Here is a 71,614-nt window from a genome sequence, read left to right as displayed (position 1 = left end):
TCAGTCAACCAACCTTTAAGAAAAATCTAATAGATATCAATATTCAGGTGGTTTAACCCTACTAGTTGACGATCATTGCCACAATCTTACTCTACCTATGTCAATGTAAATATGCCTTGTATACTGTTGTTTAGGGTAGCTCTTATTTTGTTTTACTGCAGAGCCCCAAGTTCCGCTCTACATGCCTCGGTTAGCTCCCTTGCCCCACCCCCCAGACATGCGGAGACTGCACCTAGTTTAACCTGTTATGGCTGCATCCCTTTGTTCTCAATTTCCGCCTGAAGACATATCCAAATCTAACTGCCTGTAGCTCAGCCCCAGAGGCAAGGATATGCATATTATTGGTATCATTTGAATGGAAACATTCTGAAGTTTGTGGAAATGTTAATTGAATGTAGGAGAATATAACACAGTAGATCTGGTGGAAGAAAAGAGAAAGAAAGAGCATACGTTTTCTGTTTTTATTGTTGTAGTATCATCTTTTGATGGATAACACAAGAGGGCAACTGTAGGTGTGCAAAGTTTCAGACTGATAACTTCAGGAATGGGTGAGCTACATGACATTTAGCATGAAGTCACCCAGGTGTCCCACACAAGTTGCCCAAATGTACCCAAGTGGCCGAATTGGTGAAATGACCTATAACTATATACAGCAGTGCAAATAACTATATACAACATATAAAACATTCTAAATTCTAACACACACACAGAAAAAAAAAAATCAAAAAAAGATTAGAAAATAAATATTTAAAAAAAAAAACAGTACACCCCTTGGAAGTCCTCGTCATAATATTTTGCTGCCTGTGCCATGTCCCATAGCAGTCTCTTTCTGATGTAAAGCAGAGGCAAACTGAACAAGTGGTGCATTTCATGTGACACAGAACACAACGACACCGCCATGCTGTGCCCTTTTGGCGCTGAGGCACAGTCATGCCTGCAGTAATGAACTGTGGCATATGAACACCACTGGGGGCAGAGGTAGAGCGGGCAGCTTGGCACCGGGGGCTCCCAGTCGGAGTCGCTATCACTGTGAAAGAAAACATAAAAAAAATATTTGTATTGTATGAGCCTTTTATCATCACATAAAATAAACAGATATGTATTGTATAGAGCAGAGGGAACAGTCACTAAGGAGTTCCATTCAACTCTGGCCATTGTTGTATGTATATATATATATATATATACACACACACACCCAAACAAACCAACACACACACAAACAAACTACACATTTCATTGCAAAAAAAAATAATATTTTTTATATATAATATATATATATTTTTATATTTCATAAAACGGCATTAGCACTTACCCGTCCAGAAGTACGTCCTGTCCTTGCATAAACAGCTCCTCAGTTCGTTTGAATCATAACACTCCAAGATTCCTCAAACAAAAAAAACAATGACGTTTGGCTGTGTTGCAAACATCCAGAGGAATGCACTGAAACCCACCATGACTAGATAAACGATTGTTTACAGGGGCGAATCACGCCCAATGCTCCGTAAAAAATTGTTAGAGATGGAATTCACGCCACAATCGTTTTACAAAATGTTTCGATTTAGGCTATAAAAATGGATTTTATCAAAGAAACGGCACTTCATTTGATCAATGGGACACTCAGGAAGAGAAATAAGAGCAAGATATCAGAATGTAAAGTCATAATTTTACCTTCAGATGTGAATGTGTAAAAACTGTCATGGCGGAAAATGTTTCTGTTCTTGATTGCTTTTCTCAAACAAAAGCATGGGATTTGTTCTCTGTAATAGCTATTTTAAATTGGAAAACGTAGTTTGATTACCAAGATTCTAATCTTTTGAAGGGTGTAAGACACTTGCATTTTCAAGAATGTTTAATGTTACGAAGTTGTATTTTTAGTTGTCACTCTGAAATTCCCCCTGATGTTGGTCCAGCAGGTATATTTCACTGGGGATCGCAGCCATAACAGCCTGTCTCATCGTCACTCAATGCCTAGGTTTACCTCCACTGTACTCGCACCCTGCCATGCCCTTGTCTGTGCATTATGCCCTGAATCTATCCTACCACGCCCAGAGGTCTGCTCCTTTTACTCTCTGTTCCGAATGCACTAGACGACCAGTTCTTATAGCCTTTAGCCTTATCCTACTCCTCCTCTGTTCCTCTGGTGATGTAGAGGTTAACCCAGGCCCTGTGTGTCCCCAGGCGCTCTCATTTGTTGACTTCTGTAACCGGAAACGCCTTGGGTTCATGCATGTTAACATCCGAAGCCTCCTCAGTTTGCTTTGTTCACTGCTTTAGATCACACCGCCAACCCTGATGTCCTAGCCTTGTCTGAATCGTGGTTTAGGAAGGCCACCAATAATTCTGAAATTTCCAACCCCAATTACAACATTTTCCGTCAAGATAGAACTGCTAAAGGGGGGGGGGGGGGGGGGGGGGTTAGCCTGCAGAGTTCTGTCCTACTATCCAGATCTATGCCCAAACAGTTTGAGCTACTACTTTTAAAAATCCATCTCTCCAGAAATAAGTCTCTCACTGTTGCCGCTTGTTATAGACGCCCCTCAGCTCCCAGCTGTGCCCTGGACTCCATATGTGAATTGATTGACCCCCATTTATCTTCATAGTTCATACTGTTAGGTGACCTAACTGTTGTCCGGACCTCTGGCAGTCTCTATGCCACAGGGTTTAATTCTCGGCGACTCTTTTCTCTGTATATATCAATGATGTCACTCTTGCTGTGGGTGATTCTCTGATCCACCTCTATGCAGACGACACCATTTTGTATACATCTGGCCCTTCTTTGGACACTGTGTTAACAAACCTGCAAAAGAGCTTCAATGCCATACAACACTCATTCCGTGGCCTCCAACTGCTCTTAAACGCTAGTAAAACTAAATGCATGCACTTCAACCGATCGCTGCCCGCCCGCCTAGTATCACTACTCTGGACGGTTCTGACTTACAATATGTGGACAACTATAAATACCTAGGTGTCTGGCTAGACTGTTACCTCTCCTTGAAGACTCGCATTAAGCATCTCCAATCCAAAGTTAGAAGCGGCTTCCTATTTCGCAACAAAGCCTCCTTCTCTCCTGCTGCCAAACATACCCTCGTAAAACTGTATCCTGCCGATCCTTGACTTCGGCGATGTCATTTACAAAATAGCCTCCAACACTCTACTCAGACTGCATCCAATTTGCTATCACAGTGCCATCCGTTTTGTCACCAAAGTCCCATATACTACCCACCATTGCGACCTGTATGCTCTCGTTGGTTGGTCCTCGCTACATATTCGTCGCCAAACCCACAGGCTCCAGGTCATCTATAAGTCTTTGCTAGGTAAAGCGCCGCTTTATCTTAGCTCACTGGTCACCATAGCAACACCCACACGTAGCACACGCCCCAGCAGGTATATTTCACTGGTCATCCCCAAAGCCAATACCTATATGGCCGCCTTTCCTTCCAGTTCTCTGCTGCCAATGACTGAAACAAATTTCAAAAATCACTGATGTTGTAGACTTATCTCCCTCACTAACTACAAGCATCGGCTTGTCAGAGCAGCTTTCCGGTCGCTGCAGCTGTACACAGCCCATCTGTAAATAGCCCATCCAACCAACTACCTACCTCATCCCCATATTTTTTTCTTTTTTTTCCCTGCTCTTTTGCACACCAGTATTTATATCAGTATTTATACTTGCACATCCTCATCTGCACATCTATCACTCCAGTGTTCATTGCTAAATTGTAATTACTTTGCCACCATGGCCTATTTATTGCCTTACCTCATTAATTCATTTCCACACACTATATACAGATTTTATTTTGTGTTATTGACTGCACAATAGTAAAATGTGAAAAATTATATTTGAGGCCTGGAGTATTTAACATCCAATGCTTATTTGTGACTTATTCAAAACTGTCCATTAATGGCTGCAAAAATACATAGCCTCATCATTAATTTTCAGACATAGGCATATCAGATTTCAAATGTGTGATTACACTGTCAAAATTGGAAGAAGTGGAATAATAAAAATAAGCATGGGGAATAAGTGTCATTGTTGACAAGCACACTAATTACCTTATATTTTACCCCATTGTTAAGAATTACAATTATTCCACTGATCAGGCTAAATTAAATAGATAAAATCTCCTGAATACAAGATTACATAAATCTGCCCCTACACCCTCCCTAATCAAATAATTGGTATATTTATTGCCCCCCCCCCCCCCCCCCTTTTCTTGAATCAAACTTTTGAGTTCACAATCTGACCAAAAAGGTCACCCTACCAAACTTCCCTGCTAAAACAAGGGGACTTTTGCAAGTGCGGATTACATCTACTTTAGTATGTGCTGTCAAACGGCTGCATTCTGCAATAGAGCTCGCCAGTTTATAGTCCTAAAACCCGGAAATTAGTTACCTCTAGTTCGTTCAGCTATGGGGGAAAAAAATGTAGTTTTGAATAAACGCCCCAAATAAGGTCTGAGGTTAACACAGGCTTATGAGATGAGATCTTATACGTTTTGTCTTATGAGATAATAGCAGTCAGTTGACATGACCTTTTTATGAATTAATTTGTTAAAAATTCTCAAAAAGTGACGTTAGCTGAGGAACATTATCTCATAGAACAAAACGTGTAAGGTCTCCTCAGTCTTTGTTTACCACAGACCTTATTTTTGGCATTTCTACAAAAACCCTATAAAAACTTCATTCATCTTTCCCATAGGCTTTGTCCAACTAACCATGGCGGAGTGCCCACAAAAATACAGCATTACTATTTCTCTCTATAGGGACGGGAATAACAGCAACATTTTATATTTTTTAAATTTAACTAGGCATGTCAGTTAAGAACAAATTCTTATTTACAATGACGACCTACCCAAGCCTAACCCGGACGACGCTGGATCAATTGTGGGCCGCCCTATGGGACTCCCAATCACGTCCGGTTGTGATACAGCCTGGAATCGCACCAGAGTCTGTAGTGACGCCTCTAGCACTGGGATGCAGTGCGTTAGACCGCTGCACAAATCGGGAGCCCAAACAAAGCCTCATTTTATTGGCAACATTGTACATAAAACAGCGCTACCGTGCTGCTCTTTTTACAGTTTTATAAACTCAGCTGAGAACTTTCTCTCTCTCCTTTCAACTCCGCTCTCATCTTGAGGAGCGTTTCTTTAAAATGCTCATCCAGTCCCCTTGATCCTTTACATAACAAGACCCATCAAAGGCTTCAATGTGCCGCAGCTCACAGTGCTATGGCAAGACAATGGACGGATTCGATTATGCTGAGCCGTCACGCCATCGGGCGAAAGCGGGGAAGGAGGAGCGCCATTCTCAAATCAAAGAATAATCTGTGGCGCTCTGTCGTTTTGTCGACAAGACAGCATGGTGCCTCATCTAGAAATCTCTTTTCCATAAAATAAATGTCAGAAAATGTTCAAATATTTTTCATTGGGAAGGCAGATAAAGCCTTTTGTTTATCAAAAGCAATCACTTTTGCATGGGAAAACACAGGACCCTACTAATTACTACACGTGCTTAATTCATTTTGAGCCGACTTAACCCTGGGCTTTGAACGGGGCACCTGTCCCAAGCCCGGAAGGCATCCTGATTCCAAATGCAATCAACTTTCAGCCTATGCAAAACACGGCTACCTGCGCACCCAGGCGAGATGAATCCCCTCAATGATAGAGGTTCCTCTTGTGATGTTAAATTTAGACGCATGGTTTCTACTGCTCCTACAGTTTTGCTTCGGTACTGTAGTTTAGCTGATACCCAGCCCAGAAAGACAATTTTCCATACACTGCCACATTTTTTTGTTTTTTGTATTTTATTTAACCAGGCAAGTCAGTTAAGAACAAATTCTTATTTACAATGACGGCCTACCCCGGCTAAACCCTCCCCTAATCCGGATAGCGCTGGGCCAATTGTGTGCCGCCCTATGGGACTCTATCACGGCCGGGATGTGATACCGCCCAGTATCGAACCAGGGTCTGTAGTGATGCCTCAAACACTGCGATGCAGTGCCTTAGACAGCTGTGCCATCACCATTGTACACAAAACATCCATTAAATTATAATTTTTTTTTTGCTGAGGCCAATTATTATTATTTATTTTTTACTCAGCCGAAGTTATGAACATTTTTATATTCATCCAATGTCTGCCATGGGTTTGTATGACGTCGACACTGCTCCCTGTGCGCATGTGATGTTTGTCCGTATAAACGGGATGCCACCTCGATATTAACGGTCCATGAATCGACGTATGTGAACTTGAGTAGGTTTATCTTGAAAACAACGGTCGGACATCTTGGACACATTCTTCAGTTCTTATTATACCTCAGTGGCACAGATTCTCCATTTTCAAAACAATTTGTAGCACAGTTGAAATGTTAGCGCACTAACTAATTTAAAAAATAAAATCTGTACTTTTCAATGCGAGATGTGTGGTGTGAGAAGAGGGTCAAATGCGTGAGAGTTGTCAGCTTTGGCTGTATTGAGATTGTTCTAGAGTTCTTGGATTTTCTTAGACCAATCTGTTTTAGTAGTCGCCGTTGTCTACGGCCATAAAGACTGTGCCTCCCTTGACAGCTGTAGATGTAGGTGATAGATCAGGTTGAGAAATGAGGGTGACATCTTCCCTGATCTTTTGCAGTGTAAACCCCCTTGGGCCAGACCTCAGCAGCAGAGAAAGGCAGACTGAGACGCTGACAGAATAGTTTCCGTTGTCTAGTTGCTGTGGTTACTTGCATTTTTGTGGAAAATGCACTCCTGCTCAGCAAGTTTAATCTCCAACAGACAGTTTATCACTCCCAAACTCTCCATGGCATTGACTGGACTGGCTGAGCGAGCAACCGTGGTGGGGATGGTGGTGGTAGTTGAAGGGCCAAAGGAGAATGGATTAGGTTTTTATTTTTAAACTGTGAGCTTATAACATTGTACTTTGACCTGAAAGTAATTTCATGCCAGTTGTCAAATACAATTTGCAATGATTTATTGCAGCAGAGGTGTATACGTTATACAGTATATTACTTTTTTTTTTTTAAATGCGGCATAATAAATGTTCTGTCACTACTTCTGTAACAAACAATGATAGTATTTAATCTAAAATGGCCTCCAGGCTGAAATTAGTCTTAATTCCTGCTTGTATTATGTTATTCCAATGCTAGATACTGCATGTGATTTCTTCAAATGTACACTTACAATCCACCACCCCTTCAGTCATAGTCTGCTCTAGTGCATCATAGTGTTTGAAGTTACTAATTGGCTTCCTGCTTGCTGTGCATACTTCAAACCGTATTTCAGATCTTCATTGGTTGGTTGTTTTTTCCTAATTTGGCACTTTGTTGATGTGATATACAACACACTTGAATTGAGTGTATAATGCAGACAGTAAACGGTAAATACTTAAAACATTTCTATACCATAAAACCATTAAAACACTGCCTTGAAGTACACATTTCAAACTCCATAGAGTATCTACCCCTACGTGTCTTCCCTCACTTGTGAATTCTCTTTGCATTGTTCCCTCATTGCTCACTTTGATTGTCCAGCTGTAATCCCAGCAGGCTTTGCTTGTGTACTGCAATTTACACTGCTCCCTCTCTCTCTTTCTTTATCAGTTCTCACTGTGAGGCCAGCAGGGATTCACTCTAGTTGAGAGTGTGAGCAAGGAAGCAGGCCACCGTCCAACAATACCTGAACAGCTCTACGTAAGTTCAGATACTAATATTCTATAGGGAGGTAGGTAATCAACTATATGGGCCTAATTGTTAAGACTTTGGTATTGCTGTTGAACATTTCCTCCATTTTAACTAAGGGCTTGAACTGGGGGATGATTGGTTGTCTATATTTTAAATGGATCTTCAATAATGCTTTAGTTAAGTGTCAGTAGAAAGGTTTCTGTCTTTGTCAAGAGTCATTCTATAGACCAGCGTTTCACAAACTCAGTGCTGCCCCAGGACTGACTTTGGTAAACTCTGCTATTATTAAGTGTCAGTTTAGTCGAGTCATTCTGTAGACTTTATCATGTCTAATGTAAATAAAAGAGTTCAAACATCCTTTTGACCATGTCCTTATGCTCTTTTATTTTCAGATGTTATACTGTTATTTGTTGTGCACTGAATAATAACAATACCAGCAAAGATGGCCGGCCAGCTACAGAAGATCGTAGCAGAGAAGAAGAACGTGGTAGAGACTGTAATGGAAGTGTTTGAACAGGGAGCTGAGGTGGTGGCCAGTATCGCAGGTGACCTCTTCCCTGTTTTCGCCATCGCTGCTCCCATCGTGAAATTGGCCCTGGACAATGTGGAGAGCAAGGAAGCTGCGTTCATGAAGGAGCAGTTCCAGAAAGTTCGTGAACGCCTGGAGGTGGTTTCAGAGGAGATGCAGCGTATTAACGAGGAGATCAAGAAGAGCGGAGCAGACGCTGCCTACTTTTCTGTAGAGGAGAACATCTCCAACCAGTTCCGCAAGTACATGGACATCCTCAATGCCAAACCCAAGTTTCGTGAGGTCAAGAAGAAGCTTTTCATGGAGCATTTTGTCAAAACAGGTGGCGACAAAAACCTACACACCCTCTATAGTGCCGTGACGGGAGACAACTTCTCTGGAGAGTCAGTGTTGGAAATTACTCTTAACTATGAAGAGAAAAGTCGACGCGCAATGGAAGACTTCTGTGCCAGGTTGAAGAAACTCTTTTGCATAGGCCTCATCGCTCTGATGGGCTACACCGCTCTAAAGGACTGCGATGACGAAGAGAAGCTTCTTCAAGACTGGGGTGAAAAGATGAAGGATGTACAGGTGAAAATGAATGCTGTCATTGAGGACTGCATCACCAGCTTCCCCAAGCAGTCTGAACTGGATTCCCGGAGGTTGGTTAGGGACCATTCTGACCTGAGCAACCAGCAGCTGGCAGACGCCATTTTGGAGAAGCTGAAAAGAAAGTATGACTGGGTGTGCTGGTCTGTCCGTATATTCAGCTCCCCTTCGGGCCTGTTCTCCAACAAAAAAGACATCCAGTGCCCCACAGGAAAAAATCGCTTTCAGGTGCCAGCGACAGACGAGAAGCTGAACGTCATGGTCTCCTACAGTGCCTCGCCCGAGCCTCTGAACAAGGCCCACATCCAGCAGCTGATCCAGGGTCAGAAGAAACTCACCGTAGTGGGTACAGCTGAGCTCCTGTTTGAGCAGTTGCCAGGTCCATGTGCAGTCCACACGGTCAAGACTTGCAAAGACCTGGCCTGTGTCTGGAGCTTTGCCGAAGAGCTACACTACTGGGAGGAGCACAAGAACTTCTATGTTTGTGTTCACTACAATTGACTTTTTCTTACTTAAAAATGAATTAATAATTAGCCTTAGCTCCCAATGTTATATTCAGTCCAATTTGATCTTTACACTAAGACTGACATTGCCAAGTACTTTCTCTCTTTCTCAGTTGAGTTCTGATCCCCAGCTATACTAATGAGGAGGAACATAGGCTAACATTTATTATAAGGCATGATACTTACCAAAGACTGTTTTACCTGTTAATCTATTCTTTGTAATGTTTTTCTTTTATGTATGCCCCCTACTAAAATAGTGTAAATAAAATCTGCTTGACATGTTCAAATAAACCACACATAATAACTGTGATAGTCATGATCTATGCCTCTGAGAATCTAAATTAATCTTTGTGTCTTGATACATGTTCTATATTGACCAAATCACATAATGTTTATGAAGTGTGTAAATATAAAAGCCTAATGTTTGTAAAAAGAAATCCCTCAAGTTTGCATAACTAGAATTGCATTTTCCCTCTTTTTATATGTAAAAAAACAAAAAAACACCTTTGACTCATTTTCAGCTGCTGCAATTTACATTCATATGACACAGTAGAGGCTGCCGAGGGGATGACGTCTCATAGAAAGGGCTGGAACGGCGCGAACGGAATATTCCATTCCAGCCATTACCACAAGCCTGTTTTCCCCAATTAAGGTGCCACCAACCTCCTGTGATATGACAACAACTCAACTGACATTGTGTTTTGTTATTCCTGTCTCTGTTATTTTGGGACACACTGCTTCAGTGAACCTGCTCCCATTCCATGTGATTGGATCAATCAACCCACTACAAAGGCATGTTAAGACATATTATTGCTGTGAAGATGTGCTCATGAATGCCTAGCATAGATACGCTCGTCACATCTTTACCTGTTGTGATGTGCAACAGAAATGTTGGTATCACAGGTCATCTCGACTCAGTCCATAGTTCCACAACCCTATGAACTATTTACATTTAGTATCATAATGTTTAACCCATTCCACTTTCCATGCATTCACTGTAGTTTGCAACTTTTATTTTCTGAGGGATTTTAATACTTTTATGGGTGCTTCACATTGGTGGTGGATGAGGTGAGTTGTTGTCATCGTAAACACACACACCCTCCTTACAGCGCTTGGAGCATCTGGAAAGGGGCTATATACAGTACCAGTTTTGACTGGTACTGTAAATGCAATAAATTAATGATTATGAAGTGGTGGTTTGACGTCTATGGCCTGTGTATTACAAACTAGCCATTGGCAATAACTTAAACCCTTTTAAAGGGGATGAAAAGAACACAATTCATTGCACCCCCTTAAACTAAGTAATAAGGACTACATATTCAACATTATAAACTGGGTGGTTTGTGCCCTGAATGCTGATTGGCTGACAGCTATAGCATATCAGACAGTATACCACGGGTATGACAAAACATACATCTTTACTGCTCTAATTACATTGAGAACCAGTTTATAATAGCAATAAGGCACCTCAAGGGTTGGTGGTATATGGCCAATATACCATGGGGGCTGTGTCCAGGCACTGTGGGCTGTGTCCAGGCACTCCGCTTTGCCTCATGCATAAAAACAGCCCTTAGCTGTGGTATATTGGCCATATACTGCACCCCCTCGGGCCTTATTGCATAATTTTAAGCCATATCTATATTACTTTGTCAACATATGAGTATCTGAGCCCTAAACAACACAAATTATAATATAATTAATCTACAAGGCGCTTTCATCTCTTCATACAGAGTAGCATGTTTGTGTGGTTTTCTTTAGATAATGAGGGGAGTAACATGTTCAAGATGTTTTCTCTGATCTAAAAGGAATTATTTTGTTCTAGTATCTCTATCAATATGCCTTACTTTTATCACACAAATTACTGTCAAATAAAAACAAAGATGGATATTACTATGTTAAAATAAATGATCTTGATTTATTTGGTTTGCTGTCTTTGGTCACCACAGTATAGCATGTTTGAGGAAAGGGCTGATACTGCACTGGAGGATTGCTTCAATCTGCATGTAAGGTGAGGAGTTACAGATCGGAAAAATGAATTGTACTCAATGTTATATATATATATTCAATGACATCATAGCAAAACAATCAGAGTCACAGGGTAGAGCTATCTGAGGGACAGAAGCTGTGGCCATGCCATTATAGTTTGAAAACACCCAACGTGCTCTGTAAGCCATGTGGCTTTAATATCTTAGGCACAGAACTTGCACATCCCCTCTTTGGAAAGAGCAGGGTCAAAACTATTCTCACGATGAATAAACTGATAGAAATGTTTCTGTTTTGTTGATAAAAATGATGTGTTCTACATGAAAATTAGACTATATATTTAGGAAACTGTATTGGAGTTTTCTTCTGTTTGACCAAGCTCACACCACAATTTGTACTCTCAAATCTACAGTGACTGTATAAAACATTAGGAACACAACCTCTTTCCATAACATAAACTGACCATGTGTCTCCAGGTGAAAGCTATGATCCCTTATTGATGTCACCTGTTAATTCCACTTCTGTCAGTGTAGACGAAGGGGAGAAGACAGGTTAAAGAACGATTTGTAAGCGTCTAGACAATTGAGACATGGATTGTTTGTGTGCCATTCAGTGGGTGAATGGGCAAGACAAAATATTTAAGTGCCTTTGAATAGGGTATGGTAGTAGGTGCCAGGCGCACCGGTTTGAGTGTGTCAAAAACTGCAACGCTGCTGGGGTTTTCATGCATGACAGTTATCCATGTGTATCAAGGATGGTCCACCACCCAAATGACATCCAGACAACTTGACACAACTGTGGGAAGCATTGGAGTCAACATGGGCCAGCATCCTTGTGGAACGCTTTTGACGCCTTGTAGTCCATGCTGCGATGAATTAAGGCTGTTCTGAGGGGAAATGGGGGTGCAACTCAATATTAGGAAGGTGTTCCTAATGTTTTGTACACTCAACCCACGGTTGTGGTAGACTGGAAGCAACACCACTTCAGGTCTCAGGGGATGTGAAGTTATTGCACAGTGGCTACTACTAGCCCACCAGCTAGCTAGTTCACATCTTCCTAGCATAACTATGAAACGAATGTATCATAAACTGTTATGTTACATAAACTACTATATCTATAGTGCAATAACCAACTCACATCAAATATGTTTTACTTTCTATGTTTAATATTTGAAAAACCTGTGAAGCAAGGTTGTTAAAGTAAATTAAAACTGAAACTAAAATAAAAACAACAATTGGAAAAAACAATTTAGTAAACTGAAATAAAATAATTAAGAAAAACATTTGAAAAACTTAAACTTTAGTGAAACTTATCTTTAACTGCAAGACAAATAAAAAATAAAGTACAAACCATCATCAATTATGTTTAGCTGTAATTGTTTTCCTTCTCAAATGGGGTCATCCAATTTTTTTTCTGATGGGGTTTTCAAGCTTCTGAATCTGGCTGATAAATGCTGCCAGTAGATGGCGATGTTTCAAATAGGCCTAGCTTGTGCATCACTATCACTAGCTATCAGTAGCTAACAGGGAAGAAATCCTAGGGCGATCGCTGACTGTGAGCCTGAACAATGGTGGCAGCAAAAGGTAAAGCCCTGTATGAGATTGTTTTGAGTTCATTTCAGAAAAAGACAAAAGCAAATGTATTGTAGTGTCAGCAGCATGTGTGGAACAGAGATAAATTGGAAAACCCAACCAACCTCAAAGTTCACCTGAACAGCGGCCACAAAGAATCATACAAACAATTTCAGGATAAAGACAAGGTGAGACAGCCACCAGTTATTAGTAGATGCACGTCAACGGCATTGCTAGGACAACCAACTTTAGCGGTTTGCATGAAAAGAGCAGAAATATGGCAACCTAATTTAATTGAGTAAAAAAAAAAGAGAGGCAGCACTGGTTAATTTATTCATCCAGTCTGGCAAGTCCACGAGACTGTGCGATGAACCAGCCTTCAGAAAATTCAACCAATCACTTGATCCCAAATGTAAAACTCCTGTCGTTGCTAGAGTGAATGGGTTGATTGCTTTGCAAATGGACGCATAGGACATACAAGAAGAGAAGATCACGTGGCAAACATAGTCAAGGCTATCAAGCTGTTACAGAACAGGCAAGAGAATACCCATGACCAACATCAACCAGAGCTAGCAATAGCTTTGAACTGCGCAACAGAAATGTTTGAATCTGAGTGGAGAAACGACAATTATCATTTTAAATCCACGTCATATTAAGATTGATTCATAATTTACACATAATCAAACCTATGCCTTGACCTTATGTATTATTGATCCCCAGTGGCAAGAAGTGACATCCCCAGAAAACACAAACTATAGGCCTACGACACATGAATGGCTCCTAACCTCCCACACATAAGGTTATTTTCTGTCCCTAACACTAAAACTGAAAATAAATAATAAATAACAAAATAGAAATTATTTTATTAAACTCAAACTAAATAAAAACTAATAAATCCAAGTCTGAAAACCAACTGAAACTGAATTTCTAATATATTTTTTAAAACTCATAGTAAATCACAAAACTATAATAACCTTGCTGTGAAGTTTCTTTTCAGTAAAACATTTCAATGATTAAGCATGGGTATAAATAGTCTCTAAAATTCAACAATGCTTCACAGCATCATTGACATTTTTGGCAAGATATTGGCCAAATCAGAGACAGACTTGCAGACAGGCTAATAATGAACACATATTAAGACATTAGGTCATTAAATTATTTGTTAGGTATGTGTCAGAACCTGACAGTTTGGGTAAATGCCAAATGGGCTGGTCCATCTTAAGCCAGTGGGCCTGTCTAAATGGGGGGAATTGTGCAGAATGATCATTATTTGTTTAATGTAATAATATCATGATGGAGATTCTGGAGCACCTCAGGGTTCTGTTGAAGGCCCATCTCTTTCCCCTCTGAATCCTGGTTAATTTATCTTTTACCTGTTAAGTAATTTTGACTATTCTCTATTGATCAGACTTGACTTTTTGTCCTAGCAGTCTAGAGACCGTTTTGTGTCTACCTCTAGACTCATTGTTCATTTCTTCTTGTCATAAACCATCTGAAATCGAGAACAGTGTTGATTAGACTGACTTAATGCCTGCCTTTTGATTTCAGTGTCCATATTGTGACACCATGGTCATCGCTACTTCAACAACTTTTTGAACAATCTGAATTTAATTGTGACGCAATATTCTGCGGACATCTGCATTTCTTTTTGGTTTAAATTCTTTAAGTAACAATGGGATGGGCAACTCCAGTCCTCGGGGGCCAGAGTGATGCATTTTTCCCCCGTCCCTAGCAAACACAACTGATTAAACTAATTGCATTCTAAACTGAATATCATGATTAGCTGATTATTGGAGTCAGGTGTGTTAGCTGGGTCAAAAGTCTGACACCGATCAGGCCCCTGAGGTCTGGAGTTGCCCATCCCTGACCTAACACAAAGTGGCCTCTGCATTCATGGGATGGCTCCACTCTCAGGCTAGACTTTGTCTATATTCAAGAGGGGGCTGACCATGCTAGACTGGTGAATAGGCTGAGAGATGCTTTCAATCAGACCAAAATTACTCTTCCATGAATATGATTTGTCCACACAGTCCATAATTGAGCCGGCCCATCAGGTGACCTCAGGAACGCAGAAAAACATCACGAGGCAACGAAAACATGTGTACGCCATGCAGGGATACATTGTGCTGGCACTTATCACCTTAACGTCACCCTGTCTCTTGTTTAATCTTGTCTCCTTGGAAATAACTGAATGGTTATCAGATGGTGGGCTCTAGAAATTCACTGGCAGCATCACAAGGCCCTCACAGAGGTACTGCATAGAGAAACTAGGAAGTTAAGGCTTTCTGAGATATATCACAAGGTTATGAGACTAAGTACAGCCAAGTTTAAACACTTTGCAGAGAATATATTGAATTTTCATTATGAGGAACCTGACAGTCTCTTTATGTAAGGAGGAATACAGATAATCCCTCTGAGAAGCTTCAAAGGGAACTGATTTAAATGTAAGTTTACCTAAGTTACAGTCTATCCTTTGAACATTACAACATGCTTGCAGAATATAGAGTCATTTTCCTCCAATCCTTCATTGATTGGGGTCTTTTTTTCGCTCTCTTTTTCTGCCAATGCTTCTTTGAGGTAGTAAGATTGTTGGGGGCAAAATGAAGTGCAGCATGTTTTCTGCACAAGGTCCATACATTTTCAGGCTTGCAACTGTTGTTGTCATCAAACTTAAAATGTGATTTAACTCTGCACACCTGAGTTGAAAAGGATTGAAGATCTTCAGAGTTTGAGTGTTATGATTTGCACATGTAACATTTTATTTCACTTGTGAAATCATGTTGAACCATGTGATTTTGGAACACTTCACATGTGATGATATTTCACATGAAATACCCAGTAAAATATTGCTTGAGTAAAAGTATTTGGTTTTAAATATACGTAGGTATCAAAAGTAAATGGAATTGCTCAAATGTACTTAAGTATAAAAAGTAAAAGTATAAATAATTAAAAATTCCTTTTATTAAGCAAACGGCACATTATTTATTTTTATTGACATATACAGTTAAAGTCGGAAGTTTACATACACCTTAGCCAAATACATTTAAACTAAGTTTTTCACAATTCCTGACATTTAATCAGAGTAAAAAAAATCCCTGTTTTAGGTCAGTTAGGATCACCACTTTATTTTAAGAATGTGCAATGTCTGAAAAATAGTAGAGAGAATGATTTTTTTCAGCTTTTATTTCTTTCACCACGTTCCCAGTGGGTCAGAAGTTTACATACACTCAATTAGTATTTGGTAACATTGACTTTAAATTGTTTAACTTGGGTCAAACGTTTTGGGTAGTCTTCCACAAGCTTCCCACAATAAGTTGGGTGAATTTTCGCCCAATCCTCCTGACAGAGCTGGTGTAACCGAGTCAGGTTTGTAGCCCTCCTTGCTCGCGCACACTTTTTCAGTTCTGCCCACATATTTTCTATGGGATTGAGGTCAGGGCTTTGTGATGGCCACTCCAATACCTTGACTTTGTTGTCCTTAAGCCATTTTGGCACAACTTTGGAGGTGTTCTTAGGGTCATTGTTCATTTGGAAGACCCATTTGCGACCAAGCTTTAACTTCCTGACTAATGTCTTGAGATGTTGCTTCAATATATCCCCCCCAAAAAATCCTCCCTCATGATGCCATCAATTTTGTGAAGTAAACCAGTCCCTCCTGCAGAAAAGCACCCCCACAACATGATGCTGCCACCCCAGTGCTTCACGGTTGGGATGGTGTTCTTCGGCTTGCAAGCCTCCCCCTTTTTCCTCCAAACATAACGATGGTCATTATGGCCAACAGACCAGAGGACATTTCTTCAAAAAGTACAATCTTTGTCCCCATGTGCAGTTGCAAACCGTAGTCTGGCTTTTTTATGGCGGTTTTGGAGCAGTGGCTTCTTCTTTGCTGAACAGCCTTTCAGGTTATGTCGATATAGGACTCGTTTTACTGTGGATATAGATACTTTTGTGCCTGTTTCCTCCAGCATCTTCACAGGGTCCTTTGCTGTTGTTCTGGAATTGATTTGCACTTTTCACACCAAAATAGTTTCATCCCATGGTGTTTATACTTGTGTACTATTGTTTGTACAGATGAACGTGGTACCTTCAGGCGTTTGGAAATTGCTCCCAATGGTGAAACAGACGTGTGGAGGTCTTACATTTTTTTTCTGAGGTCTTGGCTGATTTCTTTTGATTTTCCCATGATGTCAAGCAAAGAGGCACTGAGTTTGAAGGTAGGCCTTGAAATACATCCACAGGTACACATCCAATTGATTCAAATAATGTCAAATAGCCTTTCAGAAGCTTCTAAAGCCATGACATCATTTTCTGGAATTTTCCAAGCTGTTTTCCAAGCTGTTTAAAGGCACAGTCAACTTAGTGTATGTAAACTTCTGACCCACTGGAATTGTGATACATGCATCATTCAAGACCAAGTTTCAATTGTGTGCAGCGCAATGGACATACAGTATAATGCACAACATCTCAGGAAGAATTTTGAAGACCAGAGGAGCCTCTCAAGTTAGATTTCATCTAATTGACTTTGATTGCAGCTCATTTGTGTATGCTATTAGCCAGACAAAGAGTTCAACAATAAATAATGACTACATTTATCCTCGAGCTGAATACTTTTTTCCTCATTGTTGGGCTATTTGATGTGTAATTTTTTATAAAAAGTTTATAATAGCAGCGAAATGGCAGCCAAATAATGCATATAGCTATAGATAGTAGCGTACACTGCAAAATGAAACAATCCATAGTAAACTAGTGCTTTGAGGGTGGACTGACTTATTTGGCATTAATAGACTGGTTTTACGCCCAACAACTTTCTATCCAAGCTGGGAGAGAGCACGATGACTGATCATGGGCATGAAGGCTCAGGTAGGCTACACAAGACAGTGGTGTTTTTTTTTATTTTTATAAATTGGTTGCAGATTAGTATTCTGTTGTATCGAAAAGACATTTTACAATCTGCAATGTTCAAATTTCCAACTTTAATTACTGAACCAGTGATTATATTATTGCCACCAGACATCATTTTAATGATGGCAGACTTGCGGAACTGTGTACAGCTTCGTGAAATGTTAAGCTTAACATGTGAAAATGACGACCAAATAGGCCTACCAATAAACATGTATCTGTTTGCTAAAGCAAAGCTATTGGCTACATGCCCTGTCGCCACAGAAAGCCTATCATCGATCCGATAGGCAGCCGCATAGATATGTCCTAATTTCAGCACCATGGACAGTGGTTGGTAGTCTAAACTTTGTGAGTGACTCTCTGGCTGACACATTGTGTTTATTTTAGGGAGTGGGGGCCCCACTCCAACCTTGCGGGGGTCCAGAGAAACTGCGTTACGCCAGTGTATAGGACAGACACTTCAAAACCTTATTCCTTACAATTTATTTTTGGACTGTCTGTTTTGCCATATACAAATGTGTTAATCAATTTGTTTCTATGGGTTATAGCAGTAAAGGCCAAATTCAATGTTTCATCAAATATATGCATATAAATATATAAAAAATGTATATACCTACAGGGGTACTCAAATGGCAAACTTAGCAATTTTATGACCATCTGAAAACAATTCCATATCTTAATTTAGTAGATATTGCGACCTTATGGGCTAAGACCTGAAGACACTTTATGTTGCCGTTTTTGTTACCCGTATTTGCCTCCAAGATAACCTATGAGCAACCAATGTTGTATGTTTGTATGGGAATGACTGCCACCTGATGGCAATGTTGAGGAAAACGGCTTCGGGGGGGGGGGGGGGGGGTGTAATACAGTAGGAAAATATCAAAATACAAAATATATAAATACAACAATCAATTCAGTAATTAACTTGATATATTCCCCTTTATCTGTCCTTTCAGTTTTGTAAAAATGACAAATACAAAAAACATGACTCAAACTGCATGAAGACATACTTAATTTACTGTGACTTGACACTGGTTGTATGTTAACTATATGTACTACATACTGTATGTATGAAACAGAAAATGTGTGGGGGTGTGCATGATGATGATGTTCCATTGATGTAGAATCAAATGTATTCTATGTATTTCATGTGGAAGCAGCACCACTAAATTGTCCATGACAAAATTTACCCTTGTGGATAATAAAGTATATCAGATTTGTGCTCTTTAAGCTGCAGGGTTAGTGGTGACCTCCTCCAGCAGAGGCTTATGCTGCTCCAGGTCCCGGAAGTTCTGCAACATATCAGAGCAAAGTTACACATTACTTGGGAGGACACAACAAACACTACTTGGTTGTGTGTGTGTGTGTGTGTGTGTCTACAAATCCGTATTCTACTTCCATTTGTATGGCCGTTGTATTCGCTCTTTTCCCTCCTTTTCATCCTTGTACAAAGCCTTGAGACCCAACACCGCAGAGCTGATGGTGACACAAAGCTGAAGGACTGCAGGCACGATGTCCAAGGCATTCATCAACATCTAATGGTAGAACAGACACATGGAGGATTTGAACATATTGACAGTTGACCGGAATGTTTACCTAAATAGCGGTGTTGGTGAACACTGGAAAATACAGAAACAGACTGGCATACCAGCTATTAGAATGTGCTTTAAAACATGGAACCCACCATCTCTGTTTAAGAACACACATATTCATTACTAAATTAAGCAGTTTGATCCATGTAAAAAATGTTAATATATTTTACTTAGAACAGAGAAGGGACATGACAACTATCGACTCACATGATGGATATCATTAAAAAACGTCATTCAAAAGCACTCACCAGTGAAACCTGCTTGGCATCGTTGCATTTCACCAAGAGTCTATCCCTCTGCGGATGACTTGGTAGTTGTCTCACCTGGCCGCCATAGTAGTCATCTCGCCAGATGTAGTCGTCATCATTGCAACTCCACCAGAAATGGCAGTTTGCCAGCACATTTCCAGCAATGGCCAGAGAAGCACCTGACAGGTTCGTCAACATATTGATGCCCACCTAAAACACAATCAGGGAATATAAAACCAGTTTGACTCAATTGAGTAAACCACTGAGTACTAGTTGTCTCAAATATTCAGTTGATGATTATAATTCAACTGGATCAGATTGAATGATTGTTCAATGGAGGACGGAAATGAGGCTAAGGATTGACAGGAAAGAGTTAAGGTCAATGAACAACTCACCAAGCAGGGACTGGGGAACTTCTCAGCCAATATACACATGATGCCAACTGCTATAAACTAAGAAGGCACCGAAATATCAAAATCAAATGCGCACAACCTACACAATCAACACATTATTTGTCCTGACAAAAATAACAAAGAACTCACAAGAAAATACACAGACATTTGACTTCAACCCTTCATTTTCTTTCAAAATAAATACTACTTAAGTAGGCAGGCCAAAATGTAAAAATAAATAAAGTTACTTATATAGTGCCTTGCGAAAGTATTCGGCCCCCTTGAACTTTGCGACCTTTTGCCACATTTCAGGCTTCAAACATAAAGATATAAAACTGTATTTTTTTGTGAAGAATCAACAACAAGTGGGACACAATCATGAAGTGGAACGACATTTATTGGATTTTTCAAACTTTTTTAACAAATCAAAAACTGAAAAATTGGGCGTGCAAAATTATTCAGCCCCCTTAAGTTAATACTTTGTAGCGCCACCTTTTGCTGCGATTACAGCTGTAAGTCGCTTGGGGTATGTCTCTATCAGTTTTGCACATCGAGAGTGAAATTTTTTCCCATTCCTCGTTGCAAAACAGCTCGAGCTCAGTGAGGTTGGATGGAGAGCATTTGTGAACAGCAGTTTTCAGTTCTTTCCACAGATTCTCGATTGGATTCAGGTCTGGACTTTGACTTGGCCATTCTAACACCTGGATATGTTTATTTTTGAACCATTCCATTGTAGATTTTGCTTTATGTTTTGGATCATTGTCTTGTTGGAAGACAAATCTCCGTCCCAGTCTCAGGTCTTTTGCAGACTCCATCAGGTTTTCTTCCAGAATGGTCCTGTATTTGGCTCCATCCAGCTTCCCATCAATTTTAACCATCTTCCCTCTCCCTGCTGAAGAAAAGCAGGCCCAAACCATGATGCTGCCACCACCATGTTTGACAGTGGGGATGGTGTGTTCAGCTGTGTTGCTTTTACGCCAAACATAACGTTTTGCATTGTTGCCAGAAAGTTCGATTTTGGTTTCATCTGACCAGAGCACCTTCTTCCACATGTTTGGTGTGTCTCCCAGGTGGCTTGTGGCAAACTTTAAACGACACTTTTTATGGATATCTTTAAGAAATGGCTTTCTTCTTACCACTCTTCCATAAAGGCCAGATTTGTGCAATATACAACTGATTGTTGTCCTATGGACAGAGTCTCCCACCTCAGCTGTAGATCTCTGCAGTTCATCCAGAGTGATCATGGGCCTCTTGGCTGCATCTCTGATCAGTCTTCTCCTTGTATGAGCTGAAAGTTTAGAGGGACGGCCAGGTCTTGGTAGATTTGCAGTGGTCTGATACTCCTTCCATTTCAATATTATCGCTTGCACAGTGCTCATTGGGATGTTTAAAGCTTGGGAAATCTTTTTGTATCCAAATCCGGCTTTAAACTTCTTCACAACAGTATCTCGGACCTGCCTGGTGTGTTCCTTGTTCTTCATGATGCTCTCTGCGCTTTTAACAGACCTCTGAGACTATCACAGTGCAGGTGCATTTATACGGAGACTTGATTACACACAGGTGGATTGTATTTATCATCATTAGTCATTTAGGTCAACATTGGATCATTCAGAGATCCTCACTGAACTTCTGGAGAGAGTTTGCTGCACTGAAAGTAAAGGGGCTGAATAATTTTGCACGCCCAATTTTTCAGTTTTTGATTTGTTAAAAAAGTTTGAAATATCCAATAAATGTCGTTCCACTTCATGATTGTGTCCCACTTGTTGTTGATTCTTCACAAAAAAATACAGTTTTATATCTTTATGTTTGAAGCCTGAAATGTGGCAAAAGGTCGCAAAGTTCAAGGGGGCCGAATACTTTCGCAAGGCACTGTATATTTCCTGGTTTGTTTACTGTGGTTATAACTCCAAGTGAAATCATGTGCTTTCATACTAAACATGATAACATGGTAAACGATAACAAAATAAAGTAAGCTTACCACACCACCAAGCCAATAAGGAACCCTACACCCTGCCTGTGTAATAATCAGTGCTAACAAGGATCGCTCCCAAGCCAATGTTGAGTACTCCCACCATGATCTGTATAGTCTGTGAAATAAAAAAATAATAATTTTAGATAACTCCCTCTCACTTCTGATGACAATTGTGACCCAGTGGTGATAGACATGCATGTTGTGGTGTGTGTGTGTGTGTGTGTGTGTGTGTGTGTGTGTGTGTGTGTGTGTGTGTGTGTGTGTGTGTGTGTGTGTGTGTGTGTGTGTGTGTGTGTGTGTGTGTGTGTGTGTGTGTGTATTTTAGTTCACCCACCCCCAGAGCTGACTGGGAATTTGCTTGGAGCCTCCAAGGTCCCTGGGACACAGAGCTTGCTGGGCTGTAGCACAGGGTCCCAAGTATTTGACACAGCAGGGGCCAACTGCTTCCTTCTTTAGCATTCACAGTAAATACAGCCACCCCTTTGCCATTGGTCACGGTCACTGACATGCTGGCCACTCTTGGTTACACAGCTCTAAATCAACAGAAAGGCAGAACAATAATTGTAATGTTAAAATAGGTGTGTATCCCGTATAAGTAATCATGTTAAAAGGTGCACATTCATTCCAATAACATCTGATAATGTCTGTGTTGCATCTGTAGGACACACCTTTTTTTAAAGGACTAACTATTCATTTTGTTAGAGAATTTCTGGCATTGTACAGCTCTGAATCTGCCCTAAATAAGGGCACTCTTGTTGTTACTGCTACAGTGTTAATTGGGTCATAGTGGCAAACAGGTTCCATCCCATGTAGACAACATTAAAGTTAATCTACCCATTATTTTTGTTGCTTTGCTTTCCTTCATTGCGGTAATCTCTTGCCTCATTGAAAGATGATAGGGCATGTCATAAAGTGTGGTGATGAGTGGGTGTAGAGCCTCTGCTATGCCTGAGCAGGAAGTGCACATCATAAAACCCCCTCTTCTGGGAAATTACTTGAAACAGCAATTGTATGACCATGTTGCTCAAATAACTTATGAATTCAATCAATTCAGTACAGCTCAAATTTCTGCAGCACTTTACGGTAAAGAATTTAGGCTACCGATTGTTTACTTAGATATGTGGGGGAAACTCACATACAATGTATAGCACCCAACTGGGCGATGCCATCAATGGCAGCCATTTTGCATTAGAAAGTGCTCCACCCATTTTGTACCAAGTAGGCTACACGTACGTACAAATAGTGTTTAATTATTTTTAGTTAGCAGCAGAAAGTACCCATACCATATAATGTCCCAGTAAAACAGCTAAAACAGTACTGTAAAATAAACTACTATCCAGGAGTTACATATGCGTCTGTCAGTGGTGGAGTTCATTTTGCATGTCCCGGTGCCCCGGGTGGTTGGAGATTTCACTTAAGGACCAATGGAATGGTCTAAAATGAGCATACTCTGCCTACCAGGCGCATCCGGCCATGCAACCATTGGGTGTTCTGAAACACTCAGATCCCTCCCGCTGACTCACGAGAGAATGTAAACCATGACAAATGTCTGCATAGATTTTATAACTGTTGAGCTTCAATTTGCAGTATGAACTGTTCAATATAATCTATTTATTTACTATTTTGTAATTACATTTGATTACATTTCTTTTTGAGAGCATGAAACTACACACCCATTTAAATTCACTCAAAATGTATTATTCAACAACAAATGCATATTTTAGAGAAAGTGAGCTCCTCCATTCATGGCAATTGAGATGGACACCTCTATAGGTCCTATGTGATCAGTGGTAGACCAGTCTGCTTGATGCACAGTTTGGTTTCCTTACAGGGAAGTAGCTGATAGGGAGGGCTCAACCAGTCTCAGCTAGTTCCCAACAGTACCTCCTCAGTTTAGAGGAACTGAGAGGTTAACCCTTCCCTCAATGAATAATAAACATACAATGAATTCCTGTCATTTCCTGACAAACTGAAGAACCCTGGCTGTCTGTTTCCAAGAGAGGAATGCCCAGCTTAAAGCTGGATTTCTGTACAAATATCATCTTTCCTCTTGCCTCAGCCATAGTTGGCAGGTCAGACTTCACCCATACATCTTTATCATTTTTCCAACCAGCTCCTCAACATTCCCCCCTAAGGCCCTTCTGCTATTCCCAGCCTGCTAGCTGTCTGGATTGCCGTGTCTCCAGCTCGCCGAACCTCCCACTGGTCCCTATGATCACTCAGCTACGCATGCCTCTCCCTAATGTCAATATGCCTTGTCCACTTCTGTTTTGGTTAGTGATTATTATCTTATTTCAATGTAGAGACTATGCCTTAGCTAGCCCTTTTGTGTCACCTCCCACACATGCGGTGACCTCACTTGGTCTAAATGATGTCTCGAGAGACAAAACCTCTCATCGCCACGCAATGCCTAGGTTTACGTCCACTGTATTCACATCCTACCATACCCTTGTCTGCACATTATGCCTTGAATCTATTCTTCCACACCCAGAAACCTGTTCATTTTACTCTCTGTTCCAAACGCAATAGACGACCAGTCCTTATAGCCTTTAGCCGTACCCTTATCCTACTCCTCCTCTGTTGACGTAGAGGTTAATCCAGACCCTGCAGCGCCTAGCTCCACTCCCATTCCCCAGGCACTCTCATTTGTTGATTTCTGTAACTGTAAAAGCATTGGTTTCATGCATGTTAACATTAGAAGCCTCCTCTCTAAGTTTGTTTTACTCACTGCTTTAGCACTCTGCCAACCCGGATGTTCTAGCCGTGTCTGAATCCTGGCTTAGGAAGACCACCAAAAATCCTGACATTTCCATCCCTAACTATAACATTTTCCAACAAGATGGAACTGCCAAAGGTGGCGGAGTTGCAATCTGCTGCAGAGATAGCCTGCAGAGTTCTGTCATATTATCCAGGTCTGTGCCAAAACAATGAGCTTCTACTTCTAAAAATCCATCTTTCCAGAAACAAGTCTCTCACTGTTGCTGCTTGTTATAGACCACCTTCTGCCCCCAGCTGTGCCCTGGACATCATATGTGTATTGATTGCCCCAAATCTATCTTCATATCTCATACTGTTAGGTGACCTAAACTGGGACATGCTTAACACCCCGGCCATCCTACAACCTAAACTAGATTCCCTCAATCTCACACAAATGATCAATGAACTTACCAGGTACAACCCCGAATCTGTAAACACGGGCACCCTTATAGATATCATCCTGACAAACCTCCCCTCTAAATACACCTCTGCTGTCTTCAACCAGGATCTCAGCGATCACTGCCTCATTGCCTGCGTCTGTAATGGGTCTGCGGTCAAACGACCACCCCTCATCACTGTCAAACGGTCCCTAAAACACAGGCCTTTTTAATCAACCTGGCCCGGGTATCCTGGAAGGATATTGACCTCATTCAGTCAGTAGAGGATGCCTGGTTATTCTTTAAAAGTGCTTTCCTCATCATCTTAAATAAGCATGGCCCATTAAAAAAAAATACAGAACCAGGAACAGATTTAGCCCTTGGTTCACTCCAGACCTGACTGCCTTTGACCAGCACAAAAACATATTCTGGCGTACTGCATTTGCATCGAATAACAAACAGATCACCGCTATAATATCTGTTCTGGAATTAATGGGGACTTATTTTAAATACCTGTAGCCATAGTTACACAAAAAGCAGTAACATGTACTGTAGAGGTGGCACAACAGACCTTTCTCAGTGGTCCTCATGGTCATGTTAAAGGAGGAAAACATGCAACAACCTGCCCCAAAAAATATGAATAATATAATGCAAATCCAAAAATCATACTCCTGATTTTCTATATAGCCTAACTTTTCTAGATGGCTTTCCTCTACCAAGACTGAAATAAAATGTTTCACCTGGCTAAAGACCAGGATAATCACATACAGCTCCGGCCTAAGGAGTTTCACACAAGTGCTGGTGGTCTGACCTCTGCAGATTGGCAACTAAATTATAGCATACTGATAAAGGATAGGCTGGTCTAATAGTGTTAACCTAGTGTTTTTCCTTCGTCTTTGACAAAGGTTAATCACACATTTAAAAAAAAAAAAATCAAATGGTACATTCTCAGCCTTGATCTACAGTCACAAATGTGAGAGGAGCCTCGTTAAGAATGTCATTAGCTTGGTTTCCAGCCAATTGGCGACAGATTTTCATATGGACATTCTCAAATCCACATAAAGAAAAAGACGCACATTTTCCCACGTCGGTAGGTTTCCAGCCAGTTGGATACAGACTGTCATGCGAATATTCTAAAATCCACATAAAGAAAAAGTATTTTCCCACCAAACAAACTTGTTGCGGATGAAAGTCCACGCGTGAGGATGTAGTGTACACAAAATGTACTTTTTCGCTTAAAGCTGCAATAGGTAACTTGCTACTGTCATTCTCATTGAAAGTAAGTCTAAGATGTTTTACATATTTGATCGATTTATAGTAGTGAGTGCATTCTTTTCATATAAATAAGCGGTAGACTTGTTTTATGTGGGCTATGGCTCCCGGTTTTAAGGTAAGTTTTTGCGTCTTTTACTTTCGGTTTTGTAGGCTACACCAGCTTCAAACAGCTGAAAATTCTATATTTTTGGTTTTGGAAAATGTATTTCATAGCAGTTTAGATCACGTGTCAAACTCATTCCACCGAGGGCAGATTCTCGCCAGACTTTCGCTCCACCCATGTACTCCATTGACTAATTAAGGTTAGTAGTTAGTATGAAACTCCCCTCACCTGGTTGTCTAGGTCTTTATTGAAAGAAAAAAACGAATGCCTGCAGACACTGCCATTCGTGGAATGAGTTTGACACCCCTGGTTAAGATGGTAGGCCTACAATTATTATCTACAGGGGATCCCAAACTTTTTAACTCATGACCCACTGCGCGCACGCCACATCCAAATGTACTTTTAAATGACAATTATTATATCCAATCAATATTTGCGCATGAAGGCGTTTTCCATGCGCCGCCATTTCTCGCGTAATTAATTTTACCGACACAAAAAGATCCCACTATGTCCAATGAACAAATTATCTGTTGGCATATATAAAATTAAAGCCTACCGAAACGTCCTGTTTCCGTCACAGCTTTCAATTATATTTTTAATATGATATTACTTTAGGAAAAATGCATTAGGTCGTGCAGTGCTTTGATTGAGTTATTAGGCATGATAGGCTGTTATTCACCTTCAAACCCAAATTTTCATGTCATTAAAGAATTAAATGAATGCATGTGGGATTTTATGGTCATTACCGCACAAAACAACTACAATACTTTAAAGGGACAATCTGTAGTTTAAACAATAACAAGGTATACACCCCAACTATGTTATGGTGTGGTAAAAAGTTGAGGGTTGGGCCTGGAAAAATGTAAACCACTCTCACATTCATAAACATAATGGTGCAAGGACTGACCATCCATGATATTAACATTTTATTTTTAACCAAGTTTTTAGGATGCAGTGTTTGTTTACATTTACATTGTTTTACTCCAATGTTTGTAAACAATCTTATATTTTGGGTTTGATAGGGTGTGACAGTTGAACTAAGGCATAAATTATATTCTTCAATAATCAATTTAGGGGTCCAAAAATGTACGTAGCAACAGCAGATTGCCCCTTTAAATATAATATTTAATATATAAAGTATTTGCCCACTTTTTTTCTCAGCATTAGAATTTTAGATTTGACAGTGATTTAGAACTGGGTTTATATACATAATTGAGTAGTACACATACATTTTGGCCAAATGCAATGACACCCCCACACCACTAGACTTCAACGTTGCAAAAACCTAAGGTAATACTGCTTTCATCTCAGCTTGAGAATTTTGTTTGCTAGTTTTGTGACGTAGCAAAGATTATTATATTGACGAGATAGTAAAGTAACCGCTATAACAATGGAAATTACATGTCCTCAAAGATGGAAGGCGGGCGATGCGAGAGCACGTGGCACCATTCTAGCCAATGAGGGGGCCGATACGAGTGTCAACAACAGGCCATAGAGATAGATAGAGGACCCATCTTTGTGTATGTGATATTATAGCGTTTGTAACAGCATTGGCAGCACATTTAAGGCTAACTCCATTTAAAGTAGTACATGATTTTCTTCTTTATCGGTTGAAAACTCCCAACTCATAGGAATCCCCACCTAGTTGACCGCTTTAACGGTAGAAGCCCTCAATGACAATGTCCATGCTTGAACGTGTTATATGATGAGTCCTCTATCTACCTCTATGACAACATGCACAACTCCGATAAAGTCGTTTTTTCGAAATGCGAAATGCCACGTCTGGTACACCATTACGAAACTTCTATTTGATCAAATAATCCTCACATAGCAAATAAAATATACACATTTTTGTTGACCAAATTCGACACTTAATGACCATACAAACAAATCGTATTTTCGTGGACAGATTTTGGGCTGAGTAAAACCTCTCGCTTCACCTCTTCCTCTCTGGATGTAGTGAATTTGAAGAGGAGTAAAGATGGCGGAGAACAGCGGCACAGATCCCACTGTGGATTCCAACGTTGTTGAAAATGCTGCCTCAGACGGGACCATGATTGTGGTCACGGTAAAAACTCCGAAAGATAAAGAGGAGATCGCGATATCGGAAGATTCTTCTGTCGCACAGGTATTTGCATTTATTTACACAGTCAGTTATGCAAGTCATGCTGTGGCTAATAAGCATAAATCGAAGTTAGCTAGACAACTATTACCTAGCAGGTTTACGATGTTAATTGGGAAGAATAGTCTCATTTTCCTGACTAGTAATATTTATTTTCAACTTGTCCATTTCCTTAAGTCGGTTCCTAATAGTAGTTTTACTCGTGTTTTGCACAATCGGCACTGTGTAAAGACATGTATAGCAAGCATGAGCTAGCTAACTACGCAACTAGCTAACGTTAGCTTGTGAGTAAGCTAGCCAGCTACGTCTCTGTCAGGCTCATCTAGCTAGCTAACTTTAGCTGCGATCAGGTTAGCTGATAACCGGCTAGCCAACGGAGGCTCCGGCCATTGCGAAAGCCGATCGGGAAACGGGTGGGTATAATTTGTTTAACGTTCCAACAGGAATCTGTTCCTAAAACTTCGTAAAGTACAAGGTTGCCAACAAACAACGCATACAAAGTAGCAGGATCAATTCACCTAGCTGCCGAATAGGCATCCACTCACCACGTAGCTTATTCTTAATGTTTGTCCGTAGGCTACCAAAGTGAGGACAGACATTTTTCGGAATAAACGTGGTGAGTGACATTTTTTATGAAATAGCCCGCTCCCTACCCGGTATCTTATTCTGCCGCTATACAACTTTGTATGCGTTGTTTGTTGGCAACCTTGTTATTTACGAAGTTTTTGGAACAGATTCATTCCTGTTGGAACGTCCCACAAATTATACCCACACTCATGAAACTGATCGTTAAGTTCACGGCTGGCGACATGGTTAATGTTGTATTTGGTGATTCCCTAAACCATTCATATTTGACCTCATTGTTCTTTATAAAACTTAAAGGACAGCTAGCAGATTCACATCGTTAGCTAACGTTAGCTAGCTAAGCCAAGATAACTTGTTTTTTTTTACCAACACTGAATGATTTGGGTGTGTACCTATCCTCTTTGTTCCCATTTGTCTTCACCGGGCACTTCATTCTGTCTCGTGCATACAGTTTAAAGAGGAGATATCCAAAAGGTTTAATGCCAAGCAGGACCAGCTGGTGTTGATTTTTGCTGGAAAAATCTTAAAGGATGGAGACACACTGAACCAACACGGCATCAAGGACGGACTCACTGTTCACCTAGTCATCAAGACTGCTCCCAAGTAAGAAGATTTTCTTGCCCGCTATTCTAGTGACACGATTTTGTGTGTGAGATAATGGGAACATTTAGGTTGATAATGACCTCACTTTTTCTCCAGGGCTACAGTTGGTGGCACATCCCAGTCCTCGGCATCCAGCTCTGGGACCCCCCAGGCCAACAGCAGCGTTAACCCCAGCGCAGCGCCCAATGACAGCACAACACCAGGCACTGGGCCTACCCCAACCTCCACACAGCCACCCAACTTACTGAGTTAGTGACCCAGTCCCCACCAAACCATCTCACAGAAAGACGACCATATCGCCATACAACTACTCAACATCCACACAACTAGGCACTAACCTATATCCTTCCAGTAATCCACCGCCCCCTTGTGTCTGCATAGGTGGGTTTGGTGACCTATCTAGCCTGTCAGGCATGGGCATGGGCTCGGCCAACTTCATGGAGATGCAGCAGCAGATGCAGAGACAGCTGATGTCCAACCCGGAGATGCTGTCTCAGATCATGGACAACCCTTTGGTGCAGAACATGATGTCCAACCCAGACCTGATGAGGCAGATGATTGTGACAAACCCTCAGATGCAGCAGCTGATGGAGCGCAACCCTGAGATCTCCCACATGCTCAACAACCCTGAACTTATGAGACAGGTTAAGTCTGGAGCTCAGATGGGTCCTTTGTTCAAGGTGTCATATAATTGGTTTTGGGGAATCACAGTGTGTCTTGGCTTTATTTGAATCTCTCTTAAGAACCTAGGCTCGAAGAGCATATTACTCAAACCATTTTGCTTCTTTATGTAGTTAGCTTACAATGTAGTTGAAATGTAAAAAGGACTCTATGTAACAGTGCAATTTACATAGGCCCAAACCCTTAAACTAGACCGCACCACTCCCAGAACGATGGGAGGAATGGATGTGAGGAGGATCATGCACAGATGCATAATGTTAACTCCCTTCCTCTCTTCAGACCATGGAGTTGGCAAGGAACCCAGCCATGATGCAAGAGATGATGCGTAACCAGGACCGGGCGCTTAGCAACCTGGAGAGCATCCCTGGGGGCTACAACGCCCTCCGGAGGATGTACACAGACATCCAGGAGCCTATGTTCAGTGCCGCTAGAGAGCAGGTAGCGATTATTCCTGCAAATACCATATGTAGACATCTAATTGTCTTGAATCAAGTCCGGTTGTGTGACTTAGTCCACTTTTTTCCCATCCATAGTTTGGAAACAATCCCTTCTCTGCTTTGGGGGGCAACTTGGACTCTGGCGTGCAGCCCTCCAGAACAGAGAACAGGGAGCCCTTACCAAACCCCTGGGGACCCCCTGGAACGACCCCCTCAGAGATCAGGGGGACTGGTGCCTCCACGACAACAACAACCTCTGCTGGCGGGACTGCACCCAGTGCCTCCAACCCCCTGGGCATCAATGCCTCTGGGCTGGGCAACGGTAACACCACTACATCAGAAGAAGCACTTTTACCTTTTAGTCAATCTGCAAAACTATATTTCCCCTTACACCTGTATTAACATACCACATTTGAGTATAACCCTTGTTTTGCTGCTTAGCTGATCCGTCTGTATCTCTCACTCCACACCCTGTCCAGGTGTGTTCGGTAGCCCTGGCATGCAGAGTCTGATGCAGCAGATCTCTGAGAACCCCCAGCTGATGCAGAACATGCTGTCTGCGCCCTACATGCGCAGTATGATGCAGTCGCTGGCGCAGAACCCTGACCTCGCCTCGCAGGTCTGCACAACTTCAGCCCTCTCTGCAGTAGGATTCAGAAGTCCTGATGAATATTCTAGGCTATTTTGTGTGAAGAGTAGAATCATTGCTTAATTCTTTATTAATTCCCTCAGGCAATGCTGAACAACCCCCTCTTTGCCGGAAACCCCCAGTTACAGGAACAGTTGAGACATCAGATGCCGGTCTTTCTCCAACAGGTCAGATTTCTGTCTCCAGTTATACACTTTAGTTCCATATACTGACAACAACAACAAAAAAGACAACAGAGTGTTATGGAAGGTGCTGAGTTTCTGACTGACTAAATGGAACATCATTTGGGTTGACCAACTAAATGGTTATTTTACAGATGCAGAATCCTGAGTCACTGTCTGTGATGACTAACCCCCGGGCCATGCAGGCTCTCATGCAGATCCAGCAGGGCCTGCAGACCCTACAGACGGAAGCCCCAGGACTCATGCCCAGGTACTGTACCATCTATTATCCAGTAGATGCTTACTGGACAGACTCGTGCTTACATTTGATTTTATTGATGATGCCACTTAAACTATGGTTCTTCTCCTAGTTTGGCTCCTGGTGGGATCCCAGTGATTCCTCCAACCACAGGAGGCAGTGTGGCCCCAGAAAATCTTCCTCCCCCAACACAGGGCTCAAATCCCACTGCTGCCACTAACCCATCCCAACAGCAGCAGCAGCTCATGCAGCAGATGTTACAGATGTTTGCTGGAGGAGGAGGCGGCTCATCGGTATGTCATTGAGCTGCAAACATAGTTTCTACTTGGTAACTATACTTTGGTATTATCCAGTGAGTTAGCATTAGCTTTGTGTTTCTACTGGCCTCATTGGCCTAAAACCAATTAAAACTGGTACTGAGACTTGTCTCCTAACAGTCACTCAAATAGGACCCCAGCAACATTTTCCATGTAGGCTCATATAAAAATTGACTTTGGTTATGCTCCCCTTCGCAGACCCAGACCGTAACCCCGGAGGTGCGGTTTCAGCAGCAGCTGGACCAGCTCAGCGCCATGGGCTTCATCAACCGTGAGGCCAACCTGCAGGCCCTCATCGCCACGGGGGGAGACATCAACGCTGCCATTGAGAGACTGCTGGGCTCCCAGCCCTCCTAACTCTCTTAGCCCCCTGAGATTACTGGGAGAGAGGGGTTAGGTAGGGGTGGTGAGGGCTGGAGTGGGAGTTTACAAATGAACACAGTCCTTCATCACAGTCTGACAAGCCCCTCAGATAGACTCAACTGAATTCCAATTACTATTCATCTCTTTGGCTGATCTGTGAAAAGTAGGAAAGATATGGGGGCAGGAAGTGGGTGTTCAGATTCAAGTTTCTATTGGAGAGATCTCATATCAACCCTGTGGAATGATGACATCGCTGCAAAATGACGCCACCACTAACATGACTACTTCCTCTGTTGACTATGGGAGATTATTTCTGAAATGACTGCCCATTTGCTGGACATGCATGAGGTTGCCGACTTAACCCATCTTAATGGATTGTGTTTAGCCGGTAACGAGTTGAAATTTGGAGGAATATGAGTGTTGAAATCATAGGTCAGAGGAATCACTCATTCTTTCATTGTCATGAGAACCTGCTTGTTTTTACTTAATTTCACTCTATCATGCCTGATTGACTAGTATTTATTACAGGAGCTGTAGAAGTTACCTTCTCTTTTCTTTACCACTCACCTTCAGTTTACCTTCTGCTTTAATCATTTCTTGACATCCTTCAAAACTGATCCTGGCTGTTGGATTCTCTGTTTGAGCACTATAGCGCCCCAGGTTCAGCTGTTTGCTTACACTTTCAGCTTTTTTGGAAGGGATGATTTTCAGGTTGGAAGGTCAGGCAAGGTAGCTTGGTGAGCTCTGTAGTTAATGCTACATTGAGTCAATGAATGCTATTGAGTGTAAATTATTCAACCGTTTAGGCTCTGATTATGGGTTGTGATAAGACCTCAATGTTTTAATCTGAGCAATGATAAAAATGCAGACACCTTTTACGTTAACCATTTTGTGTATTTTCATACAAGCAGCGGTTTAGTGCCTGATAAAAATGTATGTATTGGGTTCAGCAATATATTCCAAAATAATTTGTGAAATCTATAATGACAAAGTGTACTAATAGCATAGAGAATAGTTTTTCTTAAACCCATACATATTAGTTGCAGTACCTACAGTTAAAGAACATCTGTTCAGCGCTGCCTTTTTCTTGGAGTCACTCTGTTATCTATTCTAATAATACCTTTCAAGAAACATGATCAAGTGTGTGGTGGTCATTCATTTAGTTCAGAAGCATGGTCTACACCAGTAGTCTTCACTCCTGATCCTGGAGGGATGCACCCTATGCTGAATTCAGATTCTCAATCCTCAAAATGCACACTTGTTCACCCCACCTCAGATTTAAAAGCACTGGACTGGACTGCAGTGAGAAATGTGGTGGAAACTTAATTTAGCCCAAGCTTACGCCAATCCGCACCCTTTTGGCAAAGTGAAATTGGAATTGAGTGCAAGCCCAGCGCAAACAGATGTGATTCAGCTATTCATGATCTTGATGAGTAGTTAATGTTGCAGACTTGGCCTGTTCACACTGACTGCAACCCCCTAGGACCAGGTGTGATTAACACTAGTCTACATTGTGTATGTTATGAAATTATATGAACTTGATATGGATGATTTGTTCAACTTGTATGGGAATTGTGTGTAGTTTGAGAGGTGGGAAAGTTATAGTGGTGACCATGCATATTTGGTAGATCATAAAAGGACCAAGCTTGAAAATATAAATTGTGAACTGAAATAAACATTGAAATATCTTAATGGCAATTAAGCATTAAGCTGTTTTAACATTCACCAGAGAGGAGCTTGGATTTGTTTATTTTCCTCCATGATGACAAAATGTATAAAAGCATGGATTTCTTAGATCTTCAATTTATGATCATTTCATATCACTTGGTCTAAAATGGTGGCTAAAGGAAAGCTGTGTAAATTATAAACAAATGACTGGGGCTAGTTCAATCTCATCAAATATGCTTGGGCTGTGAAGTTGGGAGCAATGCAATTGTTAGATTCATCCGGCCTCACCGCAGAGGTTACTCGGGGTAGCTATTATAATTTTTTAACTGATCGGAATCTCATGTCTGAAAATATGATGGGGATATATGCCATTTTGTGCCCTTGATATACCATATTGTTTCTTTATTCAATAACTGCAATTAGCCCCATACTGTAGCTAACTCTGTTCTTCTAATACAGATTCTCCCCCAGTCCCCTTACTTGGACAAGTGTTTAACATCTCAGGAGCAACATGAAAAGGATATAAATTCTATAATTGGGGCAGATCAGCTGAATTGGTGCATTTGAATATATTATTCCAGTGACCGGTTTCAATCAGACGATTGAAACCGTGTCATTCCCATAATGCATTACGATTTGTATCAGGAAGTTGAAGGGGTCAGCTGACTGGATTGTTATTGAAGAAGTCACTGAACTGGGTGATAATATACATTTCATCATAATTTCGCCTAAATTAATCGAGTTGCTGCAAAGTATTGCTCACTCCAACCATGTTGCGGCCAAAAGCATTGACGCAAGTTCTCAGCCAGGCAAATACAAGCGGAGTACAAAGCACACTGTAAGTATTGAGTGGCAGAGGCACGTGAATATAGCGTTATTTTTTGCTATCTAGCTAAGTTGGCTAATAATTTGTTCTTAAGATGACGTTTAACGACAGCTACCTACATGTAGGTAAGTCTTAGCTAACACTCTCCTTGGCTAACGTATTTACATGTTCTCCCCGCAGATTGTTAAACAATGAAGGGTCTCTTTTGGCTTACTCTGGCTATGGGGACACTGACGCTCGAGTGACCGCTGCCATCGCAAGCAACATCTGGTCGGCCTATGACAAGAATGGGCATCAAGCTTTTAACGAAGATAAACTCAAATTCATTCTGATGGATTGCATGGTTAGAGTTTGAACTATATGGTCTAGTTACTATGCATGAACCAAATGTTTTTTTCCCCCCATAATTCTGCCTTGCTTTGATTATCCATTGAGTATCACAGTCAGAGGCTCCAGAGAAAATCTGTTGTATGCCCTATAACGTTAGTTAAATAGTGGTAGAAAATGATGACCTAGGCTAGTTGGCAGCTTGGGAGGTAGTATAACCATTAGAGGTCGACCGATTATGATTTTTCAACTCCAATACTGATACCGATTTATTGGAGGACCAAAAAAATGCCGATACCGATTAATCAGCCGATTTAAAAAAATATATATAATAATAATAATAATAATTTTTACATTTTTAAAACATTAGTAATAATGAGAATTATAACAATACTGAATGAACACTTATTTTAACTTAATATAATACATCAATAAAATCAATTTAGCCTCAAATAAATAATGAAACATGTTAAAAAAAAAATTAAATAATGCAAAAACAAAGTGTTGGAGAAGAAAGTAAAAGTGCAATATGTGCCATGTAAGAAAGCTAACGTTTATGTTCCTTGCTCAAAACATGAGAACATATGAAAACTGGTGGTTCCTTTTAACATGAGTCTTCAATAGTCCCAGGTAAGAGGTTTTAGGTTGTAGTTATTGTAGGAATTATAGGACTATTTCTCTCTCTACCATTTGTATTTCATTAACCTTTGACTATTGGATGTTCTTATAGGCATTTTAGTTTTGCCAGTGTAACAGTATAGCTTCCGTCCCTCTCCTCGCTCGAACCAGGAACACATCGACAACAGCCACCCTCGAAGCAGCGTTACCCATGCAGAGCAAGGGGAACAACGACTCCAAGTCTCAGAGCGAGTGACGTTTGAAACGCTATTAGCGCGCACCCTGCTAACTAGTTAGCCATTTCACATCGGTTACACCAGCCTAATCTCGGGAGTTGATAGGCTTGAAGTCATAAACAGCGCAATGCTTGAAGCACAACGAAGAGCTGCTGGCAAAATGCACTAAAGTGCTGTTTGAATGAATGCTTACGAGCCTGCTGGTGCCTACCACCGCTCAGTCAGACTGCTCTATCAAATCATAGACTTAATTATAACATAATAACACACAGAAATACGAGCCTTAGGTCATTAATATGGTCGAATCCGGAAACGATCATCTCGAAAACAAGACGTTTATTCTTTCAGTGAAATACGGAACAGTTCCGTATTTTATCTAACGGGTGGCATCCATAAGTCTAAATACTCCTGTTACATTGCACAACCTTCAATGTTATGTCATAATTATGTAAAATTCTGGCAAATTAGGCGGCCCAAACTGTTGCATATACACTGACTCTGCATGCAATGAACGCAAGAGAAGTGACACCATTTCACCTGGTTAATATTGCCTGCTAACCTGGATTTCTTTTAGCTAAATATGCAGGTTTAAAAATATATACTTCTGTGTATTGATTTTAAGAAAGGCATTGATGTTTATGATTAGGTACACATTGGAGCAACGAGAGTACGCACCGCATCAATTATATGCAACGCTGGACACGCTAGATAAACTAGTAATATCATCAACCATGTGTAGTTAACTATTGATTAGGATTGATTGATTGATTGTTTTTTATAAGATAAGTTTAATGCTAGCTAGCAACTTACTTTGGCTTACTGCATTCGCGTAACAGGCAGGCTCCTCGTTTAGTGCAATGTAATCAGGTGGTTAGAGCGTTGAACTAGTTTAACTGTAAGGTTGCAAGATTGAATCCCCGAGCTGACAAGGAAAAAAATCTGTCATTCTGCCCCTGAACGAGGCAGTTAACCCAAAAATACAGATTTCCGATTGTTATGAAAACTTGAAATAGCGCCCTAATTAATCGGCCATTCCGATTAATCGGTTGACCTCTAATCACCATCAAAGGTAAATTGAAATTCAATGTGCATGCATTTTTATCTATTCCCTTCTTGTCTTCTCTTTGCAGGAAGGCAGGGTGGCCATTACACGGGTAGCTAACCTACTGTTGTGCATGTATGCCAAAGAGACTGTGGGCTTTGGAATGCTTAAAGCCAAGGTGAGGAAGAATACTTTGAGTGTGGATGACATTGTTAACATTGGTATTTGAATTGTGTTGTATTTGAAATTACAAAACACTAATGACTTATTCCTGAAGAGAACAAGTATGTACAGTTGAAGTCGGAAGTTTACATACACTTAGGTTGGAGTCATAACTTGTTTTTCAACCACTCCACAAATTTCTTGTTAACAAACTATAGTTTTTGTCAAGTCGGTTAGGACATCTGCTTTGTGCATGACAAGTAATTTTTCCAACAATTGTTTACAGACAGATTATTTAACTTATAATTCACTGTATCACAATTCCAGTGGGTCAGAAGTTTACATACACTAAGTTGACTGTGCCTTTAAACAGCTTGGGAAATTCCAGAAAATTATGTCATGGCTTTAGAAGCTTCTAATAGGCTAATTGACATCATTTGAGTCAATTGGAGGTGTACCTGTGGATGTATTTCAAGGCCTACCTTCAAACTCGGTGCTTCTTTGCTTGGCATCATGGGAAAATCAAAAGAAATCAGCCAAGACCTCAGAAAAAAATTTGTAGACCTCCACAAGTCTGGTTCATCCTTGGGAGCAATTTCCAAATGCCTGAAGGTACCATGTGTACTATTGTTTGTACAGATGAACAAGTATAAACAATATGGGACCACGCAGCCGTCATACCGCTGAGAAAGGAGACGCGTTCTGTGTCCTAGAGATAAATGTACTTTGGTGCAAAAAGTGCAAATCAATCCCAGTACAACAGCAAAGGACCGTGTGAAGATGCTGGAGGAAACAGGTACAAATGTATCCATATCCACAGTATGGGGGAGGCTTGCAAGCCAAAGAACACAATCCCAACCGTGAAGCACGGGAGAGGCAGTATCGTGTTGTGGGGGTGCTTTGCTGCAGGAGAGACTGGTGCACTTCACAAAATTGATGGCATCATGAGGGTGGAAAATTATGTGGATATATTGAAGCGACAACTTCCAAACTAATGTCTTGAGATAAATATTGGTCGCAAATGGGTCTTCCTCTAAGCATACTTCCAAAGTTGTTGCAAAATGGCTTAAGGACAACAAAGTCAAGGTATTGGAGTGGCCATCACAAAGCCCTGAACTCAATCCTATATAAAAATGTGTGGACAGAACTGAGATGGCGTGTGTGTGAGCAAGGAAGCCTAGAAACCTGACTTAGTTACACCAGCTCTGTCAGGAGGAATGGGCCAAAATTCACCCAACTTATTGTGGGAAGGTTGTGGAAGGCTACCCAAAACGTTTGACCCAAGTTAAACAATTTTAAAGGCAATGCTACCAAATACTAATTGAGTGTATGTAAAGTTCTGACCCACTGGGAATGTGATGAAATAAATAATTATCTTTACTATTATTCTGACATTTCACATTCTTAAAATAAAGTGGTGATCCTAACTGACCTAAGGCAGGGAATTTTTACTGGGATTAAATGTCAGGAATTGTGGAGTTTAAAAGTATTTGGCTAAGGTGTATGTAAACTTCGGACTTCAACTGTATGTAATTTAAAAAGCCATGAGCACAGATCATGTCTGCATACCATACTAAGCATATTTCTCCTGTCTGTGTGGTATTTTTAGGCTGAAGCACTGGTGCTTTATCTGGAGGAACCTTTAACCCAAGTTGCTGCATCATAGGGGAAGTCTGGCTGGAGCGTTGTCTTCCATTTTGTCTCCCCTGAACATACATGAACTCTTATTGCTGATGTGAATGCTTTACCTGGTCTTCATGAACCACTGCAGTCTGTGTATCAATGAACTGAGTATTTATCTTCTGATTACTATATTTATACTCAATATGCTCTAACTTAATGCTTGAGTTTTTAGTAATTTGGCCTTTTGTGGCATGCAGTTCAAACGTCAAGCTCATACTTTGTGTAAGGCTGGCTAGGTAAATCTTTGAGATTCAAGAGGACTGCTGAAAATGCTGACACATTAACGTTAAGGCATTCACTGTTTACCCTAGTCAGAATCTTACAGTTGTCTGTTCCTGTCACGCAATAAAATGTATGATATCCCTTTGTAACAGGCTAAGTTTTATTTTTTTCAATTGAAAATTCAATTAAAAAAATTATCTTCAGGGATATGAAATAAATGGTTTTATGTATTTGATTTATACGTTAGATTTTTTGTTCCAGGGGTACCAAGTTGTTTTTTTGCATTACAGGTTTGCTGAACAGACGTAAGATTGCATTACCTTGCCCATTGTTTGACAGTATTGTTATTACTGATATATATATATCTATCTGTTTGACAATTCAGACCTTTATCAACACTGTTTCTAGGTCCCTTTTACTGTTGCTTTGTGTTCCTGGTTCGGGATTAACAGAACCAGGGGTTGGTTAATTCCATAGTTGCATACTGTAGCAAAACATTTAGCAATGGAAACAGTTTTGCAACAATTAGGTTCTATTTGGCAGGTAGGTCCCTCCCTGTTTCGTTTGCTTCCGTTTGGTTCATAGTGAATACACCTCAGAGGAAGCAATGATCTGTCTCTCACCATGAAAAAGGGATAGGGAAACAGTAATTTCCTGAAGACACTCATTTGGTTTGTCCACCAGGTGGCATGTAGCAATTGTTTTAATACAGTTGCTCATGCTGTTGTCCTACCTGTTCAACCTGCCAAAGACTTACACCAAGCCACTCCCCCAACCCCCATCATTCCTCAGCAGAACTACCTGATGACAGAGCGGAGCAAGTTCCTTGTAAACAATCTAAGTTTATATTAAACATAGAGGGGGGCAGGTGACTTGCAAAGTATTTGTGCAGCTCTTTTAAATCTGAAGATTAGGGTGAGTGGCTTCTGGGCCAGTGTCATCTTTCCTTTCTCCCCTCACACTTTGAGAGCTCGACTTGAAGACAAGGCTTCACATTGTGGCACCACTGAAGGGGTACATCATGGGATCAGATGAGGCCTACAACTTTGTCTTTAAGGGTGAGTCATGTTCTTTCACATTTAACAGATTGATGTCTTACATTTACATAATGTAGCAGACACTCTTATTCAGTAGTGAATGCATGCATTGTCAGATTTTTTTGCTTACTGGTCCTCTATGGGAATCAAACTCCTCACACTGGCATTGCAAGATCCATGCTCTACTAACTGAGCCACAATAATGATATAGTGTATATGTCAACAGAGTGACTCTGAAACCTACTTTTTCTGTAGTAGAGCTAGTGCAGTGTTGTTCAGTACAGACAACCGTTGGGTTCTGTCACTTAGTGTGTGTATGCTAAGGCTAGAAGTTAAGTGCCAGCACAGTATCAAAAGCACACAGTAGATTGTTAGTAACACATCTACCACACAGATGGGATGCAGGTCACTCTCACCTGTGTTGAAATTACAGAAAAATTCTAGGACACACCCTGTTTCAGAAGCAAGTTGTCTTGCCTAGTGCATGCACTCAATAAATATTGGCAATTATGTTTACGCCAGTCCTGTTGTGCAGGGCGTCTCAGAGTAGGAGTGCTGATCTAGGATTGGTTTAGCATTTTAGGTCATGATGAATAACCCTGTATGGACAGATCCTAGATCAGCACTCCCTCTGGGACAGTTTGTGGATAAAGGCCCAGGTCTAGGAGTTTTATCCAGTACTTTTAAGAATGCCTCTAACCTTGAGGTTCATTAATAAGCTACTGTTGGTATTTTACAAGTCAGTACAGTGCTACTTCAAGAATGTTGTTATTTCTATGAACTTGAATGCTATTTCTCTGTAACTGAATACATTCTCGACCTCCAACTGTTATTGTGGTGAGTTTCACAAGCTTGTCAATGTCATTCCAGGAAAACACATGTTCCTGAATGTTTGAGCCTATCACTCCATTATGTCTATAGTCACACTAGAGAAACATGTGTACTGTTACACTAAATGACCTACTAAGGCCTATACGCTGCAGGCCTGGTAGAGGAGGTGATGTTGTGCATGATGAGGTGAAGTGATTTGTCGGTAGGGAAACAAGAAAACCCAGTTGGTTGGGCCAGGGGGAAGGTGACGAAGTCAAATTTAGTGTGTTTTCACTGATCCACATGTAAGTTTCTGCCATTCATTCTGGAACGAAGGACTAGGCCTAATTCTACTATAACTTTTTATTTTTGAAACCATCCAGACATCATGAAGTAAAATCTAACTGATTCCCTGCTCTGCTTAGTCATAAATCAATTGAAGTAAACTGAATTATTATTACATGAGGGGGAGTTTTCTGCAATTTACTTAATCCCCTTTTTCCTCAGAATAAAGTCAAACCAGGCCAGTAGAGTGCTTCAAGGCCTCTTGTCCTATTTGCCATGGAAACCAGGGGTATTGTTTGCATAAGAGGTTACTGAGTATGGGAGGGGAAATGGCCACATTTTCATCCCACCTACTAAAAGCAGAACAATGATCTGCCAATGGAGTGAACAATTACCCAAAACAAACCAAAGTAGAACATCATAACCATTCTTTCCTGCTGCTTTACACCTCAGGTTAAATCTAACCTGGGTTCGGAGACCAGAAACTGGATAGTTGCTTTATAATGTAAATCTGGGAACATGAACCTTCTGCACACTGCTCTTTTTCACATTCTTGGTTTCCTGGGTACTTATTTCTTAGATCTTCCTTGCTGGTGCGTCATGGAACTTGGATGTCTATCTTGGTTCAGCTCACATTCTCATGGTTGAGAGTAAAGCAGGAATTGGTGTTTGGCTCAGCTCAGTCGGCTGTGTTGAAATCATGGTGTCATTGTGACGTGGTCATATTTTCCTATATGTTTGTCAAGTAAGCCAAGGCTGGCTTTCTGAGTCAGCTGCTCACACTCTATAAGCAAAGACATGAGTCACTGCAACATACAAGGGGGCTTCATTGCTACTTGTACCTCTTCTGTTTGGACTCAGTAGACTGATTGCTCACAGCAAGATAGATATAGGGAAGTATCAGCGTAAACTGTACCACCAGATTTTTTTTTGTTGTTTCCTCTTTTGAAGGCCTGTTTCATTACAGGAAATTCCCCAAGAGCAATGCAATAAATCCCATCCTCTCTGGTTCTCCTTTGGTTCTCTTAAACAACTGACCACTCATCACTGTATATACTACATACCTCTTATCTCTTAATTAACCTACACAGCGTAATAATAACATATTAGCTCCCATTTGCTGGATTATAATTAACATGAACAAGCATGATAATTAATTTTAAAGACACCTGAGCCATGATTTTGATGCTACTTCTCAGATGGTTTGTTCTACATTCCTCACTTAACATAATTAGCCAATTAACCATTTGCACAGGTGTGGTGCTGTTTCTGTCATAGAACACCATTGTGAAGAGAGTCCCAATGATATCATGGGAACAATGAGCAGCAGACTAAGACTGAGGATTTAGGGTAGGGTTAGTGAAATTGAGTGGGCTGTTTGAGGACACACCTAGGCCTCACCTAAGAGTTACACTATGTGCATAAAGTTCAGGGAGCAGCCTTATTGTAGTTATGAGTTGGTATTAATCAATGGGATGACATGAGTGAGATTATAACAGTAAAGAAAAGATACATTGAAGAATTGTTGTTTTGTGTGTAAAAACCATTACTTACTCTCATTATTGTAATTCCATATGTGTTGTGCCCTGAAATGGCACCTTGAGGTTCTACGCCTGATACTGTTGTGCATCTGCACTATGGCAAAATAAAGTGTTCTATGTGTAGGATGAAACACGCCTAGTCCCCTTTCTAGATGATAGACATACCATTCATTCACATAATGGGGACTCACTGGGGATGTAAAGCACATATTAAAACCTATTTCTGGTGCACTAGAACTCATACCCTCCTCTCTCCCTTCTTTCTTCTCCAGTGGTTCTGATAGGTGAGTCCGGCGTTGGCAAGAGTAACCTGCTCTCCCGCTTCACCAAGAACGAGTTCAACCACGACAGCCGCACCACCATCGGGGTGGAGTTCAGCACACGCACAATTCAACTGAAAAGTCTCATCATCAAGGCTCAAATCTGGGACACGGCTGGGCTGGAGCGGTACAGGGCCATCACCTCCGCGTGAGTACTCTGGGTGAAACTGTGGACCCACGTACACACACACACACACACACACACACACACACACACACACAAACACAAAGGGACAATTCCTCACTATTGTGTGGGCATCTTGGGTGGTATTATAGGCCCAAACACTCCACGTGGAGAGGCACTGGTTTCACATTTTTCCCAGATAGCCTGGAGGAATAAACAGTAGGTTCACTGTTCCAGTCATTTACTACTTGTACATTTTGGTGTAAATATCCATTTGGCTGGACATACTCAAAAAACATCCAGACTCAAACATGTTTCTTCTCTGACTTAAGAAATTCCTGACTTGTTATTTTATAAAGACTCTGGAAGGGTTAATGGCATGGAAACACGTTTCAAAACAATAAAACTGTGTTCATTCAATTTAATGACAAGACAAATCTGAGGATATGGTATACCACTGCAGGATTAGTTCTTCTCTGTCCAGAGTTTAGTAATTACTTTACTGAATAATTCCCTCATGTATATTTGCTTCCCTAGAAATGTCTTTCTGTAATCAAAAACAAGTCTATTAGAATATTATAAATCTTTTGTCAGTTCAATCATGTATCATACTATGGAGGCCTACATGGCATTTCAAGAGAAAAATGGGATATGGATACTCAGAGGCATCACCCATCACATACTGTATCAATATGAATAAAAACATCAGGTTATTGGTAAGGTGTTGACTTTTCTCATCACCTCTTTTGCTTTCATATGTTCTACCTAGTTATTATAGAGGAGCTGTCGGAGCGCTACTGGTCTATGACATCACCAAGCATCTGACCTATGAGAGTGTGGAGCGCTGGCTTAAGGAGCTCTATGATCATGCAGACCCTCACATCGTAGTCATGCTTGTGGGCAACAAAACTGATCTGGGGTCAGAGCGATCAGTGCCCACTGAGGAGGCGAAGGACTTTGCAGGTACAGCTGCCAGGCACAATTAATATATCCTAGGATAAACACAAAGCATTTAACTTCAAAATGTTGTTCCCTTATATAGTGAATTGTGGTTTTGCATTGCTAATATACTAATATTCACAACAGCCAATCGGCCAATCTACTTTATTGGTCAAAACTTATTGGTCCAAGGCTTGAGCAGTGCTTGACTTGGGAGCTGAGTACCGGCACCTCAAATATTCTACTGCTTGAGCTCCTGTTCCTCAAATAGAATATTAGCTCAAAGGTATTGTTGAGCTCCTGTTCCTCAAATAGAATATTAGCTCAAAGGTATTGTTGAGCTCCTGCACCTACTGTAAATATAAACAGTACCGGCACCCAAAATGAGTACCAGAGTCTATTTTAGTCCATGTCAAGCACTGGGCTTGAGTCACTAGTTCACCCCAAATTTGACAAACCTAAATTATGACAAAATACTCTAACACTACCTCTCTTGCTCTTTGCAGAAAAGAACGGCCTATTGTTCTTAGAGACATCAGCCTTGGAGTCCACAAATGTTGAGACAGCATTCCAAAATGTCCTTGGAGGTAATTTACTTTATATATTTACAGTACCAACCCTATTATCAATTTGTTTGTTTTTAGCTCTCTAGCTAACCTTGTTTTTTTGGTGTAATAGTAGCGCAATCAATGCTCAGTAATTCATCCGGAAAACTGAGTGGAAAGTTGGCATTGCAGAACAAAATGGCAGTTGTGTCACTGGCAGTTTGTGGTCAATGTTTTTTGTCACTGTTTGTTGCACCACATTTCATACTGTATCCCTGTGCCTATTCCATCAGAGATCCACAGGAAGGTGAGCAGTAAAGAGGTGACCCGGGGGTCCATTAGTGCCGTGTCTCTGGCCAGCCCTGTCCACAGAGCTGCAGGCGACCCTGAAGAGAAGAAGCCCTGCTGTAGGAACCTCTGATGGGACAAACCACCCAGTGTGGGCATCATTCTGCAAAAGAATGATGCTGAGCAAGACCTCTGATGTGACACAGTTACATGGTGGCAGACAGAATGAGTTTTCCATTCCTAAAGATGTAAGTACATGGCTGGAGTACATGGTACATTTCCCCAAAGAATCCAGAAATCATTTGGATATAAAAAATGTCTCAAACAAAGATTGTGTTAACTTTTAAGATTCAACTTTGTTTGGAAGGATACATTTTTTTTTTTTTTAAAGGTGGTCAACTGATGTACAGAATATTTGTATTTTTAGTGACTGAGGTTGGACAACAGGTGCCAGAGCCATGTTAATAATTTTACACAAAACTTGATTAATTAAACTTGCTGTCACTGTTGTTTGTGCTCTGTTTACTTAATGTACAGTAACATGTAATTGTTTTATGTTATGCTTAAATTGTTCCAAAACGGCTTATTCTTATTGTGAGGTGATTTTACAACAATACAGGAATATTTTTTGCACTCAAGTGCCAGGTGCATTATTGCTTGCCTTTTTACTTATAACTTTTTACATTTGATTTCCTTCACAATAATAGCCAATCCATCATACACACATGCCATTATAATACATCTAAAAATGCATATGCCAATAAGTATAATACACAAACAGCAACTGATTGATGGAATAGCCTACATTTTCCATCTGTGAGGATCACTTTTGAATCTAATGAAGTTATCCCATTAATGATCAGACATTGACCATATTGATCTCATAAGTAGCCCTTGGCTAAACCTATAATAATACATTTAATTTATAGTGCTTTTTTTCAGACCCAAGGTGCAAAAAAAATACAATAAATAGGCTGATAGGCCTACATCCAGATTGACAAAGAAGTATATATTAATTGCACATATTTAGTTGCATAAGCGTAGCCTACAGTTCACGTGCTGCAGTGCTGTGACGTCATTATGATACCGTGCCAATGATCAATTAAACCTGAGGCTCATGGTGCTTTCAAGACAACTGGGAACCGGGAAGAAAAAAACGTGTTCAAATCCTGACGTCAGTGATCTTCAGGTCGAAAGTCGGAGCTGTAAAAAGAGGCCCGAGTTCCCGACCTGGAATTCCGAGTTGGATGACCGTTCAAAAATATTTTTCCCAGTCGGAACTCGTTTTTTCCGAGTTTTGTATTTAGTATGGATCCACATTAGCTGCTGCTGGGGTCCAGCAAAATTAAGATAGTAATACATTTTAAAAACATTACAATACATTCATAACATATTAAGTGTGTTCCGCCTCTACTACCATATATATATATATATATATATATAACACAAAATCCATGTGTACATGTGTGTAGGGTTTGTATGTTATCGTGTGTTTGTATGCATGTGTCTATGTATGTGTTGCTTCACATGCTGTTCCATAAGATGTATTTTTGCTGTTTTTTAAATCTAACTTTACTGCTGGCATGAGTACTTGATGTGGAATAGAGTTCCATGTAGTGATGGCTCTAGGTAGTGCTGTGCGCCTCCCATAGTCTGTTTTGGACTTGGGGACTGTGAAGAGACCTCTGGTGGCATGTCTTGTGGGGTATGCATGGGTGTCCGAGCTGTGTGCAGTAGTTCCCAGTTGTCTTGAACGCACTGAAGTCCGAAGTCGGAGATTACCGAGATCCAAGGTCCCAGGTGTTTTGAACGCGGCATCAGCATACCTGGGAAGGCTTGAGACTGAAGACGTCACCCAAGAAGCGATGAGTAGGATCAGTGGAGGCAAATCATGAATGACAACAATGTAGACCAATCACAGGAAAGTCAGTGACAGGTATCAGTCTTCGATTGGCCAGTCGAAACTGGGCAAAGGGCGGGGCTAGAGACTCGACGTTACGTCGCTCGGAAATGGCACATTACAAGTGGTCGGGAAGAGGAGTCGAAAGTTTGTGAAAGATAGTTTGTTGTCTTTCAAAATTTCACAGTCAAATAGGATACATATAATCGAATAATATATTACAGGTGTTGATATAGTGCGAATGTACCTTTTTGACTCTGTTGTTCGTTCTAAGGAAGCGGTCGGTCGCGAGATAAATGGTCAAGAAGTTTTGTCGAATTGAACAGAAACGACCACGGGAGGGTTTGAACATTTCACATTTCCATAGGTAGAAACGTTGAAGAAATGACGAATAGAGAAGACGAATATGACTATCTTTTCAAAGGTGAGTGTTTTTACGATACTTTACTATGACATTGTCATTTTTTTGAGTGTAGTAATTTCGACCTACAGTTGGTTCAGCGCCACACCGCTTTCAATGTAATACATTTCATTTGTCCCCGCTTCCGCCCTGTCAAAATTATTCGGACTGTACTCAAATATGTAACGAGCGCTGCCAAAATCAGTTCTCAATGACACGAGGAAATGCGTAGCGGTACCAGTTACAGTAACAACTTCACCCAATTGCTGAAACTATTGTTTCCATGCAGTAGAAATATGGCTACAACTGTGTAGTAGGCTAATTGATTGCAACAGCACTAAACACTCAGTTAATAAGCACCAAGTAACTATCCATTAAGTGGCATCTGTTTAGTCATCTTGTGGTGGGCCTATGACGCAATCATCAGGAGAGGAAGTATTGGTCAACAGGAGTCATATAGCCCACTGACAATGGCAGCATGACACCTCAAAATACTACATTTACTCAAACGGATTGCCCTAATGTGACCAGTGTCCACATGGTTTAGCCTTTAAGCACCATTCTGTTTGTAGGGATTCCATTGACCTGGTTTAGTGGTGGGTCACTCTAGGTTTAGAGAAGGCAGTCATCTCCACGATCTGTTCACATATGAATGAAGATGACCTTGGCCTAATTCATCTAACAGATAGCACAGAGTGAAAGCTTATTGGCCCCTACTCAACATAACTTGTTGAACCTTATGTTCTATGTTGTTTAGTCGTACCTTTCCCAGACTTTTCTGTGCGCATGCACTGTAGCCTATTGTTAGGCCTACATATGAGAATGTGTAGGCCTACATTTGTAAGAATACAACAACAGTTGGTATGTTACAATAATAGTGGATACTTACTGCTCACCTGTACTTACTTACACTAACTACTTCCCTCGTGGGTTGTTTTGTCCTGGACCAAGGAAAATAAAGTGCACAGGGTCCTTTGTTCAAATGTAGAACCGCAAACAAGCATGTGTTATCAAACTGGAAAGACCTGCATGAATCAAGTGAGTGTGTGTGTGTTTGTCTGTCCCTATACAGAAGGCCTCTGATCGTAGTGAAGATAGATTCGATTACACAGCTAGAATGCACTGCCCCATAGAGCCTAAAGTGAGGACTGTCAGTAGGCCACATAACCAGTAGGTTCCTCCCCCTCCAGTTTCCTGCTTTTAATTGCTTTCTTTACTGCACCCTCAGTGTTTAGGCATGAGTCAGTCAGGTGAGTGGTTGAATCACTACTCCCGACTAGGCGCTTGTAAGTGTTGCACAGCAAGTTGACCAGCTTTCTTGTTTAAAGGACTCCTACTGAGTGCGCTCTTTACAAATAACATATGCTCTCTTGTTGATTCGACTTCCAGATAAGATAGGCCTTCTTAAAATAACTTCCTTATACTGTATTGGGAAATAGAATTAGGATTTTTAAGGAAGCTAGACTACACTGTTTAGGCCTATGCTATGTAGTGATGGCGTTCAAGAATATAACAATTATTGTAGAATGGTTGTATCTTTAGAACTCTGGAATGCAGCCTACACAATACCTTAGCCTAAATTGGGGATGTTATGTTTCTGGTGACAGGTACACTGAAAGTTGCATAATGCTGCTGTTAGTTCCTCTGCCACCGTATTATCACTGTTACCAGATAGGCTAGTCTAATGGAATTGTAGTTCAGAGTCCTTCTTGCAAATGACAAGGATGTTCTTGGAACTACATAGTCCCAGTTCTCACGTTACTAGCTGATGTGAAGAGTTGCCAATGGATTTCCTGTGGAACAAGTGAACGTTTGTTAGGTTTTCCTAGCTTGAGTCAGTCGGCACAATCGCCAATTGGTAGGCAGGTTTCTAACTGTCTGTTGGCCCACTGTAGCATTTTCATGTTATGAGGTTCCATGCTTAGCTTGTATGATAGCCTACATTCCGTGGGAGTAGGACATTTGTCAATAAGGCCTCATAAACACACAAGCAGTTCCTATTTCCTAATAACAGGGTGGTGAGTTTGAGTTAGGATTTTCCTCCTGACTCACCTGGATTTCAGTCATTGTAAAATTCTCTTTCCCAACACCCCGCCTTGTGTTTGGAAATGAATGGGTGTCAACGGGAACAGGTGCCAAATGTTTAATTGCTCCATAAGGGCAGGGTTCAGTGGTGGTGCTATGTGAATAGGCTGAACTACACAAGGCATCATCTTGGTCAATTAAATCAAACTTCAGTCATTCATGACAATACTTAGCCTAGGTGCTACCTCACAAAGGTCAAAACTTCACGTCATGGGGCTTTGTCTATAGAAATAAAACACAAATATTGTTTATTGAACTACAGTCAAGTATAGTCAGACCCTCTCAGTAGATCGTTAATCACTAACAGAACAGCAGACACATGGTGTGACCCAATCAGGAGCTGTCGTATCTTCTACCACAATTTTTTTTGTCAGGCCTGTCTTACCCCTACTGAGTGTCCCTGTTCCTACATTGTAGAAAACAAGTTGCTTGTAGACCCCTGTACAGTGGGTAGTGTAATGTATTGTTATTCTGGTGGTGTCTGTCTGACTCATCCCTTCGATCCTCTCTCTGTGCTCCAGTGGTGCTGATTGGGGACTCTGGAGTGGGGAAGAGTAACCTGCTGTCCCGCTTCACCCGCAACGAGTTCAACCTGGAGAGCAAGAGCACCATTGGGGTGGAGTTTGCCACGCGCAGCATCCACGTGGAAGGCAAGACTGTCAAGGCCCAGATCTGGGACACGGCAGGACAGGAGCGCTACAGAGCCATCACCTCAGCGTGAGTATTAACACAGCTCACACGCATAGAGATTTGTTTTTGTGTCTGTCAGGCACCTTTTGACATATTTGCAGTGTTTAGATAAGCAGCCCAATTCTGATCTTTATTTAACTAATTGGTCATTTGACCAATACCCTCAGATCCTTTTCACAAATGAGCTCTGAAAGATCTGATGTGTAAAGGGCTGATGGGATTGGTCAAATGACCAATCAATGGAAAAAATATCAGACTTGGGCCTCCTGTGTAAACTCAGCCATTGAGGATATTTGTGCGTACAGAACATTCCAGCCTACTTCTGCTAATTTTCAAATGTTCTCATCTTGTTGACAACTGAGTCCTTTGCTTATGATGTATGCAATAGCATTTCATGTAGGGAACGACAAACTAAATCTACCACTCCATTGACTCAGCCAATGCTCAGCTGTTCTGTTCACCACTGCTCCCAGTAAAACTTATTTCCCTCCTCCTGTCCTCTGTGTAGGTACTACCGTGGGGCAGTGGGGGCTCTGCTGGTGTACGACATCGCCAAGCACCTGACGTATGAAAACGCTGAACGCTGGCTGAAGGAGCTGCAGGACCATGCTGACAGCAACATCGTCATCATGCTGGTGGGCAACAAGAGTGACCTGCGCCACCTCAGGGCTGTGCCCACGGATGAGGCCAAGGCCTTGGCAGGTATCCTCACATCAACTAGTTTTTTTTTATAGCCATCTTGTTAATCTGTTTGTGCTGATTCTTCCAAAGCATTACAAGCCAAGGGGTCAGTACAGGAGAGTTGTTTCTCCCTCAATAATTTTAGCTTTTTCATTCGCAATAGCAGTAGACAAAGCGATACGGCAATCTGAACACAATACCAATGTTTTCATAAATATGGCCATAATCTCTCTTTCAAAATTGGAATAAGGGAACTTTAAACACATTTCAAAAATGTTTGTGGAAAGTGATGCACCCGAGCCTCGCAGTGGACAAGGGAATGCCTTTCACTGTCCACTTTCCCCTTGGGGGCTGCTCTTTGATGTGGAGACAACAGAGCTCCCATCAGGCTGCCTCTGTCAGTGGTTAACAGCCCATGGTACTGAATTCACATCCCCAGCAATAGAAAAAAAGCCAGTCAAGTTGACTCCACTGTGATTTTTAGCTTCTCTCCACACTCCAATGTGACATTTCCAGCTTATCACACTTCTCCCTTGTAGCTCTGCATAATGTTTCAAGTGTTTACTTACGACCTTGAGTCTTATTTCATGCATGGAATACACTTTGACTTGTAAATTGCTCTAGATAAGAGTGCCTGATATATATAAATGAATGAATGGAATTGTTCTAGAAGACGTCATTGTGTAGAGTAAACAAGCATGCCATGTGAAACCACAGGCTCTCGTTCAATTTCTGCTTTCGATTTGTTACTAGGGTTGGCTCATGCAGCACGACTACAAAGGGTCACCGATGACATGCCATTTTTATATTTGCTCTATCAGTTAGTCTACACTGTGGTGGCTGTTGCAAATAGCATCATTGCTGATGTATGATGACTGGGTGGCTGTTTTATGAAGTGCCTACTAGTATGGACAATGAATATGACCTGTGAGTTTTTTTCTGCTTTTTTTCCTCTCTCCACTTTCACAGAGAAGCATGGACTGTCTTTCCTGGAGACCTCGGCGTTAGACTCCTCTAATGTGGAGCTGGCTTTCCAGACTATTCTCACAGGTTAGTGTACATTATGAACTGGGAGGTTTAGCCCTGACTGCAGATTGTATCTGGCCAGTATGCCACGGCTAAGGGCTGTGTCCAGGCACTCTGCATTGTGTCGTGCTTAAGAACAGCCCTTAGCCGTGATATATTGGCCAGATCCCACACCCGCTCGGGCCTTATTGCTTATACCATGCTACGCTGCCTACCATATACACTGGGACTGCTTGTGGTTTTTAACAATGTAATTCGGTAACGATGGAATTGCCCCGACTCCAATTTTTACTTTTAAATGTATGCTAAACAAAAACCATTGATTTTAAAAAGTTTAACAAACCATACAATTCTATGCACAGTAACTACATTTAACAATTTATACAGTAAATTATAAAATAACATTTATTGGAAACTGCAGAATTACAGTTAAATCTGTTTTTATTATTACCAAACTTTGTATCTGTGCAGTCCTTCCTGTAAATATGTTTGTCATATTTTCTGTGGAAATAGTTAAAATTAGTCTATGCATAGTGTTCTATGCATAAAAAAATCTATGGTTTTTGTTTGGTAAACATTTTTGAAGTGAAATTGCCCCAAAGCAACTTGTGTTCACCCTGTAGTGCACACAGAATCATGCCATCTTGTGAAAGAGCTGGCCTACTCTAACTTAAAGAGTTGCTAGTCCAAGTAAAGGTCTCCTCTTCACACATCTTATTAATGGCCATACCAAACGTTTCTTTAGTTTATATATTATATATATGTAAATGATTTGTACTCAGAGCTTTGTAGTCCATTTGTTCAGTGGTGGCTCATCTTCCGCCAATAGATGGCAGCAAATTTCAGGTTATTACGAGGCCCCTACTGTAAGATTACTCTGCAGTAAATTGAACAGTACCTGACATTTTTTAAGGTCAAAAGCATCTGTAATTGGCACACTCAGACAATGACACTTTGTGTGAGCCTCAATCAGATCTGCTGTTTGCCAGGAAATGACTAAAGCATTTTTTTGGGGCCAGGTCGCAATATGTACATTGAAATACAAGTGTGAGCTATCAAATGTTATTAGTTACATGCGCCGAATACAACAGGTGTAGACCTTACAGTGAAATGCTTACTTACAAGCCCCTAACCAACAATGCAGTTAAATAAAAGTAACAAGTAGTTAAAGAGCAGCAGTAAAATAACAATAGCGAGACTATATACAGGGGCTACCGGTACAGAGTTGATGTGTGGGGGCACCGGTTAGTCGAGGTAATATGTAGGTAAAGTTATTAAAGTGACTATGCATAGATAATAATAGAGAGTAGCAGTGGTGTAAAAGAGAGAGAGGGGGGGGGTCAATGCAAATGGTCTGGGTATCCATTTGATTGGATGTTCAGGAGTCTTATGGCTTCGGGATAGAAACTGTTTAGAAGCCTCTTGTACCTAGACTTGGCGATCTGGTACTGCTTGCTGTGCGGTAGCAGAGAGAACAGTCTATGACTAGGGTGGCTGGAGTCTTTGACCATTTTTAGGGACTTCCTCTGACACCACCGGGTATAGAGGTCCTGGGTGGCAGGAAGCTTGGCCCCAGTGATGTACTGGGCTGTACGCACTACCCTCTGTAGTGCCTTACGGTGGGATGCCGAGCAGTTGCCATACCAGGCAGTGATGCAACCAGTGAGGATGCCCTCAATGGTGCAGCTGTATAACATTTTGAGGATCTGAGGACCCATGACAAATCTTCTGTCTCCTGAGGGGAGAATAGGTTTTGTCGGGCCCTCTTCACGACTGTCTTGATGTGCTTGGACCATGTTAGTTTGTTGATGTGGACACCAAGGAATTTGAAGCTCTCAACCTGCTCCACTACAGCCCCATCGATGAGAATGGGGGCGAGCTCGGTCTACTTTTTCCTGTAGTCCACAATCATCTCCTTTGTCTTGATCATGTTGAGGGAGAGGTTGTTGTCCTGGCACCACATGGTCAGGTCTCTGACCTCCCTATAGGCTGTCTTGTCGTTGTTCAGGCCTACCTCTGTTGTCATTGCCAAACTTAATGATGGTGCTGGAGTCGTGCCTGGTCGTGCAGTCATGAGTGAACAGGGCATACAGGAGGGGACTGAGCACACACCCCTGAGGGGCCCCTGTGTTGAGGATCAGCGTGGCGCATGTCTTGTTACCTATCCTTACCACCTGGGGGCTGTCAGGAAGTTCAGGATCCAGTTGCAGAGGGAGGTGTTTCGTCCCAGGGTCCTTTGGTGAGCTTTGAGGGCACTATGGTGTTGAACGCTGAGCTGTAGTCAATGAATAGCATTCTCACATAGGTGTTCCTTTTGTCCAGGTTGGAAAGGGCAGTGTGGAGTGCAATAGAGATTGCATCATCTGTGGAACTGTTAAGGCGGTATGAAAATTTAACTGTGTCTAGGGTTTCTGGGATAATGGTGTTGTGAGTCATGACCAGCCTTTCAAAACACTTCATGGCTACAGACGTGAAGGCTATGGGTTGGTAGTCATTTAGGAAGGTAACCTTAGTCCCTGTGCCCAAGAACACTATGGTGGTCTGCTTAAAACATGTTGGTATTAGACAGGGAGAGGTTGAAAATGTCAGTGAAGACACTTGCGAGTTGTTCAGTGCATGCTCGCAGTACATGTCCTGGTAATCCGTCTGGGCCTGCGACCTTGTGAATGTTGATCTGTTTTAAGATCTTACTCACATTGGCTGCGGAGACCGTGATCACACAGTTGTCCGGAACAGCTGGTGCTCTCATGCATGGTTCAGTGTAATTTGCCTCGACTCGAGTATAGAAGTAGTTTAGCGGTTCTTTCCAGAAGTCTCATCGTTTTACAAAGACACAATTTAGTCCCTCATACCCAGCACAACTCACATTAAGTACCTCTACAAGAACAACTTACTGAGAGGCATTGACGTATTAGCCAAACCTTAGAAAGGCCCTTGTTAATACATGGCCGCTATAAAATTAAAAATGGGGAACGGCCGACTCAAACCCAAGAGTGTCTGAGGAACAAGCATCACTGAGTGAGGCCTTCAAATCAATTGATATAGGGCTGTCAGCATGCTCCCTGCTATGTGTTCTGCTTTCCTCCTCCACATACAATTCCAGCTGCCTGAAGTTTAATATTTAGTAATTCTACTCTTAAACAAATGTGTTATTCATAGAAAGTTCTAATTAGCTCATTTAAGAGGGAACAACAGAGTGCATAGCAGTGCTCAAGCACAGGAATTGAACTAGAGACTCCCTGACCTGGGAAGCATGTTGACTGTAGCTAGTGGTTGAAATACCAGTTCAAGGGTTAGTTGAGGTCGTCTTGTCTGCTCGTTTTCAATCTCTTGCTGATTTACCCGCCAGTCAGTGGCATGTATGAGTCAGTCTGAAGTTAGTTTTGCGTGCCAGACTCGAGTAATCCTAGGGAAGGTGCAGAAGTTCAATCCCCAGGAGCCACGGGGTGCTGCTGGTTTCTATGATAGCTTGTCTCCATTTCATGTTTTTGTTATTTATTTACACAACCCTGGAAAGTAAAATGCTGTTAGGTCCCAATTGCATGACCATCTTGTTCTCAGTTTTGTATCCACTGTAGTCTTTGACGAAACTCTCCCTTTCTCATCATCCAACAACAACTGTTGTGTCCTCACCTGTCTGTCTGTCCGTCTCCTGCAGCCATCTACAACATTGTGTCCCAGAGGCAAATGACGGGCCGCAGCGACGCCGACTTCTCGCCCAACTCCAATGTGGTGCCGATCACAGTGCAGCCCACGCAGAACGCTGCCAAGTCAAGTGCCTGCTGCCAGAACAACTGAGGCCTCACCACCGTCAGGGACAGACGAGTAGACGGAGAGGGAGGACTGGGAGACAAGGAGGAGAAACCTAGAGACAAGGATACAGGCAGACAGAAACAAGTGGAGAGATACACAGGGAGACAGAAGGACAGGGAGACCAAGGGGGCAACCAAGTGTTTCCATAGCCTCTATGCATTGTTTCCTCTGAGAAGTCTGTCCCCATCTAATTCAATAAGCTTTATGGTTATGCCTTGGCTTGATTGGTTTTAAATATGAAAGAGGACATGAATTAATTTACATGAATTGAGAAATTTAGCATGTTTGGATATGGTCCTCCATATCTTTCCACAGTTTGTCTCACTCATTGTGAACTGACCCCCCCCCCCCCCCCCACCATTGTCAGATCAATTTAATAAGCCTGTGAACGCACCCAATTCCCCAGCACAGAGAAGGGGCAATAAGATTCGGCAGTGAAGACCTGATTTCACTGAAATGTAACCCCCACCTCTCCATTGTCAGGCAGCTCCTCCCAAACATATTTCAGTTTGTCCCAATTATATTTATTTCACACTATATTGAGGTCTTGTTTGACCAAAGGGTTTGTGCTAACATGCAACACTGGGTGGGTTTGATCTGAAGCTGCTTACTATATATGACGGGTGTCCTCTTTTTGTTCTTGATTTCACTGGTAATCAAATCCTTTTATGATATAGTTATTAAATGTAACTACTCTTGGCTAATGGGGAACCGAGGAGTTAAGCCATCTTATCCCAAATGTTCCTGGTCGAATGTCAGGCCAATCTAAACTGCACAAAATGGGGGTCCGTGGAGAACTTTTCATGTCCATTTTATCAGTGCTCTTCGACTTCCCTTTTAGTCTTTACACAAAATAAAGTTTGCTCTTCAGATTTTTTTGTGATCAACATTTTCCTCCCTGTTGAAACTCATTACAAAGTACTTTGCACAGCAATATTTCTCACATAGGCCTATTCTTTGTTAGCAAAAAAGACAGTCTAGCTCTTTTGGGTGTTATCCTTTTATCACCGTGAACCATCCTTTTCCGGTTTAACTGAATTGCTGTCGCTTTCTCCGTGACTGTGGAGATATGTGAGGGTGATGAGGGGATATTGGTTGGAGTGGTGGTCATATACCATGGTCTGAGTGGAGCCCTCCCTGCGGCCTGCTGTCCTAGATGGCTGGACAGCTCATGTTGCAAGAGATGGGTAGTAAGGGCACTCAGCCCTGCTGCTTCTCTGATGTACACAAGATGGCTTGTTTTACTGTAAATGAACTCCTCCACTGTATGTAACTGGAACCGTATCATGCCTTCTGGGATATCCCTTAAGAGTTTCCCAGGTCTCTTTGTATGGTTATATTTTCTCTTTTTTCTGGGTGTGTGTAGTTCTGTTGGTAAGAGTAAGCACTAGGGAGGATACTAGCCCTTCTAGATCTGCTAGTTTGGCAAAAGAGGGGAGGTGTGGGGAAAGTTTGAGGGTGCCATTACCACAGCCGAAGGTCAACAGTGTAAACAGTCATTATCCTGCTGAGTTTTTTTTTCCCTTGTGGCATTCCCAGTAGTAAATTGGGATGTAAAGGTTAGGTTTTTAAAATGTTAATTCTCATGTGTACATTTTAGATTGCACATGTATAAATAAATGTAATTTCTTAAGTCTTGCTTCTTATTTGTGCCTACTTTTCAATGAAAAATTACATACTGTGGAGTTACTGTATGGTAATTCACTTATGGTACTTGTTTGCCATTTCACAACTGCAACTTTTTTAAATATTCAAGACAAAGCAAAGAGCATCCATCGGAAACAATTTCATTTTTGTTTTATTAGAAACATTTACAATACATCTTGAATCGTTGAAAAAATAACAGAAACCAAAACTAATATGGCGCAGATACAATAATAAAATGTCAAAAATGATTCACAACATGTGCTAAGAAATAAACCTGCAATATCACATGCCTCTTGCGGGCATGACACACTGTAACAGTTCAAAGAAGACTTTTTTTATTTTATCAAAGTGATGGCCAGCCACATGGCAAACCCTCTCTCACTGATCACAGAGAAACCAGAAACTAAAGCCAGGAGATGCTGACCCAAAACTAATGCACAAAGACCACTATAAGACCGGTATGAAACACTTCTACGTTGCCGGGAGAATCTGAAGAAACACTACCAAAGACAAACTGTCAGACTGCAGTGGCCCCTTCAGAAGAGGACAACGTGAAGGCCGGAAGGTCATTTCAGTCCCCATGCTTCAGTCAGTGGTGGCGGAAAATATACCGTCCTGGCATGTTGAATTGTAATGACAAATGTTCACTTTTAACTACCTAGTTTTCAGATTTAAATAAATACATTTTAGGTTCATCCATATGTGAAGGAATGACAACCAAGCTTTCCTCCCCTTTTATAGAACTGTGATGAGAAAATGAAAAGGACAAAATACTGAGTGTCACAAGGGGACTGAAACGGTCTCTCTTTGCTTCACCTGAAACACTTGTCCTTTTTTTCTGTTTCTGAAGGGGCGCCAACTATGAAAATCTACAAGGAACAACCAGCCCCAGACCCCTTGTGTTAAAACCAAACACATAGCATCTGTGGTGTTTATCCAGTCTAAGTGACCATACAAGATACATGCAAACTAGTACGGATATGAATGTGTTGGTGTGTGTGTGGCTGGTTACCATAGATCTACTACACAGTGTGCCTATGTGCTAATCTATTGATCACTCAGCTCAGTTCCCACCCTGTCATGTTTTCATGAAGAAATTTGAGCCCAAATGTTTAGGTAATCCTTCATTAAGGCTTTGATGATGTCCTCTCTTGCCTTACCAATCACAAAGGGTCCCAAGTAGTAGACATATGAATGTGTGTGTATCTGTATACGTTACATGTGCCCCTGCGGGACACCTTAATCACTCGTTCTCAGCATTGTATTCACAACTGAAGCTGTGTTAGCATAAAAAGTTAGAGATTAATAAAAGCAAGTTAAGACTCCAGAGGAAATGTGTAATGGGGCCAGTCAGTATGGGGTTAGTCAAAGGGGAAAAGGTAAGCAGGCAGCATAGAGAACGAGTGCTGATGCAAGAAAAAAAGGTGTAATTGAGGCATGGAATTGATGCTCAGTGACTAAAATACCTCCAAATCCTAAAAAATATTATATTATTTTCTGTCATAATTCCACTGTGAATGCACTGGTGTTCTTTGAAATAGTGCATATCGGAAGTTAAAATATAAGCTATGGGGAACCCACATCAACTCTTATTTCATTTACAATGAAATATAGTGGAGGCAAGTCCATAACTTTCATAAATAAAACTTTTTTTTTCTTTACCGTTAGCAGAAACCAACTTTCCTGTGTTTAGAAATATATTAACTTTTTGAATTTTTAACTAAAAAACACATTTCTTGAGGTTACTCATATGTTTTCTTCATTTTAAGATTTTCATAAATAACATCCAGAAACTGACTTATTCCCCGTCTTTCTATGAAATAATAACCCATGTTAGCAAAATAGATTTAAGAAACTGTAATAGTATTATTATTTTTAAGTTGCTTTCTATAAATGTATGTGGATGAACTCAAATATAGACTGCGATGAAACCTTCTCACAATTTATTTTCAGCTCACTTAAAATGTATAAACCAATAGGTAAAAGGAGTGCACTGGTAATTTATTTTACATTCAAATGCATTACTTGCTCATCTTGTGATTATGATAGGTCGGAATAATTGCTTAAGTGCATCAATTTAAAGGATTTCCTATCACTCCTTGAAAGGGGTGCTATTATTGTTATACATAATGCATAAAGAGTTGTACATTTGTTAAAGAGAAGAAAACTGTTCAGAGTTTCTATGGTTACTTTAATATATTGTAAAGAACACTAACAATTGAAAAAAATGGTTAATGAAATAGACATCCCCCTAAGAGTTATCTCACCGCCATCTTTGTTTCTCCACTAAAGGAAGTGGAGTACTTCATATTCTGGTAGAGTGGGTGCATATATCAAGCTATACCTCATCTTATAAGACAGTCATTATTTGAATTTCTATATCAATTACACCTCAAGGTAAATATATGGAATTAAATATATGTCCATCTTAATTTCTTTAAAGCTATTTATACACCTTGTGGTTATGTTGATGAAATATGTTAATGCCATGGGATCTTAATTTTACTGTTACTCTTATGTACTGTACTGAACTTCAACTATCATACTTTGACATGGTGAATAAAGTTAACTATAAACAATATTAAATGAAAACCACAGTATTGTTTTTTTAAACTCTAACAAAGCTACTGCAGGGTATTTGTGTAATCTTAACAACTTTCTTATGCATTATTCAACTATTGTTCAGTCTGGGGTCTTTGAGACGAATCTAGCCCTTCAGCTGCAATTCAACATGAATTTGAACAGAATTGTAAACAAATACATATCTCTACCCCTTCCTTTTCTAATTTAGTATGTTTTCCTGCCCCATTCTGAAGAAACATCAACTTTCCAAGACAAGTTTAGCCTTTTCACATTAACAGCTGTGATGATGAAACAAAACTTATTGACATAATTATTTATAAATCTAAGTTGGCAATAATACCAATATAAATACAACGTAAGAGGGTGACGCATTAAGATTGGTGTCTTTGGGCAGTGATTGGGTAGTTGATCACTGAAGCTACTGTAGCATAAAACAAGACCAAACTGAAACAGGATGTCTTTATTGAGACAAGCTCCATTTCACAGATATTGACTGAAGCTTGTATGCTGTACGACTTTTGACAAAACTATCACTAGTAGGTTATTAAAAACAAACGCTGATTATTATTGTATTGACCTCAGCCACCTTCATCAATAAATCCAAACTATGATAAGGGTGAAATGTGTTAACATTCGTAGAATTGTAAGCTTATGATCAGCAATATAATTCCAATCGATGTCCTCGAACCTCTCCCAAGGTTTTGTTCTTTGGCTACCTTTTGACCTTTTATTTTAAATCAGCTAAAAGCTGGATAATGACAACTACTTATAACAGACAGCATAAAGAAATAATTAAATTGTGCCATCAAATCAGTTACAAAACATGTTTTGGAACCAATCTAAAAACTGAAATATATTCTCAAAATATGCTTATGGTAACTATAAATGTTTCTCCCTAAACATGAATAAATACAGAGTAATACATGTTAAATAAATGCTACTTTGTCAAGTGATGAAAATGTTTGGCTCAATGCATTGGGCATCAGTATACGTTCATATGGAAGAGGTCTTAGACAGATCCTATGCAAATAATCCAACCTTCTGTCTTACCATTGCGTCTACTTTAGTGTGTGATTTAAGTTGTCACTTAAACACCAATCTATCACCATAGGAGTTATGAGTTCCTGCTTTTGACAGACAGGAAATGCCTCAATTGTTCATGTTATGTTCCTGAAAAGCATTGTATGTACACTGAAAAGCTTACTTTTACAATGCAATTGGTTTCTTCCAAATAATAGGTATTGTGTTCTCAAAATTCCACAGATACTAAGAGGAACTCTTGAGGTTGCACTGGTGTTGGCACACCCTGTATTTGAGGTATGCTTGCAGTCTTATTAATATTCAATGTTAAAAAGACGGGATTAAGCAGTCAAAAATTACTAAAAGCAAGACGTAGGAAAGCAACAAAAACATGCTCTTGTGCCTGAAACCGATACTAATTAATTACATTTCTCATCCTAAATTGGCATAAATCCAGCATTTTTAGAAGATAGACAAAAATGGAATAATATCCAAATGAATCAAGGTTGTGTTATGGATGGCGCTGAATTCTTTGAACTTACTAAACTGGCTCTTTTGTTTACTGTTGCAGTATTGACATTATTGCTTTTCATCCTAATGTACATAAAACCTGATTCATCCAAAAGGATCTAGGAATATTTTAGAACACATGTCTTTACATATTTGAGAGAATGTATCGGTATATGTCAGTGGAAACATCAATACAGCCCTGTATTCATCATTACAGTATGTGGTATTGTGGTATTCTTATCTATATATTTGACTTGATGAAATGCTTAAGTGTATTAGATCCATACATATAAGTAGCCTATCGATATACGTATTTATGTTTAAGGATGAGGGGACATTATATATATATATATATATATATATATATATATATATATATATATATAAATCAAAGTAATCTTCAAAGTCCATAAACAAACAAATTCAAAATGATATTTTCACCTTGTAAAAATAATCAAAATCCCACTTATATAGCAGGCATTTGACTGGACGTAAATTACTGATATATATATACACAGATGCGCAGAATCCTTTCTCATAAAGCACAATGCAAATTTCTCCCACAGCCTCTAAAACAGTGAGACTCTCTAAAAAGCCCTCATTAAACCAGTGCAAACTCAACCAAGTCATCAGTACTGACTGAATGGATGAGAGGTCTCCCATAATACCACTACTACAAGGAATAACAATAATTATATTAGAAAAACATGAAAGGGAAACCTTACAGTATGTGCATGGCTTTCAAAATCTATGAAGAAATATTCACCATCAGCGGTCAGTTTGGTATTAATTATGTGTTTTCTCATAAGGTGCTTTACTCTATATTTTAATGTAAAGTCTTTATGAGCCTAATTTCCCAATTCCATTTAATCCCACCCAACCCGGTTGATTCACATTCTTTTCTGACAAATAGTTACGTTAAAGTTTTTTTTAAGGGGCAATACTATTGAAGGCCTACTGTATGTCACTAAACTTTCATGCCAAAGTGAAAGCAATATTAATATTTTAATACAAAATATTAAGGCTTAAAACAAAATAAAAAAGAATAGAAAATACTATATTCATTTAACAGCGTTATACTGCCTTGAAATTGTCATTGAAAGTTCAGACCAAACCACTGTGCAGTTCTCCCCATTCATAAATATTAAATTAATTTCTATATATGTCATAGAATTTAGATACTCTGAAAGTACAATTTCTTCACAGTCCACAGACAACAGGAGTGGTCTGCTGACAATACAATGGGGGAAAAGTGGGCTCTGTTGCGGCCTAGACTAGGGACAACAGTCTATTGTAACTATTCGCCATATTTTGATGGACAGAAGTTGAGCAAAAGTGTTCTCCTGAAATAACGCAATAGAGCGATCTGATGCAGTGTTAGTGGGAGAGCAGCTGAATCACCTTGTTCACCTGCCACCACCAGCAAACATGAGGCAGCAGCCTTCTAACTACCCCTTCACTGAAGACACAGAAATGACCCCTCTCACAAAGACTAGATCTGCAGGTTCTCTTTTTTTGGGGAGCAGCCATCTCTCTCTCCACCCCCAAAAGCCCCCCTCTTATCCTCCAACGGCTCTAATCCCCCTCCCTCCCTCTGAAATCCCCAGGCTGGGGCTAAGGCAGAGGCAAAGGGTGTGTAATTTGATTCAGCATGAGTGGTGGCTAAATGGGGCGTTTCCTCCGCTTTCCTGTCAATTACAATCGTCTGATTTCATTCTGAAGGCCCAGTGCTAGCCTGCCATTGGCTAAGCCTGTGTGATTGTGGTGAGTGGGCAGCTGCAGGATGTCCCATACAGACGGGAGATAAAGGGGGGGGGCTCTCTATGGAAACTTCGATCTGCGCTCGCTCTCTGTCACAAAGGCCTCCATCCAAATTGGGGTGGGGTGATGAACTCCAAGTGATCAGACTCCTCGTACTCTTAAATGATATATGTCTGCATGCTTTCAAACCCTTATCTTATTGAGAACACATGGAGACATCTAGTTCAGTGGGAAATGTCAAAGAATTGGATCTGTGTGGCAGAATTTACACTAGGTAATTACTGTATCTACTGACACTGTTGATATCCTTTCTTTCTCCAAAGTCCCCTCACTCTCATTTCAGAGCTGGCAGCCTGAAATATGCTGCTTTTTTCCTGAGTGTTGGGACAAAGGAGGCCCCTCTCCCCAGTAGGGATAGCTCAGAGCAGCAGAGAAGGAAAGAGGGAGGGGGATATGGAAGGAGGGGTCCCATTCGCCCAGCTGCACCCAGACTGGACCTTCTGTGCCTGTGACAGAGGGATGGGGCGGTCAGCACCAGGTTCCCCCGCACAGTCCGCACCTGGACCGGACAATTTGCCTAATTATCAATGAGTCTCTCCGGGCCGTGTCCAAGCACTCCGGGCCCACGCCACCACTGGGCATAGACAATACGCCCCACACAGGGAAGCAATGCATTGTGGGTCGGCTGCAGTCATTACTACCTTCAATAGCCAGCGATCGAACAGTAAGCAGGGGGGGGGGGGGGACTCCCAAAGAAAATAGAAAAAGAGGGGGCTAAAAAAGACCTCAAAGTTGAGGTCACATCCACAGTGCGCTATTAAACACCTGCTCCTGCACAGCTCTGATAATTATAGGCCTCTGAGCTAAAATACAAAGCTGCTGGACGGGGGTGGCGAGGGAGCTCTGTGGATGGTGGTACTGTATTCTAGGAGCTTTTCGCCCATTTAGGCACACTCTATTACCAATTCAGAGAACAGCTCAGTGTTTTCCTCAGCTTCTGTCCACTCTAATGGCTGACGCTCTAACTGCGCAAACCTCAGAGAGATGCCTGTCAAAAGTGGCTCTCGTTTTTGTCCTACATCGTTCAGATAACAGCTAAATTACCACATAAGACAATAAAGTGGGTATTAGTTGGCTTTGAAACTAGTCCGTCGGGGAGACGATTCTCCCAAATTAGCCAACTGGAAGAATTCCAAGGCTTTTGGCCTCACAAATGAAATCAGTGCTTAACACCGGCGAAATAAACATGCTTTTCAAGTGCCACGAGGAACAGGCATCGCTGAAACTTTTCACCAAACTGCAGTGATATTCAAGGTGTAACAGAAGTGAACATTTCAGCAATACAATGTGTAGCATTCATTCACCTCTTTGTGAAAAACGAAATCTATAAAACATATGTGCATGAAGAAAGGCGTTTGTCTGCTATTCTGTCCTATATTGTTACCATTCTTACAGGTGTTTAGGGAGGACTACCAGGTATAACAACGAGCTTGTAAAGGGATACAAATGTCAGAAAGGTGACAATGATGGAATAGTCTGTCTTTCGATTGGAACAAATTTAGACTTTCAATGACAATATCACAGTTTGTTCCATTTTTTGTTGTTGCCACATTGGGGGATTTACCTTTTCATCAGCTACGTCATTTTTCTGGATGATTGACAATCATTAATCTGACTATCCGAAACTAAGACGATTGTAAGGTGCAATGAAAGATTAAATATTTTTCCTTCTGTTTGATTTTGACTTCCTATATCATTCAGTTACAGATAAGATACCAGGGAGTTAAACTGAACCTCAATGATCACCTCCTTCCTTTCCTCCATATAAAACAACTTCATGGTAAAATAAATCTGAATCGTAAACTGTTCACGTTCCTACTACTCCGCCCACACTGTGATTCGTGAATGAAAACAGCAGCAGTAAAAAAAAACAGAAGAAATGCTAGGTACTATACTTTTCTTATAAACAAAACTTTTATAAAATATATATGTATATATATATATATATAAAAGAAAAAAGTCAAAATATTTCTTATACTTTTTAGTAAAGCAAGCAGTGCCTTCTAAAATATCTGCTTGTTTGTTTAAAATTTTCTGAGAAAAGTATAATAATAATAATAATAATAGTAAATAATTGTCAAACAAACACTGTGATAAAACGAATGTTAAAAACTGACGTGGTGTTTTTTAGGAGAATATTCGGATAGCCTGAGAGACCAGGGTGTGGCACACCGGGCACTCTGGATGGTTGAGCTCACAGATGCGGATGGCACACTCCATGCAGAAGAGGTTGTGGCCGCAGGGCACCAGGGCAGCCGTCACTTTGCTCTCGAAGCAGGTCATGCAGTCCCGGAGGATTGCCGGTGGCGAGTCCGGTACAGGGAGGCGTCCAGGGAACCCCACGCCCGAGGTTGGCTCGCTGTGGGCACGGCGGGCCTGGGCATGAGGCGAGCCAGACAGAATAGTGATGCTGGTGCCCGAGGAGTTGCCGTTGTTCCCTCCACAGGGGTCAGAAAGGCCTGGAGAGAGTCTGGTCAGGGGCAGGGGCAGGCCTCCAAAGCTCTTGGAGCGCTGCTGGGCATAGAAGGCCACCTGTTTTGGGTAGTCTGGGTCTCCCCAACTCTGGGTGCCCTCCGAGCCAAAGTAGGAGCAGGGCTTCTCTCCAGGGCTGTTGAAGTTGCCCTTGCTAAAGATTACCCCACCTCCTTCCCCTCCTCCAACCATGGCATCTGAGAAGTTCTGGCGGAAGCTACTGGTCAATGGCTTGCGCTGGTCTCCCTGCAGACCCCACACCTGCTGCAGGCGGCTCTCCAGACCCCCGGAGCCTACTGGGCTGCTGCCATCCGGCCCCAAGCAGTCATTCTCATTGTTGTGGTCATGCAGACCTCCCGTTCGGAATGCGATGTGCGCCTCGATCTCCTCACGGGCCCTCTCGGCGTTGCTGGGTGATCCCGTGATCTCGAAGACAGGGTCACGGTCTCGGCTAGGGGTGACGATGTAGGTGCAGGTTTGCTGTTGGATGCGTTTGATGGTGGAACCCTTGGGCCCCACCACCAGCCCCACCACGCGGTAGGGCACCCTCACCTGGATGGTGGTCTGGCCCGGCAGGGGCGCAGGCGGGGAACCGCTGAAGGACACGCCAAGCTTGTTGCGAGACGCTCGGAGCATGGAGAAGTGCTCGGCGGCAGAGATGATCTCGCGCCGGGCCAGGGCCACATCCTCCTTTCGGCCCGTGATGAGAAACACAGGCTCCTCGCCCCTCACAGGGGTCTTGATGTAGGTGTTGGTCTTGGCCCGCAAGGCTTTGATCTTGCAACCTGCAGAAACAAAAAGGCAAAGTTTGAAAATGGCCAAGGTCACAATGAATTCAATTTTCTGTTCAATTTTCAAATATAAGGAATTTGAAATAGCTGAGATTGTTACTACTACTTGGTAATACAAAGCTTTTTTTATGTTTTCCTCTTCTATGGAAACAAAGACAGAATTGATAGTTGACCTTTGACATACCTTTTTAAAAGATGGCAAATTTTGGTCTAAAATGCTCGCAACTTCAGAGTTTTTAGACAGTCCAGAAATGGTCACCAGTCTTTATCCCCTTTACAACATTTTACAGTATTACACTTTTTTTTTTCCATTTCTGCATTGATTATCATTACTAAGTCGCATGTTTTCACATGGCATCAAGTCTCAATCGGCTGTACAATCTGAAATAATTGAAGAGACTGTAGACGTCAAAGTATTTTTAGAATACCCCTTTATTTGATTTCCTATGTACAAACATTGATAAACAGATGAGATATTGTACCTGTTTCCAAAGGACATCAGAACTATTCTGTGCTATGGCTACAGTTATGGATGCATTCAACAGTGTTGCCACGAACAACAAGCCCCTCCCCTTGAACTGACAAGTCTGGTACCTCCGGCTCACCCATACATCATTTTTGGGTCGTTTATTGCAGTGCATTTGCTCTGTTTTTGATCAGTGTGTAAAGGCTGACTATATTAAGTGCTTTTAGCGAGATCCTAGATCTGAGCGAGTACAGGTGAATGCTATTTCGTGTCAAATTACCTTAAGTCTCTAATACTGAGACGTTGTAATAATACAAAGAGGGGAATAAAAAAAAATGTAATTGTAGAGTAGGGTTGTTAAGAGCACTTGAGGTCAAGAGGGATATGGTAAACACAGCCGTACTCTGTATATTACACCCAACAGGAAACGGTACGTAACGCCCCACTACGGCAGCCTGTGGTGACATATACACGCAGGTGTGCAGCTACCGTTCTCATTCTGAAATGCAAGTTCATGTTCCACCCCTAAGAATCCCTGAGTGTCTCCCCTTAGCAGGGTCTTTAAGAGGCGTATGTATGTCCGTGGTCTGGTAACAATAACTATCAATTTATTCAATGGTCAGGTCTCAGCTCGTCTTTCTGAGTAGCACTAGAAATCACAGCACACCATTACATCAGTAGCCTAAATGCACTTTACTTGACTTACTTTATTAAATGTTGTTTTACCAGGGACAGTGCACAACAATCAACATTACTGTAAAAGTGCCAGTTTTAGTCAACCTGCTTATTTTCAACTGCAGTCCCTGGGCAGGGACTTTAGCAGTGTGGATCAAATGTCATGATCACCTCTAACCGAGGGAAATGTGCTCCCCTAATGCTACTAAATAGCCCCACTTACTAGGGCACTAACTTTCCGAAGCCTGGATGGCACTGACTGAGTGACTCAGTGAGGCTCTAAGGGCCGAAGAGTTCAAACTACATGTATTATTTATTTATTGAGGACGATGGCGGTGATGATACTAGTCGGGGTTCAAGCATGATGGTGTTAGATGGAACACTCAAGCTTTATAATAAGTATGATGGTTATAACTCATGTAATAACCACAACGTTATTATATTAAACCATGTGTTAACTTAGGATAGATGTACGTTTCTGTGATCCTTTGTAGCAGGAAGGTGAATAGATAGTTAAGTTGAGACCAATAGGCGACGTAAAACTTACAACTATGAACAGAGGAGACAAAGAAAAGTACTCCACTGGAACCTTTACAATTTCCTTCAGGCAAATGACAAAGAGCATTCTAGATCATTCCACAACTGTATGCCATGTCTGTCATTTGGAGAGCATGCTTTCCAGTACTGTGTGCATTGTTAGTGGCGCATGCACAGCAAACCCACCCTTGACCTAAAGTCGTAATGATACAGCCCTAGACGACACAAAATCATCCTCCAGAATCAATTCAAATGACTTTGACAAAGGACAAAACGCTAATATTTGCCTCTCCAGGACAGGACATTAACTTGCCAGATTCACCAGGCAGTAGTCGACCCTGGGAAAGAGGGCGTTAAATGTGAACTAACTAACGAGACCCTGAATCAAAAGGAGCTCATCCCAAATCCCCCAAATCAGCACTTCTCAGTCAACACAAAGCCCTCTGCTTCACTTGTGCTCAGTGGATCCACCCTCCGGCTGTCTTCAGTTACCCTATTAAAACACTTCAGAGTAACGACAGGAGACGCACAGGAAGATGAGGGCACTTAACGGCACTACAAAAACCAGATCCCCACCTCTGTGGAAAAATGGAGTTGAAGCAAATGGTCTCTGTTGCCTTGGACCCACTTGACATTGTGGGGACCTGTTAATTTGTGTAACCCCAAAAACATGAATTAGGATTCACTGGCTGAATTGGTTTCCCTTACCTACCACCCCCCCCCCCCCTCCCCTCCCCTCCCATTAGGTAAGGGGGCCCTTGGTTTGGGTGTCTGGGTGTGACTCCCTTTCAGTGCCCAGTGCCTCTGACCCACCCATTTATCCTTGCTTGTCTAACCAACCCCTCTGTATCTTTTGGACTCATCACAACAGAGCCACTCAACAATAGGTGCAGTCAAACAAAAAAACAACGTAGCACAAATAACTAAATAAAAATCAACAACCTTGAGCTGCTGGTTCTGAGAGTTGGACAGGTTACAAGCAATCTGGAGAATCAATATATTTACAGTCTGATAAATAGCCATTTTGAGTTGATCACAATAACAATATGGGCAATAGGTTTTAAAAAGGCCACATATTTTGTTATTATTTGTTCTTATCTTATATCAGAAAATAGAAGAACCACACAACATTCAACTCGACACGTTGGTTCAACTTCTGGCTGAGTCACGCTTCGATTCCTATGATCATAGGAATAACACTGCCTAATAATGTACCCCTCCCCTCACCCCCCTCTCACTTTCACACCTTTGTTTGACAGCTGCTGTCATTCAAGTTCATGTTGAGGTCTTCGACAATTACTCAATACACAGATATATCCATCTTAAATCTGGGAATTCACTTTTAAACTGCTCAAGAAAATAGAAAACAGAAACACTTTTGCCATTGTCTAATTGTGTCACTGGGGCAGTCAGCAACAAAAACAATGAACATAATTAGAATTTACGAAACCGAAAACAACAGCTTGAAAACGCCAATCGTTACTCAAATACAAGTTATATTCACAATAAAGAGAATAAATCATTTGTAAACATTTCAGGACGAACGAGATTCCTCCGTTACCCGTAGCACGTTGCGGTTTTTTTTAACAGTCTCGCGCGTTCAGACGACAAAGGAAGCAAGTGCTATCCCTGCCTGAAGTGTGCGTCTGTGAGCTGACATTGATGGCTGGATGTAGAATAATGCGCCCATGAGGTAACGGTTACAGTCCTGCTTTGTGTCTCCCCACATTTGAAATTTACTAGACGGACAATAGAACCGAGCCTAGTTGCAACAATGTTGCAGTTTCTGCCACTGTATGTTAACTTGAAACAGATTTGTTACCATGGTCAAAGAGTGGTAGAATACAACAAAAAATAACACCACTCCCTTTTCTATATCAATAACACCAGCTAACGTAACAGTTAGAGCATTATTAAAACACCCTACAAACTACTGGGAGACACATTTAGCTCAGAACAGCAACATAACTTTCAATAGGAACATTTGGTTGGAATCTTTACCTTGTCTCCCCACTATTTCCGCCACATGTTCTGAGCTGGGCACGGGGACGCATTCTGTTATGTTGCAGCCTCGTCCTTTCGTCTCACTTGAACCCTCGTACAGGACACATAACTTGTTCTTCCCTTGCAAAAGCCCTGTGTCACCACCACCTCCGCCAATATTATTGGTATGGTTGTGATGGTTATTGTTATTGTTACTCCGATCCTGTACTCCCGTTCCAGGAGCCCCGCCACCGTCCTCGCCTTCACCAAGCCCCAGTAGAGACAGCTGGCCCAGCGCGACCCTCAGGGCACGGGAGTCGTCTTCTTCCTCGTCGGGTGGCACTAGGAGACCTTCGCTTCCGAACCCGGAGCCGGCTAGATCCCCGCCGTAGCCCCCATTTTTCTCCATGATCCCTGCTAGAACCAGCAGGCTAGGCATGGCTAACAAAAGAGTGTGAGACAAAGACAGGGGAAAGAGACTGGAGAAACAGCACCCGTGCCGCCTCCCCGCCCCCTCCTTCTTCCAATTCTCCCTCTGCGCTAGTCCCTCCCATAGACCGGCCCCTCTCTCTGCCTGCTATAGGCCTACTTGCGATACAGTATTCTCCCAGCTCTAGGCAAACGGGACACAAGGCCGTCTGCACCGAGAGGGGCTAGGCAATGTATCACTCCACCCCGTCTGGTATACAGTCCCCTCCTTGCTGAGACAAAAAGAGCCGTCCTCCCGTTATACCATTCCGTCTCAGGTTCCCAAGCCTGTGGCATCTCAGAAACCAACCCCCGCGTTTTTCCCCACGTATAGAAAAAAACTATAAAAATATCTCCTCCACCTTTTCTTTGTCCATATCAGCCATGCGTTCGATCCAAGCCACGCTACTCATTCCCCATCCCTGCAATGCAAGACCGCAACGGTCTTTGTACTGTATGCTACTTACACAAGGATGCATGGACTATAGCCTAATAATTCCCCCTCAATAACATGTCAAAAGTGGATCCATTTAGGATTGTTTCCCGATTCAAGTGACTATTTGGGCACCAGAGTGTACTGTTTTGGTATATTTCCAATGTTGTATTGTCTATGGTGGGACGCACAGCAGTAGCCTATGGAGGGATGGATGGACTTTGGATGGAGTTTATTTGTGGAATCTTAACGACTTCGTTCACCGTATGGGGAGGATTTGCGTTATTCTTACTATCGTG

At 41.4% G+C, this 71,614-nt stretch overlaps 6 protein-coding genes and 1 pseudogene across 7 annotated transcripts in view; 5 read left to right on the top strand and 2 right to left on the bottom strand.

The window, feature by feature from the left end:
* The window catches only part of LOC110514995 (protein rapunzel), a 16,883-nt gene extending 7,269 nt beyond the window's left edge, over nucleotides 1–9,614 (top strand). For both annotated transcript variants that reach the window (XM_036972913.1, XM_021594076.2), the window contains exons 2-3: nucleotides 7,595–7,684; nucleotides 8,068–9,614. In XM_036972913.1, coding sequence (XP_036828808.1) covers nucleotides 8,118–9,293 — 1,176 coding nt within the window. In that variant the 5' untranslated portion in view covers nucleotides 7,595–7,684; nucleotides 8,068–8,117 and the 3' untranslated portion in view covers nucleotides 9,294–9,614. The remainder of the gene's footprint in view (nucleotides 1–7,594; nucleotides 7,685–8,067) is intronic.
* Nucleotides 9,615–18,743: 9,129 nt separating this feature from the next.
* Nucleotides 18,744–28,535, bottom strand: LOC118947812 (annotated as a pseudogene).
* On the top strand, nucleotides 28,224–34,373 carry LOC110514914 (ubiquilin-4). Its single transcript, XM_021594051.2, has 11 exons — nucleotides 28,224–28,592; nucleotides 29,623–29,774; nucleotides 29,871–30,022; nucleotides 30,156–30,418; nucleotides 30,735–30,893; nucleotides 30,989–31,214; nucleotides 31,372–31,511; nucleotides 31,625–31,708; nucleotides 31,858–31,973; nucleotides 32,074–32,254; nucleotides 32,477–34,373. Exons 1-11 carry the CDS (start codon nucleotides 28,446–28,448, stop codon nucleotides 32,633–32,635), a joined length of 1,779 nt encoding a protein of 592 aa, XP_021449726.2. The 5' UTR covers nucleotides 28,224–28,445; the 3' UTR covers nucleotides 32,636–34,373.
* Nucleotides 34,374–34,953: 580 nt separating this feature from the next.
* mapip (Mitogen-activated protein-binding protein-interacting protein) lies at nucleotides 34,954–39,571 on the top strand. The gene is given in 4 exon segments (NM_001160633.2): nucleotides 34,954–35,147; nucleotides 35,316–35,478; nucleotides 37,447–37,536; nucleotides 39,130–39,571. Coding segments are annotated over 4 exon segments (378 nt in total). The 5' UTR covers nucleotides 34,954–35,079; the 3' UTR covers nucleotides 39,187–39,571.
* A 611-nt stretch (nucleotides 39,572–40,182) lies between these two features.
* Nucleotides 40,183–50,353, top strand: LOC110514960 (ras-related protein Rab-25). The gene is made up of 6 exons (XM_021594062.2): nucleotides 40,183–40,483; nucleotides 43,371–43,566; nucleotides 44,312–44,505; nucleotides 44,988–45,068; nucleotides 45,320–45,562; nucleotides 50,221–50,353. The coding sequence occupies exons 1-5, from the start codon at nucleotides 40,447–40,449 to the stop codon at nucleotides 45,445–45,447; spliced, it is 636 nt and encodes a 211-aa protein (XP_021449737.2). The 5' UTR covers nucleotides 40,183–40,446; the 3' UTR covers nucleotides 45,448–45,562; nucleotides 50,221–50,353.
* Nucleotides 47,281–57,542, top strand: LOC110514944 (ras-related protein Rab-11A). The gene is made up of 5 exons (XM_021594060.2): nucleotides 47,281–47,638; nucleotides 50,221–50,416; nucleotides 50,898–51,091; nucleotides 52,040–52,120; nucleotides 55,755–57,542. Exons 1-5 carry the CDS (start codon nucleotides 47,599–47,601, stop codon nucleotides 55,892–55,894), a joined length of 651 nt encoding a protein of 216 aa, XP_021449735.1. The 5' UTR covers nucleotides 47,281–47,598; the 3' UTR covers nucleotides 55,895–57,542.
* A 142-nt stretch (nucleotides 57,543–57,684) lies between these two features.
* Nucleotides 57,685–71,390, bottom strand: LOC110514930 (RNA-binding protein MEX3A). The gene is made up of 2 exons (XM_021594059.2): nucleotides 70,433–71,390; nucleotides 57,685–66,747 (listed from the first exon to the last, which is right to left on the bottom strand). The coding sequence occupies exons 1-2, from the start codon at nucleotides 70,851–70,853 to the stop codon at nucleotides 65,618–65,620; spliced, it is 1,551 nt and encodes a 516-aa protein (XP_021449734.1). The 5' UTR covers nucleotides 70,854–71,390; the 3' UTR covers nucleotides 57,685–65,617.
* Between the last annotated feature and the right edge of the window lie 224 nt (nucleotides 71,391–71,614).

Source organism: Oncorhynchus mykiss, chromosome 3 (genome assembly GCF_013265735.2).
Source record: "Oncorhynchus mykiss isolate Arlee chromosome 3, USDA_OmykA_1.1, whole genome shotgun sequence".
Taxonomy (NCBI): domain Eukaryota; kingdom Metazoa; phylum Chordata; class Actinopteri; order Salmoniformes; family Salmonidae; genus Oncorhynchus; species Oncorhynchus mykiss.
This window is presented reverse-complemented; position numbering and strand designations above follow the sequence as displayed.

Coding starts and splice junctions, on each gene's coding strand:
- LOC110514944 (XM_021594060.2), top strand. CDS start 47,599: ATGACGAATAGAGAAGACGAATATGACTATCTTTTCAAAG. Junction 50,417..50,897: donor TACAGAGCCATCACCTCAGC/GTGAGTATTAAC, acceptor TCCTCTGTGTAG/GTACTACCGTGGGGCAGTGG. Junction 52,121..55,754: donor TTTCCAGACTATTCTCACAG/GTTAGTGTACAT, acceptor CGTCTCCTGCAG/CCATCTACAACATTGTGTCC.
- LOC110514960 (XM_021594062.2), top strand. CDS start 40,447: ATGGGATCAGATGAGGCCTACAACTTTGTCTTTAAGG. Junction 43,567..44,311: donor TACAGGGCCATCACCTCCGC/GTGAGTACTCTG, acceptor TGTTCTACCTAG/TTATTATAGAGGAGCTGTCG. Junction 44,506..44,987: donor GGAGGCGAAGGACTTTGCAG/GTACAGCTGCCA, acceptor TGCTCTTTGCAG/AAAAGAACGGCCTATTGTTC.
- LOC110514914 (XM_021594051.2), top strand. CDS start 28,446: ATGGCGGAGAACAGCGGCACAGATCCCACTGTGGATTCCAACGTTGTT. Junction 30,023..30,155: donor ACAGCCACCCAACTTACTGA/GTTAGTGACCCA, acceptor GTGTCTGCATAG/GTGGGTTTGGTGACCTATCT. Junction 31,512..31,624: donor ACCCTGACCTCGCCTCGCAG/GTCTGCACAACT, acceptor TAATTCCCTCAG/GCAATGCTGAACAACCCCCT.
- LOC110514930 (XM_021594059.2), bottom strand. CDS start 70,853: ATGCCTAGCCTGCTGGTTCTAGCAGGGATCATGGAGAAAAATGGGGGC. Junction 66,748..70,432: donor GGAAATAGTGGGGAGACAAG/GTAAAGATTCCA, acceptor TTGTTTCTGCAG/GTTGCAAGATCAAAGCCTTG.